Raw genomic sequence first — 72,089 nt, forward strand, 5'->3', positions numbered from 1 at the left:
ATGCTGCGGTAAAAAGTGTGGTTCTCGGGACTTGATAGAATGGTAGAAGAGATGGTGACAAAGTGCCACATATGCCAAATAACAGGACCACCGCCAAAACCGGAACCCCTGCAAATGTCCCCGCTGCCACAGGCCGTGTGGACCGAGCTGGCAGCAGACTTTTACGGGCCGCTAGAAACAGGAAGCTATTTTCTGGTCGTGATTGACGAGTACTCAAGGTTCCCCCTAGTAAAGCCAGTATCGTCAACATCGGCGAACGCAACGCTGCCAGTGCTGGATGACATCTTTGCAGCATGGGGTTCACCGCAAACATTGAAAACAGACAATGGCCCACCATTTTCAAGTGAAGAATTCAAGAGGTTCATGGCGTACCTAGGCATACATCACAGACAAATAACGCCACTGTGGCCGCAAGCAAACGGGATGGCTGAGCGGTTCATGGGGACCATCAAAAAGGCGGTGCAAAGAGCAAAGTTGACCGAAATTTCGATTGGACAAACCCTGTGCCAGGTACTGACGGACTATCGGAACACACCACACAGTTCCACGGGGAAGTGCCCCGCTGAATTGGTACTAGGGCGAGTGAGCAGAACAAGACTGCCGCAGATAAAAGAAGGAAGAAAAGTGGAACGGAAAGACATCGCCATCAGAGACAAGGGACAGAAAGAGAAAATGAAAGAATACGCCGATCAAAGAAGACACGCAACGGACCACAAGATAGAAGAAGGGGACATGGTGTTTGTGAAACAGCGGCAAGTGAGGAAGTCAGACAGCGCGTTCGGAAAGGATCCACTGAAGGTGGTGAAAGTGAACAGGCCTATGATCGCAGCCGGCCAACGCCAGATCACAAGAAACAGTTCCCATTTTAAGGAAGTGAAAACAGAAAAAGAAGAAGACACCCAAAGAACTAACTGACAAGAGAGACATCGCGAGAAGATCCATCACCAGCCGTCGGAGAACAACGACCAAGGCGAGAGTGCAAGAAGACCAAGAGACTGATCGAAGAGATGTGAGGGTCTCTCTCTCTCTCTCTCTCTGTCTCTCTCTCTCTCTCTCTCTCTCTCTCTCTCTCTCTCTCTCTCTCTCTCTCTCTCTCACTCTTCTGCATCTCTCTCTCCAACATCACTGTCATGAGTCATGGGGACAATTGGCAAGAAACTTTTTCGTGCAACAAAGGGGGAGATGTCGTGCCCACATGACAGCACTAGTACCCTGGGCTCAGGGTCAGGGGGACAGGGACACCGGACACCACATCCGGTCAGGGGAAGGGGTCAGGGGGCAGTACCACGCAGGACCTCGGCGCGAGAGGTCAGGGGACCACGAGCGCAGCCCATGCACAGCGCGATGTACAGGCACCTTTATACAAACAAATAATGAAAGACGCTGATCGCCCATACCGTCTCTTGTTGTGGTTCCTGCGCCTGTCGATGCGACACCCTTTGTTGATCTTTACCGTCAAAAAAGAATGTTAGGAAATAGATTCAGAAGATTAAGGGCCTCATTACGATGTCAGTCAGAAAGCATTCCGACCGACTCCTTGTCGGAATTGTTTCAGAGAGTCCGACTCGTGTTCAGAGAGTTCGACCAACCGATTACAATGGTTCCTAACATCATTCGGAAACTCTCCCATTGACTTCTACGGGAGCCAGTGTTCCGACCGACAGCACAGGCTCTCATTAAAAGAAGCATTTGCAATGCAACAGTCTCGCCTTTGAAAAAGTTAGAGCTATTGGCATTGTAAATGACAAAATTTGAATTTATGTGTTGGTTTTGTATTTACGCTACTTTGAGCTATTGGTATTGTAAATGACAATGTCTTTTATTTATGTTTTTAAAACCAAAACATAAATAAAAGGCATTGTCATTTAAAATGCCAATAGCTCAAACTTGCGTAAATGCAAAACCAATTGCATTGCAGTTGCTTGTGATCTGGTGGTTTCCAGACAGACTATCGGTGCCTGCCACAAAATGCCTCTGTGAACTGGCCATGCTAAGCGACATTTTGTTCCCTCAAGTGACGTGATCTTGCTAACCTTTAGGGAGAGGGGTGAGGATCAGAACCAGAAGCACACAGCCAGGAGCAGTCAAAAGAACAAGGGCCCTGGCACTTACTATTTTAAAAATTAAGTTGGATGTGAATTGCTAGTGGATGAAGGGTGTAGCGGTCAGCAGTGTAAGGAATGGGACAGACATACTTGGACCTGGAGGGTGAAAGGCCACGCAGGTACAGGTCCGATGAGAGAGCTGTAGCAAATGTTGGCTATTAGCCCAAACCTGCCTAGCTAGAATGTAAGGTTGGCGGCCACCAATTGTGTGTTAACGGGGAAGGGTCTGTCATAATTTACACTGTCACACTAAAAAGTACATAACAAGAGGTACACATCTGTAGGAGCATGTGCTGTGTCCAAGTCGTGCAGGAGGCTGTAGCAGATGCATCCTTCATCCTAACTATCCGAAGAGCAGCAGACAATGTACTATGGTCCTTATAGAACTGTATCATAAAAGTGTTCTACGAAAAAAAATCAATGGGAGTTCAGGTAGGTGATGCATTGGGTGCACGTAGCAGGATGATGAATATTATTATCTTGTAACAGACACGCAAATACACCAGGGCACCAGGGCCGGACTGGCCATAGCGGGCACCGGGCGTTTCCCTGGTAGGCCGCTAGGGTGGGGGCCGGGTTTGGGCCCCTGCGGGGCCGTTTTTGTCACCGGGGGTCGACAATGTCACCCCCCGGTTACAAAATCGTCCGAAATTGGCCATCGCAAAATGCTCACCTGCACTCCACCTGACCCTGGGGGGGCCAGCTCAGATGTTTTGCCAGGGCCGGTTTCTGTTCTCAGTCCCGCCCTGCAGGGTACATATAAGCACACACACGCACATAAAAGCACAGACATGCAAATACACCAGGGCACATATAAGCATGCACACACATGCACACACCAACACAGTAGCGCAGTTCTATATTGCCATGCAAGTACACAAGCAAACACAAATATAAGCCCACACATGCATACACACACATATAGGCACTCACACCAGCCCACACAATTGCACATGGTTCCATTCGACCACATAAAAACGCACTCAATGCCACACAGAAACACGTAAACGTTTGTTTAGCTATGCCACGTGAATCCATGCACACACGAGGCATACACGCTCTCAAGCCAACACACACACATCCACAAGCGCACAAATGGATCCGTGCACAATGTGGCACACACACACACACGGGCAAACACGGCCACCGGTTCACACCTTCATCACTACTCTTGTGCTCCATGGAATATTGTTTATTTCCCTTCGGATTGCACGCTGTTAGCATTTTTACACGCAGGTAGCTGCAGTCCAATGTATGTTTTTTTAGGTCGAGCTGGAGAAAGCAATGCGAAGCATTGCGTCCAGCTCGACAACTAATGTTGCCCGCCTCCTGGGAATCTGAGACAGGGGTCGGGCACGCGCAGCGATTGCTGTCTGTGGACGCGCACGTCCAGGCCGGCGCCGTGCACATCTCCTGCCTCAGATTCCCTGAAGTGCGGAAACACACACATACACACATGCACACACACACGCAGGCACACACACACACGCGCACACACACACAAACACACAGACACACACACACACAGACACACGCACGCACACATTTCCCCCCGCCCCATTCAGCCCCACTCACCTGGCTCTTCCGCGTGTGCCTCTCTCCCTCGGCAGGCAGCGGGTCAGTCTCGGCATGGGAGCCCTGCAGCTCTGGTCTTCACCTGGGCTCCCTCCTGGGACCCGGGACTTTAGCTGCCGGCGCCGGGGCTCCTTCTCCATTACAAATCGTGCGCATTCGCGGGCAGCCCCCGCCCTCTCAGTCACAGCCCGTGTTCGCCGTCCGCGTAAAACCCCTCCTTCTGGTTTTTCTTATTTCTATTGTTTGTTCCACATTTCCTGTAGCCCTCACCAAAGAAGATTATTATTCATTCCAGATTTACATCACTGTGCTGCTCCTTTCTGGTCTATCATATCTGTTTTTCTCTGAATGACGCAGCTCAGTAGGAGGAGTCTGTGGGGATGGGGAAACCAAGGAGCCGAGAGAACAAATGTAATGAAAATTAAAGTGTAGTTTTTAAATAACACTCGAGGGCGATATATTGCAGCTTCCTAACGCTAATTCTAACAGATTATGTTGTTGAACAACTCTGTGGCACTCGTATTCATTTCAGAAGGATGAAAGGCTGAGTTAACTTTTCTAAGCGCGATCAGCGCTTAATCACGGTAATGTGGAATTCTAGGCACTACCAGCGTGTAATCATTGAAACATTGCTGTTCCAAGCAGGAACAGCATGTAAACATGATAATATGTTGCAGGTCTAAGCATGATCAGCCTCTAATCGTGACATTATGGGGCTATTCTAAACGCGACAAGCATGTCATCGCAGTAACGTGGGTTTCTAAGCACTAATAGCAGTGAAGTGCTGTAATATGTTGCTATGCTAAGCATGATCAGATTGTAAACATGATATGTAGCTATTCGAAACGCGATCATCATGCACATGTGAAAATATGTTGCTATTTTAAGCGTGACCAGCATGTAATCGTGGTTATAAGCTAGTATTGTAAGCGCGATGAAATGTAAGTGCAATTTGGAGGCATTACAGCACGAGCAGCATGTATACGAGGATGTGTGGTGCTATTCTAAGCCTGATCGACGTGTAAAAGTGCTGCTCTGGCATGATCATAATGCACAGGCCGTGTTTGCCCTCTTCCTGGGGCGTGTTCATCCCAGGTGAGCCTGGTTCCACTGAAAGGTTGCTTTTAGCACTGATGCGTGCCCTCCAGCGCACAGTATGCCCCTACCGCAGGTGTACAAGGTGGAAAGCGGCTGGGCCCACTGTTCTAGGGCTGACCTTTCACATCCCATCTTAGCTTCCAGGGGGATGGAATGTGCTTCCGAGTCTCGGCTCTTGCAATCATAGGACTTTTGATTTTAGACACCATTAACTATGGGAGATAATGGACACTGGGACTCGGATTGAAAACTTGATTTGCCGCGGAACACACAATTCGTGTTCACGTAGAAGCCAGGATACAAACTCTGGTATTATGTTTCACAGGTAATGGATGAACCACTAGCTCGCATGTCCTTCTAGAGTCCAAATGCATAAGCGCCTATCAACTGCGCGTGTGGCAAGATGGACATTTGGAATTGGCCTGGAACTGAAAGAGGAGCTGAGATTCAGTCACTTGTTCATATTTTGGTACACGAAGAGGCGACAAACGCACATTTATTAAGCTCAAGAAGAAGTCAGGGCCTCTCTGGGAGTAACTGTGACCTTGGAATGTAATAAAATCCATTTATGATGAGCTGTGCAAAAGCAAATGTGCGACATACCTATGTTTGCATCTCATGTCCTGATGGATACATCTAATGGCAAATTCCTCTCCTTTAGAATATTTCCAGGCACCAGACTGGAGCCAGATGTTTTTACAATAGTCACTCGTGAGGCGCTACATGGCGTCATGTTGCTCCATGTTGACTTCAATCCGCCATGGAAGTGACAGCGGGGACCTGCATATAGTTGTCACCCCTCCGTCTGTTCCTTTCTTTCCACATCTTCAAACTCTGATCCGGAACTCCGCTCCCTTTGTGTCGGTTAATGAATTCCTTCCAAAATCTTCCAGTGTTCAATGGAACTATGTTCCCGCCAAATACAATCAGGCCCGGACTGGTGGTTGCGGGCACCGGGCAATCCCCCGGTGCGCCACAAAGTTGGGGGCCGGTTTTGAGCCCCTGGGGGTTGTTTTGTTACAGGGCCATTTTTGCAGCAGCATTTTGCGGCCAAGCACTTTGCCAGGACCGGTTTTGGTTCCCAGTCCGGCCCTGAATACAATAGATTTCAAACCGTGTTGTGACTGCCAGAAACAGATGTTGGTGACAGACCCACATGAGTGTGCCTCTGGTGCTTGGGGTCGGGCATGACTCAAAGTCTTGCGAAGACTGTGCCGTTATGCACCCGAAGGTGATCGGGGACACTGAATTGTAGCTGTATGTAAACGGACCGTGAAAGAAGTCACAGACCTCAGGTAAGTCCCGATATCAGGTTGAAGGCATTCCTGCTCTCGATTGTGCTCCAGCGACAGATGCGCTTTGCTATGTCGGCTTCATATCGAGATCATCCGGAAGTCCAAATTGAAGAAGAAGCATAAGAAGTCGCAGGGGGGGCGCTGGGAGTGGCAGGGATGTTATCAGGTGTATCTGTAAGTGTCATTGCAGTTTGACTTTTATCAACTTCACGCAATTATGAATAATTATTTCTATTATTGTGTGATTTGAATACTGCTGTCCATTTTTGGAGACGTGTATCTCATCGTTAAACATAGCCGCCGCCTGTTCCCTTTCTCGTAGCACGTCGGCTGCCATTTTCAATTTGTGAGCTGTGTGTAAATTGTGCAATTAGTCAACTGGGGAATTCGCGTTACTAACCAGTGGCCACTAATTCCTCTTCGTTGACATCAGTACCACCACAGCATCACTCAGCACCACCACAGCACCACTACAGCATCACTCAGCGCCACCCCAGCATCACTCAGCACCACCACAGCATCACTCAGCACCATCACATTATCACTCATCACCACCACATTATCACTCAGCACCACCACAGCACCACTCAGCACCACCACAGCATCACTCAGCACCACCACATTATCACTCAGCAGCACCACTCAGGACCACCACAACATCACTCAGCACCACCACAGCACTACTCAGCACCACCACAGCACCACTCAGCACCACCACATTATCACTCAGCACCACCACATTATCACTCAGCACCACCACAGCACCACTCAGCACCACCACAGCACCACCACAGCACCACTCAGCACCACCACAGCATCACTCAGCGCCACCACAGCATCACTCGGCACCACCACAGCACCACTCAGCATCACCACATCATTACTCAGCGCTACCCCAGCATCACTCAGCACCACCACATTATCACTCAGCACCACCACAACACCACTCAGCATCACCACAGCACCACCACAGCATCACTCAGCACCACCACAGCACCACTCAGCACCACCACAGCACCAGTCAGAACCACCACATTATCACTCAGCACCACCACAGTACCATTCAGCACCACCACAGCATCACTCAGCACCACCACATTATCACTCAGCACCACCACAGCACCGCTCAGCACCACCACAACATCTCAGCACCACCACAGCACCATTCAGCACCACCACATTATCACTCAGCACCACCATATTATCACTCAGCACCACCGCAGCACCACCACAGCACCACCACAGCATCACTCAGTACCACCACAGCACCACCACAGCATCACTCAGCACCACCACAGCACCACTCAGCACCACCACAGCCCCATTCAGCACCACCACAGCATCACTCAGCACCACCAAAGCACCACTCAGCACCACCACAGCACCACTCAGCACCACCACATTATCACTCAGCACCACCTCAGCACCACCACAGCATCACTCAGCACCACCTCAGCACCACCACAGCACCACTCAGCACCACCACTGCACCACTCAGCGCCACCACATTATCACTCAGCACCACCACTGCACCACTCAGCGCCACCACATTATCACTCAGCACCACCACATTATCACTCAGCACCACCACAGCACCACTCAGCACCACCACAGCATCACTCAGCACCACCACAGCACCACTCAGCACCACCACAGCATCACTCAGCAGCACCACAGCATCACTAAGCAGCACCCTCTGGCAGCTCTGGCGTAGTCTTTCGGGGCTCAGATCGTTTCCGACGCTGATGACACCCAGCTCCTCTTCACCTGTGAGAAGGGTGCGGACTTCGATGGAGATAGGATCCGGGGTTGCCTTGAGGCTGTATTTCAGTGGTTCCAACATAACAGCCTCAAGTGCAACTCGGATAAATCCGAGGTCCTCTTCTTTGGGTGCAGTTCTGATCCGGACTGGAAAGTGTGGTGGCCAGAGAACATGTTTCCACCAGCAAGTTCGTCATAGGTGGCTAAAAACCTTGGGATTAAGATTGACAACGGCCTAACACTGCGTTCACAGATAATTGGCCTCACTGGCGCCTGCTTTGGCCTGCTCCGGATGTTGCGTAAGTTTCTCCCTTTGCTATCGGAGGAACACAGGAAGATCACAGTGCAGGCGATAATTGGTTCGAGAATTGATTATTCGAACATTCTTTATCTCGGCCTGCCAGAATATCTGCTTCAACGGCTACAGGTGGTCCAGAACTCGGCGGCACGGGCCATCTTTGGACTATCTCGCCGTGCCAGAGCCTCGGGCCTCCTGCAGGCACTGCACTGGCTTCCCGTCCGGAAGCGTATAATCTTTAAGACCTTGCCTCTGGCGCATAAAGCTCTGCATGCCTCCGGAGCGAAATACCTCCAAAAAAGGCTGGCCTTCTACCATCCAGCCAGGCCCTTGAGGTCAGAATCCTTGTTCCTTGCTGCAGTGCCTCGTGTTAAGAGGGCACGCATTGGAGGCCGTTCTTTTAGACTGCTGGCGCCCCAGTTGTGGAATATGTTGCCAGTGGCCTTGCGCAGTACTTCTAACTTGTTGGCCTTTAGGAAGGGGCTTAAAACCTGGCTTTTCACTTCTTAGTTTTTCCTTGGGCTTTTTCTGGATTTTCTGTCTTTTATCTGTTCTCTTCTTGTTATGTTATGAGATAGGTGTGCAAATCAAAGCGCCGGGACACTCTTCGAGTAGCCGCGCGCTATACAAAACCAAGTATAACATAACATAACATAACACCACTCAGCACCACCACAGCACCACTCAGCACCACCACAGCACCACTCAGTACCACCACATTATCACTCAGCACCACCACAGCACGACCACAGCACCACCACAGCATCACTCAGTACCACCACAGCACCACCACAGCATCACTCAGCACCACCACAGCACCACTCAGCACCACCACAGCCCCATTCAGCACCACCACAGCATCACTCAGCACCACCACAGCACTACTCAGCACCACCACAGCACCACTCAGCACCACCACATTATCACTCAGCACCACCACATTATCACTCAGCACCACCACAGCACCACTCAGCACCACCACAGCACCACCACAGCACCACTCAGCACCACCACAGCATCACTCAGCGCCACCACAGCATCACTCGGCACCACCACAGCACCACTCAGCATCACCACATCATCACTCAGCGCTACCCCAGCATCACTCAGCACCACCACATTATCACTCAGCACCACCACAACACCACTCAGCATCACCACAGCACCACCACAGCATCACTCAGCACCACCACAGCACCACTCAGCACCACCACAGCACCAGTCAGAACCACCACATTATCACTCAGCACCACCACAGTACCATTCAGCACCACCACAGCATCACTCAGCACCACCACATTATCACTCAGCACCACCACAGCACCGCTCAGCACCACCACAACATCTCAGCACCACCACAGCACCATTCAGCACCACCACATTATCACTCAGCACCACCACATTATCACTCAGCACCACCACAGTACCATTCAGCACCACCACAGCATCACTCAGCACCACCACATTATCACTCAGCACCACCACAGCACCGCTCAGCACCACCACAACATCTCAGCACCACCACAGCACCACCACAGCACCACCACAGCATCACTCAGTACCACCACAGCACCACCACAGCATCACTCAGCACCACCACAGCACCACTCAGCACCACCACAGCCCCATTCAGCACCACCACAGCATCACTCAGCACCACCAAAGCACCACTCAGCACCACCACAGCACCACTCAGCACCACCACATTATCACTCAGCACCACCTCAGCACCACCACAGCATCACTCAGCACCACCTCAGCACCACCACAGCACCACTCAGCACCACCACTGCACCACTCAGCGCCACCACATTATCACTCAGCACCACCACTGCACCACTCAGCGCCACCACATTATCACTCAGCACCACCACATTATCACTCAGCACCACCACAGCACCACTCAGCACCACCACAGCATCACTCAGCACCACCACAGCACCACTCAGCACCACCACAGCATCACTCAGCAGCACCACAGCATCACTAAGCAGCACCCTCTGGCAGCTCTGGCGTAGTCTTTCGGGGCTCAGATCGTTTCCGACGCTGATGACACCCAGCTCCTCTTCACCTGTGAGAAGGGTGCGGACTTCGATGGAGATAGGATCCGGGGTTGCCTTGAGGCTGTATTTCAGTGGTTCCAACATAACAGCCTCAAGTGCAACTCGGATAAATCCGAGGTCCTCTTCTTTGGGTGCAGTTCTGATCCGGACTGGAAAGTGTGGTGGCCAGAGAACATGTTTCCACCAGCAAGTTCGTCATAGGTGGCTAAAAACCTTGGGATTAAGATTGACAACGGCCTAACACTGCGTTCACAGATAATTGGCCTCACTGGCGCCTGCTTTGGCCTGCTCCGGATGTTGCGTAAGTTTCTCCCTTTGCTATCGGAGGAACACAGGAAGATCACAGTGCAGGCGATAATTGGTTCGAGAATTGATTATTCGAACATTCTTTATCTCGGCCTGCCAGAATATCTGCTTCAACGGCTACAGGTGGTCCAGAACTCGGCGGCACGGGCCATCTTTGGACTATCTCGCCGTGCCAGAGCCTCGGGCCTCCTGCAGGCACTGCACTGGCTTCCCGTCCGGAAGCGTATAATCTTTAAGACCTTGCCTCTGGCGCATAAAGCTCTGCATGCCTCCGGAGCGAAATACCTCCAAAAAAGGCTGGCCTTCTACCATCCAGCCAGGCCCTTGAGGTCAGAATCCTTGTTCCTTGCTGCAGTGCCTCGTGTTAAGAGGGCACGCATTGGAGGCCGTTCTTTTAGACTGCTGGCGCCCCAGTTGTGGAATATGTTGCCAGTGGCCTTGCGCAGTACTTCTAACTTGTTGGCCTTTAGGAAGGGGCTTAAAACCTGGCTTTTCACTTCTTAGTTTTTCCTTGGGCTTTTTCTGGATTTTCTGTCTTTTATCTGTTCTCTTCTTGTTATGTTATGAGATAGGTGTGCAAATCAAAGCGCCGGGACACTCTTCGAGTAGCCGCGCGCTATACAAAACCAAGTATAACATAACATAACATAACACCACTCAGCACCACCACAGCACCACTCAGCACCACCACAGCACCACTCAGTACCACCACATTATCACTCAGCACCACCACAGCACGACTCAGCACCACCACAACATCTCAGCACCACCACAGCACCACTCAGCACCACCACATTATCACTCAGCACCACCACATTATCACTCAGCGCCACCACAGCACCACCACAGCATCACTCAGCACCACCACAGCATCACTCTGCACCACCACAGCACCACTCAGCACCACCACAGCACCACCACAGCATCACTCAGCACCACCAAAGCACCACTCAGCACCACCACAGCACCACTCAGCACCACCACATTATCACTCAGCACCACCACATTATCACTCAGCACCACCACATTATCACTCAGCGCCACCACAGCACCACCACAGCATCACTCAGCACCACCACAGCGCCACTCAGCACCACCACAACATCTCAGCACCACCACAGCACCACTCAGCACCACCACAGCACCACTCAGCACCACCACATTATCACTCAGCACCACCACATTATCACTCAGCACCACCACATTATCACTCAGCGCCACCACAGCACCACCACAGCATCACTCAGCACCACCACAGCACCACTCAGCACCATCACATTATCACTCATCACCACCACATTATCACTCAGCACCACCACAGCACCACTCAGCACCACCACAGCACCACTCAGCACCATCACATTATCACTCAGCACCACCTCAGCACCACCACAGCATCACTCAGCACCACCACAGCACCACACAGCGCCACCACATTATCACTCAGCACCACCACATTATCACTCAGCACCACCACATTATCACTCAGCACCACCACAGCACCACTCAGCACCACCACAGCACCACCACAGCACCACTCAGCACCACCACAGCATCACTCAGCGCCACCACAGCATCACTCGGCACCACCACAGCACCACTCAGCATCACCACATCATCACTCAGCGCTACCCCAGCATCACTCAGCACCACCACATTATCACTCAGCACCACCACAACACCACTCAGCATCACCACAGCACCACCACAGCATCACTCAGCACCACCACAGCACCACTCAGCACCACCACAGCACCAGTCAGAACCACCACATTATCACTCAGCACCACCACAGTACCATTCAGCACCACCACAGCATCACTCAGCACCACCACATTATCACTCAGCACCACCACAGCACCGCTCAGCACCACCACAACATCTCAGCACCACCACAGCACCATTCAGCACCACCACATTATCACTCAGCACCACCATATTATCACTCAGCACCACCGCAGCACCACCACAGCACCACCACAGCATCACTCAGTACCACCACAGCACCACCACAGCATCACTCAGCACCACCACAGCACCACTCAGCACCACCACAGCCCCATTCAGCACCACCACAGCATCACTCAGCACCACCAAAGCACCACTCAGCACCACCACAGCACCACTCAGCACCACCACATTATCACTCAGCACCACCTCAGCACCACCACAGCATCACTCAGCACCACCACAGCACCACTCAGCACCACCACTGCACCACTCAGCGCCACCACATTATCACTCAGCACCACCACATTATCACTCAGCACCACCACAGCACCACTCAGCACCACCACAGCATCACTCAGCACCACCACAGCACCACTCAGCACCACCACAGCATCACTCAGCAGCACCACAGCATCACTAAGCAGCACCCTCTGGCAGCTCTGGCGTAGTCTTTCGGGGCTCAGATCGTTTCCGACGCTGATGACACCCAGCTCCTCTTCACCTGTGAGAAGGGTGCGGACTTCGATGGAGATAGGATCCGGGGTTGCCTTGAGGCTGTATTTCAGTGGTTCCAACATAACAGCCTCAAGTGCAACTCGGATAAATCCGAGGTCCTCTTCTTTGGGTGCAGTTCTGATCCGGACTGGAAAGTGTGGTGGCCAGAGAACATGTTTCCACCAGCAAGTTCGTCCCAGGTGGCTAAAAACCTTGGGATTAAGATTGACAACGGCCTAACACTGCGTTCACAGATAATTGGCCTCACTGGCGCCTGCTTTGGCCTGCTCCGGATGTTGCGTAAGTTTCTCCCTTTGCTATCGGAGGAACACAGGAAGATCACAGTGCAGGCGATAATTGGTTCGAGAATTGATTATTCGAACATTCTTTATCTCGGCCTGCCAGAATATCTGCTTCAACGGCTACAGGTGGTCCAGAACTCGGCGGCACGGGCCATCTTTGGACTATCTCGCTGTGCCAGAGCCTCGGGCCTCCTGCAGGCACTGCACTGGCTTCCCGTCCGGAAGCGTATAATCTTTAAGACCTTGCCTCTGGCGCATAAAGCTCTGCATGCCTCCGGAGCGAAATACCTCCAAAAAAGGCTGGCCTTCTACCATCCAGCCAGGCCCTTGAGGTCAGAATCCTTGTTCCTTGCTGCAGTGCCTCGTGTTAAGAGGGCACGCATTGGAGGCCGTTCTTTTAGACTGCTGGCGCCCCAGTTGTGGAATATGTTGCCAGTGGCCTTGCGCAGTACTTCTAACTTGTTGGCCTTTAGGAAGGGGCTTAAAACCTGGCTTTTCACTTCTTAGTTTTTCCTTGGGCTTTTTCTGGATTTTCTGTCTTTTATCTGTTCTCTTCTTGTTATGTTATGAGATAGGTGTGCAAATCAAAGCGCCGGGACACTCTTCGAGTAGCCGCGCGCTATACAAAACCAAGTATAACATAACATAACATAACACCACTCAGCACCACCACAGCACCACTCAGCACCACCACAGCACCACTCAGTACCACCACATTATCACTCAGCACCACCACAGCACGACTCAGCACCACCACAACATCTCAGCACCACCACAGCACCACTCAGCACCACCACATTATCACTCAGCACCACCACATTATCACTCAGCGCCACCACAGCACCACCACAGCATCACTCAGCACCACCACAGCATCACTCTGCACCACCACAGCACCACTCAGCACCACCACAGCACCACCACAGCATCACTCAGCACCACCAAAGCACCACTCAGCACCACCACAGCACCACTCAGCACCACCACATTATCACTCAGCACCACCACATTATCACTCAGCACCACCACATTATCACTCAGCGCCACCACAGCACCACCACAGCATCACTCAGCACCACCACAGCGCCACTCAGCACCACCACAACATCTCAGCACCACCACAGCACCACTCAGCACCACCACAGCACCACTCAGCACCACCACATTATCACTCAGCACCACCACATTATCACTCAGCACCACCACATTATCACTCAGCGCCACCACAGCACCACCACAGCATCACTCAGCACCACCACAGCACCATTCAGCACCACCACAGCATCACTCAGCACCACCACAGCATCACTCAGCACCACCATAGCACCACTCAGCACCACAACAGCACCACTCAGCACCATCACATTATCACTCAGCACCACCTCAGCACCACCACAGCATCACTCAGCACCACCACAGCACCACTCAGCGCCACCACATTATCACTCAGCACCACCACATTATCACTCAGCACCACCACATTATCACTCAGCACCACCACAGCACCACTCAGCACCACCACAGCACCACTCAGCACCACTCAGCACCACCACAGCATCACTCAGCACCACCACAGCACCACTCAGCAGCACCACAGCATCACTAAGCAGCACCACTCAGCACCACCACAGCACCATTCAGCACCGCCACAGCACCATTCAGCACCACCACAGCACCATTCAGCACCACCACAGCATCACTCAGCACCACCACAGCACCACTCAGCACCACCACAGCATCACTCACAGCCTCCACAGCATCACTCACGGCCTCCACAGCATCACTCAGGGCCACCACAGCATCATTCAGGGGCACCACATCATCACTATGCGCTACCACGGCATCACTGAACGTCACAGCATCACTCGTCGCCACCACAACATCACTCCCCGCCATCACAGCATCAATCTGTGCAACAATTCAACAACAGCTGGGTCAAATATGTTCTCTCAATGTTCAAGCTTTATTACAAATGTCACAAAAAGATGTTAATATTTCACTTCTGTTCTTGGATTTTCGTCACAATAAAATACGCTAAACATAATCTTCACAAAAGTTATTTACAAAAGTTTAAGCTATTGCCATTATAAATTACAATCACTTTTATTTAAGTATTATTTAAAAAAATTAAAAGCCATTGTTATTTGTAATATCAATACATCTAAGTCACGTAAATACAAAACATGTTGCATTACAAATGCTATAGGTGTCACATTTGGGAAAGTTAAAAGTATTGGCACTGTAAATGACAAAGCTATTAATGTAGCTATTTTTAAAACCAACACATACATTAAAAATATGTCATTTACAATACCAATAGCTCAAACTTTCCTAATGCGAGACCTATTGCATTGCAAATGCTTGTTCTCCATTGTAAGTCGGCTGCACTGCTACTAAAATATTACAAGTCATAATACCTGACATTTGAATTAACAAGCGTTATGTGGCACTGCAGACCATGGAGAGATTGAAATTGTAAATTCAAATGAAACAACAAAAGGCTTGTTTTACATTTAAAAAATACCACAGTATTTGAATTTGCTTTTGAATTATGAACAGGTTGGGCAGCTAATGTCATTTAGGTTTCATATTCTTGATTTGTGGAGTAAGTCTAATATCGATATTCAGACTGGGCATGTCAGGCTGTACACAGTTTGCTCTTCAGTCTTTCCTATGAAATGTGTTTGCTTGCTGAATATACTATTGCCTCTACCTACACTGAACTGCGTAAAGCGCACTAGAATAAACACCCTTCGTGTTTTCTATTTTTGCTGATTGTACTGGCTGACTATTTTTTTTTTTTGGGGGGGGGGAGGATTTTCCCAAAAAGTGCTTCAGATAAAACCGAAGTTTCACCGCAAAAGGCACAATTATAGAAAAAAGGAAAACGTGCAATATCCAGTTTACTACACATTCCCCATTAAAGGTGGACACCCCGTCAGTACGTGACATTCTAACTCAACATTATGGCGCTATAAAGGTCCGTGTAACTTCGGTACATGTACTACTTGGAGCATGAAATGATGAAGGACAAGGTTAATGGTCAGGCAGTGTTCTGTAGAGATGATATTTTAAATGGCTATTAGGCAGGTCATGGGATCACAAATCACGTTCATAGTGCTACAGGCTGAAGATGCTTCTTTTCAAACACGATGCATGCTGTAATGATCAGTAACTCATATAGGGGCCGATTAGGATTGCGGTGATTCCGCATCCTCCGGGCCGGCAGAAGCCACCGCCGGGCCGGAGGATGCGGAATCACCGCAGCAGTGCCTCCAAAGACCCCCCGCCAGATTAGGATGGCTGGGGGGTCATCGGCGGACGGGAAAACTGTCTGCCGTTTTTCCGCCACGGTCACCTTCCGACCGCGGCGGAAAAGCTCTAATATGGTGGCGGCGTCTATCAGACACCGCCAGCCATATTAGGGTGGGGCAGGAAACATGCTTTTCCACGGCGGCTTTTCCGCCGTGGAAAAGCATGTGGTCTTTTCAGTTTGGGGGCCCGTTGCGGTCCCCCAGGGTGTCAGCCGGTGGGGGGTCACATGGGGGGTACCTATGGTACCCCCTGCATTTACATGAACAAAGCGGCAGGCACCGCGCAGTGCCTGCCGCTTTGTGCATGTAAATGCAATACATGCATTTTTAACCTTGCGGCGGGTGCTGCTTGAAGCAGCACCCGCCGCAAGGTTAAAGATACGGGATGTGACCGCCAGGGTGGGTGTCACATCCTAATTTGCATGGAGGGACCGCCGCTGCCCATGCGGACGGTCCCTCTACCTCGGGGTGGCGGACGGACGCAGGTCCGTCCGCTATCCTAATGACCCCCCCTAGGGGGGTCATTAGGATAGGTGTAAATGGGGCAGTTGTGCACCTGCGGCCTTAATCTGAGGCTAGAGGCTGTTTTAGCAAAATGCTTATCCTGAGTATGCTTATCCGCTTGGCCTTCTCGGTGAGCGCTCGGCTTTCATCTGCCACCTGGTCGGCGCGCGCACAGGTCACCCTGATGGCCAGACTACAAATGGCAGGAAAGCGACGGCGGGAGGAAAAGGGCAAGGTAAATTCAGTCACACACGGCGTCTTCTGAGGGGATACCTTGTTCTCATCGTGAGGGGTACAGTGAGCGTTCCAGGGCCTTCGGCGTTCAAGGATTCACAAAATAGCCCTGGCACAGACATAAAGCAGCTGCGGCCGCAGTGGAAGTGATGCCAGCCTGTGGCGGGCAGCCAGGCCCCAGCACAAGTGAAGAGGAACACAGCCCTGAGCAGTATCATAAAATACAGTGTTCTAAGAAAACAAGTTGAATTCCTGCCCTCTCGTCAATGTATTTAGGTTACCATTCAGGAAAAAGGCTTAATCTCCCTAAGGTTTACGGATACTCTCGTGTAATGCCCTTGAATGGAGTTAGCGCTGCAACAAAATAAATTATATATATAAATATATATATAATAATGCGCCAACCATGGGGCCAAGTTCGTAGGCCGCGCTCAATCAAGCTAACAAGTACGTGACCCACTCGCTGGTAGTTTCACCAAGAAGGTAGGCGCATTTTGCTCTGACGCATTTACTAACGAACAAGCTTTACAGAGCTCCGAGGTATTAACACGAGATCCGCGCAATGCAGCAAAGTAGGAAGTAGTCCGCCCTAGCACAGTCGGGCTAACGGTGCTGACTGCCATTTGGGCCTCGCGCCACTCCCTCTGCAGTAACATCCACGAATGACACAACCAGTGCACCGGAGCTTATCGTCATGGTCAACCAATCAGAGAGCGCGCCCTTGAGTAGAACGACCTGCAATAGGCCCGTGGCTATCCCCACAGGCCCCAACCAGAGCTCTCAGGGTGAAGGGGGGCATGCCAGGAGCCCCCAAAGTCAGTTTCCGACAGCCTTTTCGTGTCGGACAGTCCAACTCAGAAAGGCTGTCAGAATCCGACATCATAATCGGTCGGTCGGAAACATTGTCCATTGAGCTGTACGAATCGGCTTTGACCGCCTCGTATTCTCCGAATGGTGGTCGGAACCAATTCGGAATGACCAAATGGTTACCTTCCATCGTAATTGGTTGATTGGAAACATAGGGGCATATTACCAACAAGTAGCGATATTTATCGCTAACCAGGTTTTGCACCGATTTTTTTATCGATAAGCATCACCAGAAATTATCGCTGAGATAACTTGCTATTAGCAAAGTTTATCTCCAAAGCGATAATTTTTCCGGCGATAGCGTGAATATCGCTGAGAATACAGCGATATTCACGCATTAGCGACAAAATGCTCTTAGCCATGTTATCCACCTCCCATTGGATAACATGGCTAAGAACTGGTCTGAGCAGGCGTTAGTTTTTGGCGATAGCGGGAATATTTCCATCGCTACGCCCGCCTTGCTAATAGGCGATAGCGACGTTAGCGACTGCTGTCAGTCGCTAACAGGTTGGGTACGCCCACTTTGCATGTCATTAGCGATAAATATCGCTGACATGCAAAGCGGGCCCCAAACCGCTCGCTATCACCTAAAAGCTGTCGCTAACATCAGTTAGCGACAGCTTGCTAATAGAGCGATAGAATTATCGCCGCGTGCCGGCCGAACACCGCCGCTAAACCGTCGATAATTGCCTATCGCCCCCCTTGGTAATATGCCCCATAGTTTTCTGACACAGGTTAGGAAAATCTTAATGCCATTCGGAGCCTTTCCAGCCAATATCGTAATGAGGCCCTAAGTTGTGTTGTAAGTGGTGTACTAATGCATATGTTAACCACATCGCTGCGGCGGCTATTCCGCCGCAGCGCTAAAAGGTCGGGGCGGCCGCGCGGCGGCCGCATGCTGGTGACAGAACCGCTCCGTCACCAGCCGCGGTTGGGCTGTGCTCGTGACGGAGCGGTTCTGTCATGGCCCCGCCCGCCTAATAGAACGCACCACGCAGGCACGAAATTAGCGCCGCGCAGGCGCGGCGGCCGGGCCATGACGGAACCGCTCCGTCATCAGCACAGCCCAACCGCAGCTGATGACGGAGCGGTTCCGAAGTAGTTAAATAAATCTATCTGCATCACTGATTCAAATGAAAACATGCTGACTCAGTATTTCATGCTTATGAGGTTGACTTAGCGGATCTACTATTGTACTCGGAGTAGTAACATTTGCAGTGCCCTGAAGCTGGAAGACCCCAGCAAGCTCTATGAACAAAGTATAATTTTTTAATATTACAACAAAAGCTCAATTAGGAGTGTAGCAGCTGTGGTGGTTCCGCCTAATTATGACAATAGCAAATATAGGTGTGGCTGAGCAACAAATATTGAAGTAAAAATCGACAAATATTTTCCCAGTAAGCTACCAATTAAGTTGTAGTGAGTACGAAGTAACTTTTAGGTAGTAGATGCTGATTGCAGTGCTCCATAATGGAACCCACCAGAGGTGGAATGAGGATAGCAAATGGAAGACAAGGGTGCTTGGTGGTGGGAGAAAAGAGCAAGTGATAGAAAAGTGGGTTATCTGCTCACCAACAGGTTTCAACATAGTAAAAGTATCTGCATTAGCATTCTTCCCAAACTTTATTTCAGATTTGCCTTTCAGGCTCCATTAGCCCCGATCAATGTACTTATCTTTGTGGCATCATTTATAAATCTCTTCTGTAAGTTTACATTTACAAAGAGAAACAAGCATTTACAATGCAATGGTTTCGCCTTTGGAAAAGTTAGAGCTATTGGCATTGTAAATGACAAAATTTGTATTTATGTGTTGGTTTTGAAAACAGATAAATAAATGGCATTGTCATTTACATTGCCATTAGCTTAATCTCTGCAGTCACTCTGCAGTCCCTAGCACTCCATAGCACTCCCTAGTCACTCTGCACTCCCTAGCACTCCCTAGTCACATAATGCAGTTAACAATCCACTTTCATTCTTAAAAGCTAGCTACCTTTTCAATCACATGACTTATCTTTATCTTTATGACCCAGTACAGCACTCTGCTGCTTTTCAACTATGTGTGCGGCTCACAAGTGTCACATGCTTACTTACATAATCAAGAAAGGAGTGACTATCCTATAAAAGAGAAATGCATTATAAAAAAAAAAAAAAAGACCTGAGGTGGTCTGCTCAAATCGGTTGCTACTTGAAACTTATTCGGCAAAAATGGCACACCATTTAAGCATAGTTTGTGGATAAAAGTGCAGAACACACAGATCGGCAACAGAGGCGGTAACCGGTAAAGATTTAGAAACACATACATAGAGAAGCAAACATTGTGCTGTAACCAATACATTAAATGAACTTATTGAAAGGTTGGCTCAGAATAGTAGCACTGTATGCGTTATATAAAAGGTGGATTTAAAAGTTCTCACCGCCAATACAGCAGGATGGAAGGTAAACTATAAAACTATTTCCAAAGACATCGTATAGACGGTAAAATATACATTAATATTTGAAAGAGGATAATATTTCCAAAGTAAATGAAGATGTGCAAAGGGAAATACCGAGCAGCCGTGAGCAATGTCTATTAGGAAAGATTTGGAAATGCACACGACATAGGATTACGGTAGGCAATGAAACAGATAAAAGTAAGTTCGCATACATTTACTGTCCGTCCACTATATTTTTAAGGGGAATTAAAACATGAAATGGCACTCGCAGAACAGGCTTTAAGCAATGTAACTGGAATTATGTTTAAGATGAGGACCAAATTATGTTGACGGGTTCACTAAATTACGAAGCAAGAAAAGTCAAATGATGCGGCTCACTGGGCATATTTTGTTATAGTAGTGCTTCATTATTTAGCCATTTTTTCATGTTAACCCTGCCCGTTCAAAGATTTCACCTCATCAGTACCAGTAAATAGAGCAACATGCAACTAATAGGTGACCAGTCTACCTTCGCGACCAGTGTGTTGCAACACCTCAAGAAACACATTTTTTTTGTTAAAACCTGCAGATCAGGCAGCAGAAGATGGATTATGTGGCACATGCAGTAAATTCATAAGTAAGCAGAATACGAAGCGGCCGCGGAATCGCATGATTCCAGTGGCCCTGGCAGTTTTTATATATAGGTAATGTAGATGTGAAAAGGGACTCACAGCAGCAGCATGGGCTGTCCCCTGTATAAGTGAACTGGGATTTGTAAATCCTGAATAGCAGAAGGAATGTCACATACTTAAAAAAAAAGCACGCTCAACTCAGACATGCACAATGGTTCCAAAGAAGCAGCCAAGCGGCACACACAGATGACAGACAGTATGCCGCATGCCCAGGGCTGTTCCTTAACTCAGCACTACTCCTACGCTGCCTTTGTGCCCTGCTTTGCGCCTACGATGCCCAACTGCCTCTCGTCTCACCCGCTTGTTATCGGTAGTCTCTTTTAAAGCGTCCCATGAATACCGTCCGCCCCGAGCGGCTGATGTACACAGAGGAGGAGGACCTGGGAGAAGAGTGCAGCGCCCAGACCAAACATGTGATTCAAGGGAGGAGGGGCGGGGCTGATTAGAGGCACAGGAGCTACGAGGGGAAGTAACCTGAATCAATCAGCCGACGGGGACTCACACGGGCTGACTAAGTGAGCTGGAGACCCATGTGGATCCCACAGAAACGAAGGAGCAAGGGGCACGAGACACCAGAGTAACGTAGGTGCGTGAGTAGGATAATCGAAAGTGCACAACAACCAACCCTTCTGGGATCTCATCCGGTGGGATGGTGTTTCCAAGAACGACTAAGAAAAAACAAGTACAACAAGCACCTACGGGCACACGGACAGCGGGAGGGGGGGCGGGAACGGCGCACGGACAGCGTGAGGGGGCGGAACGGCGCACGGTCAGCGGGAGGGGGGGGCAGGAACGGGCACTCACCTGGACTTCTTCCGGCGGCGGTCGGCCGCAAAATGGGAAGAAAACAAACGGACGACAAAAAAAATAAACCCCGCCCACGATGACGATCGGAGAGGGAAGAAATCGCGGGAACGCCCACGAATCTGGTCCGGCCTTGACGGACAGATCCGGCTTCCAATGGCTAGCCTCCATTTATGGAGCTAGCCAATGGGAGCCGGGGGACGTTCCTATATCCCATATTGTAATCATTAGATTTCGCCTGCGCGAACTGCTTGCGCAGTAACGCCAGGCGAAACCTAAAAAGAAACTCCAATTTTCGCACTGGGACCAACGCATTGGGGCAGCGGCAAAAGGTAACCCTAACTCGTTTAGCAGGCAGTTAATTCTATTAAAATAGTGATAGCACAATATCTATAATCTACAGATATTAGTGATACACTCCGTGTCGCATATTTTCAGTTGCTTTAATGTCAAACCTATTTATATTCCTGATATTATGCAGAGTGCAGGTGAAGTTTATGAATTATGTTGCACCATAGATGCGCTCTCAATAGCTATTTGACAGAGCACTTCCGGTACAGCCTCAGACCCGGACGGTGTTCCGATGGACCTCTTCAAATGTAATTTGGACACATGGGCTCCTCATTTAACAAATATTTTTAATAATTGTTGTTTTATTAATTTGCCTTAGTCCTGGTTCACACCAACCATAGTTCCTATGTTTAAAAAGGAAAGAGAACCAGGCTGCTGAAGGCCAATCTTACTTATTGATTCTTCAGTTCTTGGGCAGAGTTATTTTTAATAGATCCGGAAGTGGGCTGACTCGAAGAATATTTTGGGCCCCTATCCATATGTTTTCAGGGAGCATTTAGGCACTAGGGAGCAATGCCTGATTCTTAATCTACTGTTTGGCAAGTATTCCACAGCTAGACATTGTCAGTTATATTTTGTATTTATGGAAATCTCTAGGGCCTTTGACAGAGTAAACCACTCCAAGTTGTGGCACCTTTTACTGGACGAGTTTAAGACATTTCACAAGTCACTTTTCATTTCACTTTGAACAACAGCTTGACGCGAGGGTGAAGTTTCGACTTAAACAGGAGTTAACCGAGCCATTCAGGCTTGAATGTGGTGTTCGGCAAGTTGCGCACTGGCTGCTTTATTATTTATTTTTATATAGATATCATTAGATCTTATTTGCTGGAAAGTTATGTGAATGATCCAACAATCAAAGTTTCTTCTATCCAGCTTTCACTTTAGGGAAATCACACAGTGTTTCTGGCACTTACCCCATCCTACAAAATATTTGTGACCTAAATAGTCGCTACAAAAATATTGTGAAGTTAAGTATTTACAGGTATGTAAATGTTTAGTATAATGAACTCTTCATTATGTACTGTACTTGAAAGTAGATAGATGTCATTCTATAATTGCCAATATATACTTACCTTCATGATAAATTGGCTGTACATATTTTGGCCACAATATTTCTATAGAATTATGTTTCTGTCCTTGATATTCTAACATACAAGGCGAGAGCCATTTTTTGTTCCTTCCAAATTTTGGAAGGAAATGGCCCCTGCGCATGTGTGATGACTAACTCCTTCCAATTTCGCATTTCCCACCCACCATGAAACTTCCAGGTTCCTTGACAAACAAGAAAATACTAAGGCCTTACTGTAATTTCTATTAGTAACAACATACTTTTCATTGTTCACCCGTACAAAATGGGTGGGCGGACATGTGGCCAATTCTCCGACAGCCCATGCTACCCAGAGCCATCAGAGAAGTTTGCCACAGCAGAGACAGAGTAGTCAAACTGTAGGTCAATCAATTCATCCCTAGTGATATATTAGGTGTTAAGTATTTCACTGCCCTTAATGTAAATCCTGGAAAGATTACTGTAGGAAGGTACCTCCTGACTATGGTTGCCCCCAACTTTTTGCCCTGTGTTTTAGCTGGTTTTTGACATAGTCGACCTGGGGCCCTGCCAATCAGGACCCCAGGCCTACTGCTCTCTCTGTAAAATGGATTCCATGTACCTTAGGTACATTTCCAATTGGTACTGGGCCACCTTATCAGACCCTGTACCTCAGGGCATAGGTGCACCCAGGGCCTACCAGGGGCTGAAGCATGGATTATGCCACCCCTGGCTGGCCTCCTAAATTTGACACAACTGGCTGCATGACAGCTGGGGCGAAGTCGTGTAATCACCCTTTGCTGTAGATATAGTATACCTATATCTAACCCTAAAATGGACACACAGATTCCTATCAGTCACTCCTATGGCAGGCCTTAACAATCCTGAAGGCAGAGTGCTTGGAATCGTGTGAAATGGTGCTCTGGCATGAGCTGAGCCTGTCTGCAGCTTGCGGAACCAAGTCCTAATAGCTGTTCCATGATATCGCATACCATATACTCTTAAGTGCATTATAATCCTCGCGGTTAAATGCTAACTTTGGTATTGCTTTATCAAAACATGTCGAGTAAGGTGTCATACGAATTGGAATACTAACCCCTCGCCAATTCTGGCGACGGGGTTAGCATTCCATCCTTCTAGAGGGACACGACATGTATGTAACTGTGAACCCCGGTTAAAGTCAACTGAAGCCTCAGCTCCACAAAATGGATGCTGCCACCACAGACACGAGTCTGACCTCCTGCTGCTGGGAGTCCTTCCAGCGAGGAGAGCTTGGACAAAGGGTTTCCTGTCAAGGGCGGTGTTCGCACCGTCCCAGACAGGGTTTGTGTATTCTGGGTAGGTAGGGCTTTGCAAGAAGGTGACTGCGGAGTGGCACCCCGGTGCTCACTACGCATCTGCCGGCTAGAACCAGTTCCAGGGGCGCGCAGCCCCTGACCTGGGGAAAGTCCAGCAGGGGGAGAGGGGTGTAACTACCCCCCTTCCCGGTCCCACCCTTAGGGCAGGACCTAGTCATGTATCCGCCCCTTTCTTTAGGATAAAGGCCGGAGCGGGGACCCTTCCAAATGAGATCATCTTTGAATCAAGAATACTTTCTACGAAAGGACTTCGAGACTCTTCTCAAGATTTCTCCCTTGTGGCTAAGGAGTAGTCACCCTGCACCAGCGGGCACCATCTAAGAACTCTGCGGTTTGCTGCAAGTCCTTCCTCAAGGATCCGACTGCCCAGCTCGACGAGAACCGGCTTCCCTGGCACCTCCGACCTCTACCCACGTCGTCAGCTCAGCTGAGATCTGTGGGTGCGACGAGACCTCGAGGGACCGGCCATCATCAAAACCTGCACGCTTTCTTAACCAGCACGACCATCGAAGCAATTCTCTGGTGAGTGCTCTGGGGTCCGAGAAGCCCCGACCCTGAGTAGCTCTAGCACCGAAGTGCAGTCTCCCAGCATCTCCACGATCTGCGTGGGGCCCTTCTGCTCGCTGCTCAGCACGTTGTCTGGTCACTAGCCGCTGGCTTGTGCCCTTCCTTGACGACATCCGACAACCAACACTGCTGGTCTGGTTGCTCCAGATCGGCCCTTGCTCCCTTTTTCGAGAGGAGCACCCCGGACCCTCCTGGTCCACTCAAGACGCCATCTTAGGCCCACCACGTGGCCCTGAGATCTGCCAAGGCTTGTTGCCCCAATCCTGGGCCCAGCGACGCCGACAGCATCAACCTTCGTGGGACAGCTCGCACCTCCATCCTGGTCGCTGACAACGCCTCCTGGTCTGTGAGACTGCAGAGCCTAGCGTCGCCCACTCACCTAGTCGAGGTGACGGCCATCCGGTGCCTTCCTGGTACCCTCTGACTACTGGCTAGTAGTACGAACTTGGTCCCCTCTGCTTTCAGGTATCATCGATCTCTGATCCAGGCTCGGATCTCTACGAACTATTCATCACTGGTTGCCGGCCAGCAACTCCTTTTCTTCCTGCTCCTGGCTCGTCAGCGAAGACCCCCGACGCCTGTAAGACTTGTGCAGCCGCAGCCCTCGTGGCTAGGTAACTTCGGCATTTCGGTGCCTGCATAGCCTCCTTACTCTAGGGTCCCGAGTCCCTCGCTTCCGACTTGCCTTATCGGGTCCGCCCGAGACCACTAAACTTTCCGTGCCCTCGGCACTTGTTTTTAATTGTGCACTTGAAGTATTTTCAAAGAGCTTTGGTTCTGTGCTTAGTACCCTGTCCTCATAAAGAGTACAGGGCTGTTGTGATTCTTAATAAATATACTGTTTATTTTCATAACACTTGTGTGGTGTCCTTTCACTTGGTGTTCAAGGGGTATGTGATGGTATTACAGCTGGCTTAACACGCCCTCTAGAGTTTAGCCCGAAGACTGCTCGTATCCACGCTACTAGGATAGCTGGTCTAAGGTTGACTTACAACCAATCACCATAAGGGTCGTTTGGAACGATACATAGTGGTCGCTAGAATAGCGAACGCTGCATATCGGGCCAACTTCTCACAATTACATTAACATAACATGTTTTTGTAAAGTGCAGTCACTGAATAATATATGTTTGCTGTAACTCAACTAAATGTTACTCATTTTATTGACTTAAAAGGATGAAAGTCTGACTGAATCCACCAGGATTTAGACCTGTGACCATGAAGTCAAACATACATCCACGGAGTGGCTGTATTAGTCCACGGAGCCATGGAGGCATCAGCCTGTGTTACCCTTAGGGCCCTCAGAAACTGAAATAGATAAAAAAAAATATTGAACCCACTGTATCTGGTAGTCTTTATCCAAAGTCCAATTATACTATTGTTTTTTAACCTGTCACTTAACGAAAACAATAGAGAATCTTTTAGACACTTCATCAGCTTTCTAGGAATCCACAGTTCTCTGAAATATTTATGAATGTTTAATTGATTTACAGTATTTCTCTCGTCATACTTTAGGAACTGTATGATTCTTGAGAAGGCGCAAGAAATTTGGAAACCCAATTAATTAATTCAAAGATTTCTAAAATAGACTATTGGCTAAAATAGGTAGTTCCAGTAAGAAAGAAATTTCAAAATATGGATACAAAATTCTGCATTTTGAACTGTGCTATGGCAGTAACTGGTAAAATGTGATAGGATGAAAAGGCCACTTTGCAGGGAGGTTATGAGTTCTCGTACCATATTATGTGTTGCAAATGTTTGTCCTTGTGCACTGTAAACACACAAGTACTTGATACATCTGGGATGGAGACATTGACATTTCAGTGTTTCAAATGAAACATCAGAAGTATTTGCTGTTGATAAACATTCTTAATCTATATGGCGCACATTGTTAAAGATGTTCGAGGTAAACATTTCCTGACCTGTTACTGCCCTGTCTTTGGTTAACTTTGTTTGTCTTCAGTTGTGATTATTTAAGGCCTTTGCCACCAACCAAATATCTTGTAGCACATATCCTCAACTACCAGTTGTCTTTCCCTGTTGACATATAACTTTGTTGACTCACTCACAAAGTACTAGGGAATGTCTACATTTTTTGCACCAATCGTGAGTGCCCAAGGATTCTAGATGAGTGCATGATGGTGGATGATAGAATCTTGTCTGAGTTGTTAAGACAATCCCCATATCCAATGGAGTGAAAATCTGAGATGGTTAGTCATAGGTTGGTGATGCTAGGAGCTCTGATAGAAGATGATGTGCCAGTCAGTATAAGGGCTTCAGGGTGAACATTGAAAGGATAAACAGTGTATTAAAGCTTCAAAGTGAGATGCTAATGAGAGGGAAAATCTGATGGAGAATTGAGTAGGCTGGTTCCCTTCAAAACAGATAAGGTTTAAATGCCTTACCATATGTTGTTATGAATTACAGTGTTAATTACTTTTTTTCTTTTAAATAGTATAGTGGTGTTTTGAATTGGTCCTGCTTCTGTTGATTCTCTTGTGCATGTTGGTCTAGCCATGGAGCCCTGTAAAAACCATTGAAAGTGATGAAAATCCAGGAGCATCCACAGGACAGGCTGACCGAATCTACTGCTCACCCCCCCTTGAGGTGTTCCCTGCCTGCCAATGATTGTAGAGGTTGCCTACCTTTGGCATGGATCTCTTATTTATACTGGCAATGCAGTCAGGTTTGTGGGTGGAGGGCAGGACACTTGAGGGTGTAAACCAGTCCTGCATGACCCATCAACACTGTTTTTTGTGTATCTTATACAGGGTGGAGTCATCTGAAAGCACATCAACTGTCCTTAATGTCCTGTCCATTTCAAATAAAGGACAGGTCACTGCTGTGCTAAAAAATGGTTGATGAATTTAACATCAGATGTATTATGATAGGAAAGAACATGCATCATAAGTGATTGTTTAGCAAGTTTCAGTAAACAGTTGTAAACAGATTCAGTTGCACTCCAGTGATTATCTTTACATATATCTGGGTATCTTTGAACAAGACCAGTCTGGCTATTCTGGTACGCTGTCATTTCTCTGCAATGCTGGAGGCTATGAGCTGCTTTTACTGCTGAATGGGTCACTATCACCAACCATATGGACAGTGGAAGTGGATTGCCTGCACTCCTATGGCTGAACAAGGTAGACTATCATATTGAATAAGGAAGTATGCCATAAGAACCTTCTTAGAGAAACCCTGCTGATTAGTTCTTCCTGAGCACCGCCATTTGGTAGATGGTAGGGGTAAAGTGTGGGACTGCAGTTGCTGTTGTTCAATGTTAGGAATTTTCTAGACAGGGCCTGCGCTTCTGTCTGTCTCTGATTACTGCTTCAGGGAGGTGATCTCAATCAGGTGCATGGACCTCACACTTCATTATGCCCATGTTTTGGACAATCCTGCTCGGAGCCCCCTCCGGTGCGTCCTTTCATGAGCATTATCACTCTGCACAAGGGCTGTGTGCACAGAGCAGCCTGGGAATGACATTTGAAAGACCATTAACTCAAACTAGTTTGGAAGTCAGACACGAGGCAAGATGGCGGCCGCTTAGTTGTGGCCGGCGCGGCAGAGCAGTGAGGACTCTCGGACCAGAGCTCAGATATGGCCTTGGACGCCCGCCCTGCTGCCGCTTTTGCATAATGCCTAAAAGGGAGAGCTTCCCTAACTAACCTAATGAAGTTAATGGAGTCTTTTCGTGAAGCATGCAAACAGTGCAAATAGTATTTTCCTGCCGTGGTTCGGCTAATCAGCTGCTGCGGGACTTAGCGGGAGCTTTGACCCTCCTCCTGCCCAGGTGGAGACGACGAGGCTCGGTGGAAGGGCGGAGCAAGGCTCGGCAGTGCATTCGGCAGAGGAGGTCGGAGGCTGTCCAGAGCTCTACTCAAAGTGATAGTGATCCCTAGTGTGATGGGGAACACACAGTGTTTTTTAAATGCCCCTCACACACCAACAGGCCCCTTGGTGTCATGCTTCATCATCGGGGCCTTCGCACCCCTCTACGGGATGCGGCGTGCTGCGACTCGCGGATACGCAGGAGCACTTGGAAGTGAACTATGTTTGGGGGTTTGTGTGTATAACCAAGGTGTGAGTGAGGTGAGGTGAAAAAAGTGAATAATTAAAAAATACCTGGCACGTGGGAGAAAAAATATTTTAAAATATTTTTTAAAAACACTGTGTATTCCCCATCACACTAGGGATCACTATCACTTTGAGTGGATTCCACTTTGTTTATTCATATTATCAGGGAGATCGAATCCACTGACTCTCTCTCTCCCCCCTCCTGTTAAAATCTGTGTCCAGAGCTCTAGCCTCCATCCCGGCGCAAGGGCTTACAAGAGGCGGCTTCCAGGTGCGCTGATTCAGCCCTTGCGGAGGAGCTCAGCATCGTTCATCGTTATGGCCCCTAAAGTAAATACAGCGTGCAATGGAAGAAGGAAACAGAGCGAAGAAGGCACGGTTGAGCTTGTCGGAGCACATACACCCCCAGCTGAGGAGCGCACAAAGAAAAAACATTTGCAGCAGACCGGAGCCCGGACACGACAAGCGACAACATCTATTGCTGATATGTTTGCTACAGCCGGTAAGGAGTATATCCCAGGTGTCTCAAACAAGTCTGCTGATTGTCTCTCGAGAATGGTTGGTAAAGAGAATTTTGATGAAGATGATGCTGTAGGTTGTTGTGATGAATCTATAAACGTATGTGAGATTACAGAGGGAGCGATTGAGGAAAAGGAGTGGAGAGATGAACTTGAAAAAGATGAAGATTTAAAAAGAGTTATGCTGTCCCTGAGCAATAACTCTCGCTTAGAGAAACCGTGGACCTTGGTGTCCGATGAACTTTCTATTCACTCTGGTTTTTTAACTAGGGGAACAAAAATGGTTCCTCCACTGGGTATTAGAAAAAAACTTTTATCTCATGCTCACTCTGGACATCTTGGTATTGTAAAAACCAAAGAAATGTTACGCATGCAATTTTGGTGGCCAGGGATGGATTTGGAGATAGAAAGATTAGTGAGGGATTGTCCAGAATGTTCTGCAAGTGATAAAATACTTAAAACTAGACAGATGCCAATGGTTAAGCGATCCCTTCCAAGACATCCTTGGGATGAACTAGCCATAGATATAGTTGGTCCGTTGTCAGGTGTAAGTGATACACCTTATCTTTTAGTCCTTATGGATCTCTATTCCAGATGGATTGAGGTGAGCGCTGTAAGGGAGATCACATCTGAAGAAGTAATAAAGTTTCTAGATACCATCTTTAAAAAAGAAAGTTTCCCTAATAGTCTCCTGTCAGATAATGGACCACAATTCTGTTCAAGGGTTTTTGAAGAGTTTATGGGAAAATCAGGTATTTTACATAAGAAATGTTCTTTATATCACCCAGAAACCAACGGTGCTGTTGAGAGAGTTAATAAAACCCTGAAGGAGGCTATACAGTTAGCAAGATCATCTGGATTAAATTGGAAATCTGTCCTGCAAGACAGAATAAATGCTTATCGCTATGCTCCCCACACAACTACTGGTAGATCCCCTTTTGTTTTGTTTAAAGGAAGGGCTCCCAACACCTATATGTGTCCTGCTTGGATGGATCTTGATAAAGGCCTGGTTGATAATGGAATAGGTGAGTGGCGAAGGAGGGAGGAGAGGAAGCAAGATGAGAGAAAGATTTATTTTGATAAGAGAAAGTGTGTAAATGCTCTAAAAGTTCTTGTTGGTGACCTGGTTCGCATCAAAGCTCCTGTTGATTGCAGAAATTGGTCCAAATTCTCGGATGTAAAAGCTGTTGTGAAAATATTTAGGAATGCCATTAAAACAGAGGATGGTAGAATTTGGAATAAAAGCAGAGTTGTCGTTGTTAAGTCAAGAATACCTATACCTGATTCCTCTTATGATAGACAAGCTTCATCTCATATGTTCTCCAATTCTGCCAATGATCCTATCTTACCCATGCTTCCCTCTAGATGTCAAAGAATACGTAGACCACCCTCCTATTTGAGAGACTATGCTCTATGACCTTTCCATTTTCTTCATCGTTTGAATTTTGTTTTATCTGTTTTACTTATTCTTCTTCTTTCTCTGTTGGGGGGAGATATGTGAAGGTGCTCATTTATTGTTACTGTATCTTTAATGTTCCAAGAACCTTTGCTGTAGAGGTTCTGGAACCTTGCCTTGGTTGTGTTCCCTCTTGATCAGTTACTATGCTGTCTCCTGTGGATGAGGTTTAATAAATACCTCTTGGCTTACTTTTCTGGTTCCTGAGCTTTCTTTCATGCAGAGGACACCACAAGGGGGGCTGAGGACGCCTCAAAGATAGTGGGCAGCGCCCTAATGAAAACTGCTGCGGAGATAGAAGCAGAGCAGGATTCTCATACTGGCAGCGCCGACAGTAACAGCCCCCTATCTCTTTGGCATTACACCCAGTGTCAGATAAAGCCGCCAAAGGGAGATAACATACAAATGGAGGAAGCAGCGATAATCGGTAATGGCGCGATCTGCAGAATTACAGGAGTAGCTGGGGAAACCCCAAAGAATGTAGATATGCTTCCCGAGTGCATTGCTGATCCTATAACTACTGGATTGCATGCAGACCGCTCCCAAGAATTGGCAACTCTAGCCCTAGATATCAGCTCTGAGGTGGCCCCGGGATCAATTGGTCTGGAAATCACAAAGAAGACAGAAGTGGCAAGCGATGTACAGGGCAACGACCTGACTATAAGCGGAGTTGGAACTATGGAAGGAACCAGGGATGGGAAAGAGAGTGTCCCGAGCGAGGCTTTCTTCTCGGCCTCAGATGGTCTAGAGTGGTCCGAAGAGGAGGAGGAAGCAGGATCTTCTTATTTAGACTCCGAGAGTGACCTTGAGCTGGATTAACCAGCCACAGCCTTCAAAGCATCTGGAGTAACAAACAAGGGCCAGTCAGTAGCCCAGCGAGAACTAAGTTGGGATCACCCCTCTGATTCTCCTCCACAGGGCAGCCCCGGTCTGGAGTCTGCTCAGATGTCACTTTTAGAGACAATTCACCAGGAAATTATAGCCCATAAAGAAGAAACCCGCAAAGACAATCAAAAAGCCCATACAGCCATGAAAAAGATGCAGGGCGTAGTCAGGAAGTTGTCAAAGGCCTGCACCAATACCAGCGACAGAGTGGCGAACCTCGAGGATAGGATTGTCACAACAGAAACCGATGTTGATGAGGCAGTTTCCAATGTTCACTTACAACATGTGCAATTGGTTGACATACACTGGAAGCTTGAGGAAATGGAAAATCGGCTACGCAGGAATACCTGCGAGTACTGGGAATTCCCGAGGGGGCCGAAGGGTCTGATATCAGGGCATTCATCATAAAACTATTTGGGCAGGCATTTCCTGAATTGAGCGATTGGGACTGGCTCACTGAGGTGCAAAGGGTTCATCGTACCCCTTTCAAAATGAGAAGGAACACTAAGGAGGGAGACAAGGCAAGGGCAATTCGTATCTTTTTTGGAAATTTTTAGTTTGAGGCAAGCCATATCGGATCTAAGGTGTAAGGCCAGACTTTTGCCACATGACAGTGGAGAGACGGTGGCGACTCAGAGGAATGATAAAGCCCTTCCAGGATAAGAACTTGCAGGCCTTCCTGATAAACCCGGCTCAATTGAAAATAATTAATAATGGGAAGACCCTGTTCTCTTCAGAGATTAAGGTGAAAGAATACCTGGACTCTCTTTGTGTGTAGTTAGGCCGGCCTGATGCCAGGGCGAGATTCATGAAAATTAAGAGGTGGCAGGGTAGTTCCAGGACAATGTCGGACATTTATATTTCTTAAGCTTTTGCTTTTCCTTAAGGGTTTTTGAGGGCTCTAATTAGATTTGGACAATAGATAAGTATAAACCTGTCCTCACTGCTGCTACCGCACTCCATCATTCGCACAGACTAGGTCTGAGCGCCTCGCAGAGCAGGGAGTGTGGGGAGGGGCAGAGGGGTTTTTGGAGTGGTGGGGGGAGGGGGGTATGGTGAGGGAGGTGTTTGGGGTGTTTGGGGTGTGGGGTGGGAGAAAAAGGGGAAAAAGGGAAGTGGTACAGTGAAGGGCTAGGTAGCTGCATAATGACAAATAAGCTGATTAAGGATTTATATTTTGGAATTTTAGCTCAATTAAATGGCAAACATTAGAATCTGTTCTATTAATGCGGGGGGCCTGAACCACTGGAAAAAGTTGCAGAGATTGGCATATTTGGTAAAACATGAGAGAATTGACATTTTGTGCATTCAGGAGACCCTGGGCTAAGCGCATCCAGCTTTTTCTTAATGGTTTTGAGCTAATTGCTTGCTCAACCCAGACTTCTATGATTCGTGGAGTTGCAATCCTGATTCGAACATCTTTGGGAAAATCTAAGAAGGTAAAAGCTGATTGTAATGGCAGATGGGTAATAGCAGAATTGGAATTGGGATTTACACTTTGTGTTATTTATGGTTCAAACCAGGACGATCCTGAGATATTTGACTTCCTCGAAGTTGAACTAGCTGGGGGTCTACCCCTGTAATAGTAGCAGGTGATTTCAAAATTTTTGCTGAATGGGGTAATTCAACACCATATGCAGGTCAGAAACCAAAGGTTTTTCGGTCAGTACAAGCCCTTATTAGCTCTCATGGTTTACAGGATGTTTGGGCAGTTAAACAACCTCTGAAATATTGCTACACCTATTTTTCCAACCCAGCCAAAAGATATACTAAACTGGATTACTTCCTTATCTCGTCATCCGAGCTATCAAAAGCTGACATTATTAAACTCCCAAGGTTAATTTCTGACCATAACCCGTTAATATTATCATATGATCTGGGTTGTTTGGAAAGGAAAAGAAATCCCTGGTCTTTTGAAAAAAAACTCCTAGCTGATAGGAGGTTTACTGACCACCTTAAAAAATGGGTAACTGAGTTCTTTGCCGCAAACAGATACAGCACCTCTCGGAGCACTGTATGGGAAACATTCAAGGCGGCTTTAAGGGGGGAGAACATCAGCTGTTCTGCAAGGCTTAGAAGGGAAGACAGGAGTCTGGTGGACACTTTAATGCAGAAACTAGGGAAAGCGGAAGAACAACATGTAAGGGATATAGCCATGGGCAGGGACAGTACTGAGAGTTTAAATGTACTTGTAGTAGTAAAAGCAGCTCTGCAAAAGGAAGTCACACAGAAGGCTATAGGGGAATTTCAATCTTCTAGGGCCAAAAGATACGAAACCGGGGAGCAGGCAGGGAGAGCCCTCGCTCTCCGGCTAAGACAGGCAAAGGCCAAGAATACTATAACCTGTATTGAAGAAGATGGAAAAGAGTACACCGAAGTAAAAGATATTCTAAAGATTTTTGAGAACTTCTATCAGAGGATTTATGAATATGAAGTACCAGGTAGGAATTTGAGGGGGGGATTGCAGTGATAAAGGCCCTCGATTGGAAAGAAAAAGCAAGGAGGAATTAGATAAGGACATTACATTGAATTAAGTTATAGTTGCACTGCGGCAATTGGCCCCTGGAAAGGCCTCAGGCCCAGGCAGGCTTCCTTTGGAAGTTTATAAAACTATTGAAACCAAAATTGCCCCACTCTTGCTAGATCTATTTAATGGGATTTTGTGTTCAGGGGTGGTTCCGGATTCCTGGAGAGAAACAAGCATTATAATCTTTCATAAGAAGGGAAAGCCGAATGAAAAACCAGGATCTTATCACCCTATAACATTAATAAATTCCGATATAAAATTGTATTCTAAAATATTGGCTAAACGGTTGAGCGGGGTCATTGGTGATCTTGTCTCCCCGTGGCAGCACGGGTTTGTCCCCGGTCGGGGCACAACTGACCATATAATTAGAGCAATAAGTCTGTTTGATGCCCGTGCTGCCGCGGGCGGAGAGATCTCCATGATCCTGCTCGACGCGGAGAAAGCTTTTGATCGCGTAGCTTGGAACTTTCTCTGGGATATCTTGATAGGTCGAGGATTTGGCCCTAAAATCATTGGAGCTTTAAGAGCAATGTACGTTGACCCGGTAGCTAGAGTTACGGTTATGGGGGTAAAATCAGAGGTAATAAACATCAAGAGAGGGACGCGCCAGGGTTGCCCCTGTTCCCCGATTCTCTTCGCCCTGTACATTGACCCCCTAATTCAGGAGATATTAGCCTGCCCTGGGATAACACCGGTTATCTGTAATGGTTATTCTAATAAAATCTTGGCGTACGCTGATGATCTAGCTGTGATTACCACCAATCCACAACAAGCTCTTCCTATTTTGGGGCAGATGGCAAAAGCTTTTGGTACTGAATCCGGATATTTATTGAATGAGACTAAAATGCAGATCATATGCTCCAAGAATATTATCAAATCTGATCACCGATTTGTGGATTCTGCAACATATCTAGGAGTTAAGATCAACGCATCAGTGGAAAAAATAGTTGAGGAGAACTATCTCCCTCTTATAAAGTCTATTGAAAAAGAATTATAGAGAATTGATGTGCTGCATCTCTCCCTGATTGGAAGGGTAAACGCATTAAAAATGTTAATGTTTCCGAGAGTGCTGTACCTATTCAGGGCTATTCCATTACTAATAGATGATAAAAAAATGAAAAATTTGAGTCAATCTTTATTAGATTTGTTTGGCAATACGGCAGGATTAGACGCTCCACTGATCTTATGTCGCTTCCTCAGGAGAGGGTTGGGATGGCTCTCCTGAACTTAAGACTATATCACTGGGCGTGCCTCTTGTTACAAATGTCCATTCTAGTTCAGCCAGATACTGATTTAAGAATTGATCCTTTACACGGACAGAACCCTCCTCCAATTTTTAGGATGCTCCTGGGTGGCAAGGCACCTGGATTGTTGCTGTGTGAGATAGAACGTAGATTTTATAAAAAAAAGCACGCCTAAAGACACTGTTTGGTGCATGGCAGGCCTGGAAACTTATTCTGAAATTCTATAATATCCCAAAAATAAATTCTTATTTACCTTTACATAATTCTAGTATCTTCCCTCAGTTGAAAGATGACAAAAATTTGCGGATATGGAAAAGAATGGGAATTAATACCTTAGGAGATATTATGGATGGTGATAAGATCTTGGGGTTTGCGATATTGCAGAATATATATGGCATTCCAGGAAGTCACTGGCTTTTATATGGCCAACTGGCTCGTGCTATAGGGGCTATAAGACCAAGGATTTCCTCCACAGTGGATTTCCCTCTGGCTAGAATTTTAGCTAGAGGCTGCAATAAGATCAAGATTGTTTATAATTGTCTTGTGGAGGGAATTCAGGATGATATTGAGAAGACTGAATCTAACTGGGCTGCTAAATTGGGGGATCCGGAAGTGGATCTGGATCTCGCTCTTTTATTGAATAAACGGGTATTCAGAGCTTCCAATCTCCGGGCGCAACATTACAAAACTATATTCAACCTGTACCATACACCAGCTAAGTTATATGCCTGGGGATTGAGTGAAAATTACAGCTGCCCCCGATGTAAAGACGGTCAAGCAGACTTATTACATATGTTCTTTTTTTGTAATCTGCTTGACTCCATTAAAAGTGAGATAATGAAATTCTGGGAGGGGCTGCTAAGCCATGTTATAGATCTATCCCCGACATTGATGTTGTTTGGTACAGATTCAAAATTGAACCTGGGGAAGTATGAAGAGGCTTTAGTGTTTATATCAGTCGCAGTACTTCGAATTCTGATCTCCACGGGTTGGAGAGATGTGACAGCCCCGTCCTTCCAGATGTGGCTCTCCAGATTGATGGGGATTCAAAATATCGAGTCATGCCTCTATGAATTGAAAGGAAAAAGGAAACGAGAGATGGGGGAACGACTATGGGCCCCGGTTACTAATTGGAGGGCGGCTAGAATATGAATTATCTTGTAACTTTCTATCCCCCCCAAAGGGTATGTTTGAACTGCAGTTTAAGTTAAATTATATTTATTTTTATGAGAGAGTAATGATCATGTTTATAATTTGTAATTTTGTATGAATTTTCTATGACCTTCCTGTTCCACAATCCCAATAAAAATATATTTAATAAAAAAAAGGAAGTCAGACACAATGGATCTTATCCATCTGGAAAATATGTATAGAATGGGATCCAAACCACCCACTTTGTTCTAGTTCACCGTTATTCATGGCCAAGGGAGGGTGTGCTCCCCAGCAGCCACGGCCAGTGGAGGGAGTTGCGGTGGGGCAGAGAGGCGGGGCGGGGGGTGCTAAAACCGGCATATGGATAATTGGAGGTAAGTAAACAATTTAATTACTAAAACGAATTTCGTAGCGTGCCCTGCATCTCAAAATGCGTTGCAGCGCGCGCTACAAAATTATGCTCCAACAACCAATTATCCATATGCCCGTTTTTAGCACCCCACACCCTGCCCCTCCCCACCCCGCCTCTCTGCCCTACCGCAACTCCCTCCACGGGCCGCAGCTGCTCCCCAGAGTACTTGGAGGACTGCAGTGTGACCACAACTGGTTTCTGCATGACATCCAGCATACGAGAGGGGAGGGTACATTACCTGAATTCTGCAGTAGATGTTTGGAGTCTGCCTGAGTGCCTAGAAGCTTGCCTTCCTGCTCAAAGAAGGAAGGATAGTGTCTGTCCATGCAGGAGGAGAGAATGGCAAGGAGTTAAAGCCCATCGTGTTCCCAGAGCATAGGGCACACAGAGGTAGCTGACTGCTGAGGAGAGAAGCAGATCGAGACCTGAAGTTTGCAAAATTCCCAGTTCTCCTGTTACAGCTCCCACCATGAGTTGCATAAAGAAGTAATCACCAAGTTGTCACCATGTAACCGAGTGTTCCCACCATAAACCCTGAAGGCCTGTTGTTCTTGCTGAGACCTAAGGTGCCACTCGAAATGAGCTGCAGAATTGCCCTACAGTGCCAGAACTGGTGAAGATGAGAACCCGCGGGCATAGGCCATCCAGGCTGAAACTGCAGAAGACAAGCGTCTATCTAAATGGACCTTCAAGGGCGTAACTGCCGAAAACAGGCATCTGCCGGAACTACCCTAAGAACCACAACTGCCAAATATGAACACCTGCCTATGGAATCTCAAAGGCTGCAGCTGCCTACAAGCCTGCGGAGCTTCAACACCTGTGATCATGAAGGGGCCTTTACCACTCCTCTGTGCTCTCCCACCTCAGCCCAAAACTCAAGATCTGAGCACACCTTCCCCCACCTGGGAGTCACCCGTATGAGCAGGTAACGCAGTACTTACAAGAGCTACAAGTTTGTTCTTAAACACAAGCAGTCTGAAGCTTTTTCTGCCCTTGCTAATTTTTGCCAGCATTACCTTGCTGGGCCATAAGAGAACTGAACTGCCCTATAGGTCAATATTTGTGATAAACATTGGTGAGATGCACCTACACCTGGCCGGTGCCTGCGCCCATTACTTTGAGTCATACAAGAGAGAGAAGGTAGAAGGAAGTGGTCACCAAAGGGTTATCAGCATTTCATTATGTCCCATGGGGGAAGAGTATATACCCTGTAACTGAACCACTGCCTGAAGTGTGTAGTATTTAGCAACAGCGTGTAAATAAAAAACTGTATTTTATTTAAAACACTAGCATTGGTCTGGACAACACTTTATTAAGTCAGTTAGTTGGCTTTTCGTCTGAGAGCTTGCCCCACACTACCTCCCGGTGAAGCATGTGACTGCTCGCCCTAGCTACCATGAGAGTTAGGTGCTGAAAGGATTGTGCTTGGCCCAGTTTGCAGAGTCATAGAGGATATTGCTGTATAATTCAGTTTGTGTATTACAATATAGGATATCTCAGGACCATTGCACAATGGTGGGGGGGTCCTCTAGCCCAATGCATTGCCATCGCCCTCATAGCTTACAGCAATCTCATAGCGACCAGACGTCTGATACCCTTGCGAATGTGTTTGGGGTAGCCAAGTAGAGCCAGCAGAGGGTCAGGATCCAGAGTCTCTCCAGTAATATCGCTAAGTTTCTGGAAGATGGCCGTCCAGTAATTGACTGCCCCAGGGCACAACCAAGCTATGTGGATGAAACCTGCAGGGTATAGGCCACACCTCTCACACCCCGCGGAGTTGCAAAGACCATATATGTGGAGCCAGAACAGTGTGTAATATACCCTATTGATAAATTTAAAATGTATAAGGCGATGATGCCCATTCAGTGAAACTTGCTGTATGGCCTCGCAACAGTATCCCCTTGTATCGTCATCTAGCACTTTTTCTAGATCAGTCTGCCAGTCGAGCCTGGCTTTGATGAAGTGATGTTTCAGATAGTCTTGGGTCAGTGAATAAATATTTGAAACAACCTTACGGGGAGGATTCTGCCCGCAGCAAGAGGGAAACAGGGGCAACTTCCGGTGGTTTGTTGCCCAACATGCCCAAAGTGCTTGCCTAGCCCTGTACTAATGGAATGTCGTCAGGGAGGGTGACTTCCCGCCCGTCTGAGACTATGTCTTCCCATTCCCGCCCTACTCGGTCCACAAAGAAATCACCAATACGCGTGGTCAAGTGCCGTGAGCGCACGTGGCACCTCCAGTTCAGTGAGGACCGGCAACCAAGAGCGCATTTCTACTGGGGCTAAGGGGGAATATAAAATAGTAGCTGCCTACTTCTTCAGTATGTTATACCATGCATGTGTAGTAGCATTAATTAAATCAAGTGTGCCAGAGCGCCTGTGAGGGGTACGCAACAGGGATGAAACCAGTGTAGAGGGCGCAGCCGCAACCCTCTCTATATACAAATGGGACAGAGAAACTTGCTGATGTAGCCAATAAAAAGCGGGCAGACATTGTGCCACATAGTTGTAAAGTTCCAAGGTCGGGGCTCCCAAACCACCCATGGAGTAAGGTGATGTTAGAATGTCCAAACAGACCCGTGGTTGCTTACCGGCCCAGGCAAGGTGAATCAACAGCGACTTAATGTGCTTAAAAAAGGGAGCAGAGAGTATCATTGGTATGTTGCAAAACAGAAATAAGAGCCGAGGAAGGACTATCATTTTCATTAAAGAGACTCGACCCATGAGGGATAAGGGCAAGCGTACCCATCTACGGACATCATCTTCAAGTCTGGCCACCGCCGTGCCATAGTTCTCATAGTTCTCATTGAACACCACTTCTGAGTTAGTGTGAACTTGTATACCTAGGTAACGCACAGGATCAGTAGTCCGTTGCAGCGGGAACTCTAGCTCTATGGGGTCCAAAGCCGGCATGAGAGGGAAAATGGCAAATTTAGTCCAGTTGATATGTAGGCCAGAAAACTCGCCATAACGCAACACCTCTCTCAAAACTGGGGAGAGGTTAGACTCAGGGTCCCTGATGTATAGATGGGTGTCATCCGCGTAAGTAGAAATAATTAGATTATACCCTGGGAAACAAATCCCTCTGACTGTGATACTCCCGAAGAGCGCACGCCAAGGGCTCAGCCACAATCGCGTAAAGGAGTGGTGACAGCGGACACCCCTGTCGAGTGCCCCTGGATATCCTGAATGGGGGCGTAACTATATATTACCCACCCTGACCCTCGCCATTGGGGAGTTGTATAGAACAGACACTAGCTTGGAAAAAAGGTTGCTCACACACATTCGCTTCAGGACTAACATCATAAAATCCCACTCGACCGAGTCGAAAGCCTTTTCGGCATCCAAGAATATCGGAGCCATTTTGACTTCAGGATTGTTGTGTTGGATAGCACCAAACACAGTATGCAGATTATAGGTGAGCGTGTGTCCCCGAACGAAGCCAGCTTGTTCGGGACTAACCAGAGTCGGTACCAGTGGAGCCCAACGATTGGTGAGTATTTTAGCAAACAGTTTAGTGTCTACGTTCAGTAAGGAAAGTGGTTTGTATGATGAGCATTCATCTGGAGGCTTACCTGACTTGGGGAGGGTGACCAGCAGAGCCTCCCACATCGTTGGCGGCATCACTCCACACTCTCCCATCTCTTCGAATAAGGATATCAAGTAGGGGATCAGGAATTCTCTAATCTCCTTGTAAAAGGCAACCGTTAGGCCATCTTGCCTGGGAGCGCTTCCAGCTTGCATGAATTTAAGCGCCTCGTGAATTTCCCAGGCCTCGAGTGGCCTCATCAAGTATTCCCTGTGCCTGTCGACCAGCCAGGGGAGCTTGATGTGTTCCAGGTAGTCAACAGCTCCATCGCCCTCTGCCGCTCATCTGGACTGATAGAGCGCAGAATAATAGTCCCTAAACCTGTCAGCAAAGGCATCAGGGTCCTGTAGGATTTCACTGGTGTCCGGCAACGTGAAAGGTGCCATGAAGACTGCTATGAGTAAGCATCTGGGTGTCAGTGGGCAGATGGGTCTCTTGCAACAGCGCGACATCTATTTTGTGCCTATTAAGGTAGGTCGATCACCTTTCTGGTGTTCTTAAAGTTATTGAGGCCCCTAATATTCCAGGTTAACAGTTTCCCATCACCTTGGGAACAACTTGTAGAAGTGTTACAACATGAGCCTCGCTTCCATGTCTAGATCGAAAGAACCGCAGGGTCACACTCTTTTGTATAGTCACTCTTACTGCACTGCTAAAGTACCAAGTTCATACTGTGTCAGTAAAAAAAACATCAGAACACAAATAATTCTTAACTAACCCAACCCCCCACCCACACCATGCAGACCCCAACTTAACATTGACGACTCCCTCCAGCCCCCTCCCTCCCCAACAAAACCCATAGTCTACAAACTAAGTCGGTGAATAACATGCGGGGGCAGATGTTACCTTTGCCTCACAAAAATCAAAAGAGAAACTGCAAAAACAAAAATCTTAATACTGCCATCAAATGCTAATCAGTAGCTTCCATAGTTAACAGTAACCAAACATTCCAGTCAGGTGCAGGAGCAGGGCACTCCCAGCCCAGTGGGCAGTTCGTATAGCGAACCTTTAATAGAAAGAGTCCACTAAGGTAGAACCCTCCCAGTCCCGCCTAATAACATGAAAAACTGAACAATGCTTGCGGTATGTTGTATCCATGAATAATATAGTTCTGGAGCGCTGACCCAGACACCGGTTCCCGGACCAATGAGATCTGAAGAGGAGGGGAAGTATGTAAGAACAGTGCAAAGTCAAACATCACAGTGAGTCTCACTCCAGCGGGACACAGCGGGCGTCGCCTCACTCCACGCTGCCAGCAGCCCCATCAGCCGCCTCATCCAGTTCCACAGATTCCTGACCGTGCCCGGCTGTCTTAGGCAGATCTTTCAGCACTTTCTGAACCAATTTTGGGTCGAGAAAAATTCTGGAATGTCCGTTAAGGTTGACTCTCAGCCTAGCAGGATATAGCATCGCCTATTCAATATTTTGGTCCCGTAGAGGCCGTTTCAAAGGAGCAAATTGCTGCCTGGCCTACTGAACCTTCATCGTAAAGTCTGGGAACAAGGATATCGTGGAACCCTTGTATTGGAGAGCACCTTTTGCTCTTGCTTGTTTCAGGGCAGCGTCTCTATCTCTGTAATTGAGGAGCTTGGCAATTACTGGTCGTGGTGGTGCCCCCGGAGGAGGCCTGAGGCCCAGAGACCGATGTGCTTGCTCCACAATGAACATGTCTGAGAATATCTCTCAGCCCAAAAGTGTGATCAACAGCTTTTCGGTGAACAACTCCATGTTGCCGGTAGAGGTAGTTTCCGGCAGCCCCATGATGCGTAGGTTGCTCCTCCTGGACCTCACCTCCAAGTCTTTTACTTTCTCCTGCAGGGCAGCAAGCGTCTGAGCAAACGTTTCTGTGCGTCACTGACCTCCGTCTGAGCCTCCTATACCTCCGTGACTCTCCGTTCAGTCATGTCAATACGTTTGCCATGCTTATCGAGGCGTTCAGACATTCTATTCATACGGTATGCAAGAGTGTCGATCTTTCCATCGATGGTCGTGAGACTTTTCTGTAGGCTTTTCTGCATTGCTGCTAGGATCTGTTTTAGATCTCCCGTAGCCTCTTCTGGCATGTCATCTCGGTCGTCTGTGGAGGGGGCGCCCTCCCTATGTCTCAATGATGACTTGCGATGCTCAAACTGCAGCTTCGGTTGGGTTTTGTCTACCTTGCCCATAATATATAGTTGAAGTAGCGGAGGTCTCGCTCCTCACTAACCTGTAGAGCTTCTCCACGGGTCTCGAAGTCAGGGTGCAGTGGTTCGATCACCTCCGCCACAATTCTGGTCAAATATCTTGGTGTGGTTTCCAGGGGTCAATCAATCAATGCGTTTCCAAAGCGCGCTATATACCCGTGAGGGTCTCAAGGCGCTAGGGGGGGAGGGCGCTACTGATCGAAGAGCCAGGTCTTGAGAAGTCTTCTGAAGGCCAGCAGGTCCTGAGTCTGTCGTAGGCTGGTGGGAGAGCGTTCCAGGTCTTGGCGGCGAGGTAGGAGAAGGATCTGCCGCCGGCGGTGGTTTTACGGATACGAGGAATTGTGGCAAGGGTGAGGTTGGATGAGCGGAGGCTTCGGGTGGGGATGTGGAAGCTGAGTCGGTTGTTGAGGTATGTAGGTCCGGATTTGTGTAGTGCTTTGTTTGCGTGGATGAGAAGTTTGAAGGTGATCCTCTTGTTGACGGGGAGCCAGTGCAGGCCTCTCAGGTGGGGTGTGATGTGGCTGCGTCGGGAGACGTCGAGGATCAGGCGTGCCGAGGGGTTCTGGACTCGTTGTAGTCGTCTCAGGAGCTTGTTCCTGAGTAGAGAGTGTTCCCGTAGTCGAGTCTGCTGGTGACGAGGGCCTGGGTGACGGTTTTTCTCATGTCGGGAGGGATCCACTTGAAGATCCTGCGGAGCATTCGGAGGGTGTTGAAGCAGGATGCAGAGACTGCGTTGACTTGCCTGGTCATGGAGAGGGTGGAGTCGAGGATGACCCCCAGGTTGCGTGCGAGGTCTGTGGGTTCCGGGGCTGTGCCTAGCGTTGTGGGCCACCATGAGTCATCCCAGGCTGATGGGGTGGGTCCGAGAATGAGGACCTCCGTCTTGTCTGAATTCAGCTTTAGTCTGCTGTCCTTCATCCAGTCGGCTACGGCCTTCATTCCTCTGTGGAGGTTGGCTTTGGTGGTGTGGGGGTCTTCGGTGAGGGATATGATCAGCTGGGTGTCGTCGGCGTAGGAGATGATGTTGAGGTTATGTTGACGTGCGACGTGGGCGAGCAGTGACATGTAGATATTGAACAGCGTCGGGCTGAGGGAGGATCCCTGTGGGACGCCGCAGATGATCTCGGTGGTTTTTGAGCGGAAGGGTGGGAGGCGGACGCTCTGTGTTCTGCCGGAGAGGAAGGATGTGGTCCAGGCCTGGGCCTTCTCTTGAATTCCGGCGTGCTGTTAGGGTTCGGTGGCAGACTGTGTCTAAGGCTGCTGATAGGTCCAGGAGGGCGAGGGCGGCTGTTTCTCCTTTGTCCATTAGGATCCTGATGTCGTCAGTGGCGGCGATGAGGGCGGTCTCGGTGCTATGGTTGCTGCGAAAATCGGATTGGGAAGGGTCCAGGTTGTCTTCGAGGTAGCGGGTTAGCTGTTTGTTGACAATCTTCTCTGTCATTTTCGCCGGGAACGGGAGCAGGAAGATGGGCCGGAAGTTCTTGAGGTCCTTGGGGTCCGCCTTGGGCTTCTTAAGAAGGGCGTTGATCTCGGCATGCTTCCCGCTTTCCGGGAAGGTTGCTGTCTCGAAGGAACTATTGATTGTTTTCCGGAGGTGGGGGGCGATGGTTGTGCTGGCTTTGTTGAAGATGTGGTGAGGGCAGGGGTCGGATGGGGATTCGGAGTGGATGGAGTTCATGGTTTTGATGGTGTCTTCGTCGCTGACGTTGGACCAGGCGGTCAGGCAGCTGGTGCGGGTAGTGATCGCGGGGGTGGTGGACTCGGTGGTGGGTGGGGGGTCTCGGAGTTGAAGCTGTCATCGATGTCGGTGATCTTGCGTTGAAAGAAGGTGGCCAGGGAGTCGCACAGGTCCTGTGATGGTGGTATGTCGTTGGTGTTGGAGCTGGGGTTGGAGGGGTATGGGCACTCCCCGCCCTTGAGGACTGGCTGCACTGATCAGGAGCACTGCAATATGTCTGGTTTGCGGAATCCTCTAGAGCACCACTCCGTAGCACACCCGGAAAGTTTAGACCAAGTGCTCAAGACCTAGGGGGCTGACCGTAAGTGGAATTAACGTATCATGAGCATCAACAACCGGATGGGCACTACACTATATAACAGGAGTCTATGTGCTACAGTTTGTGGGGAACAGCACCCTTTCAGCACCAAGGGCAGGGTGTACACGAGCCGACAAGCAGGGGGGGGGCGTGCGCCACCACCAGCGGAATCCGTTTCCCACACGTGGATATATCGGGTTCAGCACAAAGCCACAGTTAGGCAGTACATGTGCCTTCTTCAAGGCCTCAAGCACGGGCTGCCCCACCTCCACAGATGAACTATGGGGCCCCACCTTCAGACGCTATCTTGCACTGCCCAGCAGGCACTGCCCCAGAACTATGTGCTAACCCTGTAGCACAGCAATGATTGTAGGCTGGCCGCAGGGCAGGCAGGGGCAGTAGCAGCAGAGCCAAAGGAGAAGCAGGCTCGCCGCACGCCACCCGGTGCAATCCCCGCGCCCCACTTCCATGATCCAGGCGTGACTAGGTGTGTCCCCTCAGTCTGCTGGCAGCTGCATGGCCCACACCACGGGCAACGAGGCGGTGCAGTCCAGTGCACGTCGGCGATACTCTGATTCCAGACGGAGCTTCGCTGCTCGCAAGTCTAGGCCACCACCTCACTCCACAACGACGGCCGCTCCCACCCTCGCACACCGGCGAAACTGCCCCAGCCTTCATCCGCAATGTGACACAGGCTTCTCTGGGCCACGAAGGATGCTCAGGTGGGCCCTGCTATTCCAGGTACTTCGGTGCCATCCGGGCAGTCATGTAACCCCTGATCAGCAGCTCCTGAACTGGTGAGGACAGGGGAGGCGATGGGTCAGGTTGGAGCTGCTGCAACACACCTAGGCCCCAGCCAGTTCCGGCGTCTCAGGCGCTCCTATCTCGACCGAACTCTTCACAATCAATGCCGCTACCTCCAGTCGTCTCTTGTCATGGAACGGAGGTTAGTATCAGGGCAAGGAAGCAGGATTATTAAAGGATAGGAGCGATGGCTACATGAAGCTCGCTCAAAGTGCTGCCACTTTCGGCTTCGTCAAGCTCCGCCCCCGAATACCAGACTATTATTCACTGTTTTTTTTTTTTTAAGCAAACCCTCTCGACGGTCAAGCCGTTTGAGGGAGTAAATCTGTGTGATGGCTATTAAATGTATATAGAGGTGCCAGTGTCGGCCGTCCCATAGTTTTTTTAGGGCAGTGGAAATCACAGTCCTGATCTCTGATGCCTGCAATGCCTAGGTGCCACCCCATTGGTGATGAACTGCAATGTCACTGGTAAGGTAGCTTTGAGCAAATAAGGCTTCAGTCCTGCAATGCCCCAGCCTACACACCAATCATCTTGCAATGCCACCCTTTCCTAACACATCACAGTGGAGTCAGCAATCCTCACTGACCCCATGCCACCCTGTAACGATCTGGATGAAGGAGAGGTGAAAAATCAAAAAGGCTACTCTGCTGCAGGAAACTAAAAGCTCAAGTGCACAGTGGATCATCATGGAACCCTTGTCATATGGACACACGTGTACACTGCTCAGGCTCGACCTTTCAATGTTCTGCTTCAGTGCTTGAGGCAGGAGAGCACAGGTTGTGTGCTTGGAAGTTCAGTTGAGCAGCGGGCACTGAGCAGCTGAAACGGTACATGCACAGGCACCTGAGGGTACATTAAAAACATATCTCTTGTGCCCTGTATCTCTAGTGCTTACTAGTGCCCAACTGGATACGCTGGATTTCCCATCCTACTCTGCAAAGCCCTGTAGGTCTCATGCACAGCGTTGATCACTCCTATAGTCTTTATATCCTATCGCCTGGAAATATATTTTTCCTGTCCAGATCAGACATTGTCAAAGCATGGCGGAAAGGCAATCATGCTGCCAATAGTGTTCCTTTTCTCTGAGTAGTCATGGTTGCTTGTTTGGAGCAGAAATACTTTGCACTAATAGATGGTAAGCTTAAGTTGCGTTTTTATACAGTGAAGGAAGCCTACCACAAGTATAACATTTGTAGGTCACCCGCCTGGGTCAGCAGAGACTCAGTGAGGATTCGGTCCACATTTGTAAAAGATCATCAGATATCAAGAGTGCTCTGTAAGATAACTTTGTACCAGAATAATCCTCACTTTGGCAAGGCAACAACAGCAAATTTAAACTGTTTAGATTTAAAATTAACATGTAAGAGAATTTTGCATTAAACTTTGAAGATATCCCCCACTCACAAAGGGCACATTAGTTTGTAGGAGAATAAGGCAAAGATAGAGAAGAAGGAGGCTTTCATTACCAGTGCCCCAGATTTCATATCGAGCAAGTAAATTCTTTTATTGTATAGTTAATAAAAACCATTACAAAAATAAAATGCAGTAATGTTTAAAACTGATCGAAAGATACATACATAATTAAGAATTTAAACCATGGGTAAAATATGATATCCTTTGAACTTCGAAAAGCCAAGTCAGTTATAGAAGAAACAGTTACGAAGATGCAAGATCAGGGTATGGATCTTTGCAGAAGTTCCTCTTTTTTTTCTCAAACCTGGTGATATATTTAACTGATCTACAGATGAGTTGCGGGTAAGCTGAGCACAGGATTTGTATGATCGCAGAACGGCAGGTGCGAATTCCGTATTCATTGAATTTCGCTTTTAACCTGTTCTGGCGTTCCTGGTCCAATGCGGGACAAATGCAAATCAGATGGATAAAATCTTGTTTTGCGGCACCACATAATTCACACTTTTAGAACTGGCTATTTCTGGTAGGCTAGGGCTGATGCCAAAGCCAGGCAGAAACCACCATTTTAGTCAGGGCAAGGGAGTCACACGCCAAGATAACCCCTGCTCACCCCTTTGGTAGCTTGGCACGAGCAGACAGGCTTATCCCGGAGGCAATGTATAAAGCATTTGCGCACGCACACAACAGCAACAACATCCTAGGCACACCACAAAAGGAACTCCACACAAGGTTATATAAAAATAACTTTTGTATTGTCAAAACAAATCAGATAGAAATCACACATGTACATTGTGTCAACTGGTACGGGCAATATTCACACAGGACAGGGCCACGTGGGCGCCTGTCAGAATCAGCACTTAGTAGAAAATAGAATATAGGATATAAAATCACTGTAGCACAAATTAGCAAATATAAATCACAACCAGTAACTACTGGTAACAGGTAAGTACCACCTACGCAACCCTAAACACCTTAGGAGAATGTCACGCAGAAAGCCAGGACCTCACTAGGACCACCTGTACTATAAAGAACAACCACCTAAGTATCACAATACAATTAGGGGTATAAGCAAGAACACATTACACATGATGCATCACAACATTCAGAGGTGTAGGGAAGGAAAACACATGATGCATAAAACATACATTCAGCGGTGTAAGAACAAGGCACATGATGCATCAAAACACATTCAGAGGTACCGGAGAAAACACATGATGCCTAAAACATTCAGAGGTGTAAGGAAGGAAAAACACATGATGCATAAACCAACACATTCAGAGGTGTAAAGTCAAGGAAGACACATGATGCATAAAAACATTCAGAGGTGCCAGAACATAACTCAATAGCGCAAAAACACATGATGCCTAAAAACATTCAGAGGTGTAAGATCAAGGTGCGTAATCATATTAAATGCATTACATTTCCTAGCACCACATCACATTGCGCATAACTTACATAAGCCACTACCTGTGGCAGTCCCTAGGCCAACTGGCCTTGTTGGGGCTAGGACGCCCTGTGTCCAAAAGCCAGGGGCCTAAACGGTGCAGCTGCCCACAAAGTGCTGGGCAGCTGTGTATCAGGGAGCCTCTCAGGGCTCGAGAAACAAATGCGGCACCCCAGAGCCTCTCAGGCTCGCAAACCCAACTATGCCGCTGTGAGCCTCTCAGGCTCGTCACCAATGTGCCCCTCCAGAGCCTCTCGGGGCTCGTAATAACAAAATGCCCCCTGAACCTCTCTTCGGGCTCTTAAGCAATGCCCAGCTCGTTTCGGAGCCCTCAGGCTCGATAGGAAGGTCACCCAACTCCATTGGAGTCCCACTCGGGGGACTCAAAATTATCAAATGCCCATGGAGCCTCAACAGGCTCTAAATCAGGTAAGGCCCCCACGAGCCTTTCACTAGAGGGGAGGGGCGGGCACCGGCAATGTGCCCCGACGCGGAGCCCTCGTGGGCTCCAACTCTCTCCGTATCCCTCCCGCCCGTCACTCACCAGCTTCTCCGTTTCTGCTGATGGAGGCAGCGGGGGGCGGTAGCTCCTCTCTCGCCGGCCAACGGGCATGGCTCACAGGCAGACCGGGGGCTCTCCCTCGCTCATGGGAGCCCCGGTCAGGACGTCGCTACCTCGGTCCGCGTTTAGCTGGGCACTTCCGGGTCGCGACTGTAGTCCAATCACAGCGCGGCCCGGGAACCGATACAGTGCGGCAATGCTTTCTCCGGGGCCGACAATGGCAGCGCGGCCCTGGATAGGGAGGCAGGCGCAGCGCCTCTCCAGCTGTCTCCTGGCTGCGGCGGTGAGCACTCGTAGGTGAAGAAAATTGGGGCAAAGGCGGCGCGGGGCAGCTGCTCGAGAATTAAATCATAAAAACGGGGTAAAAAGATGCCGGGTGGGCGTTTCGATCCCTATCTCCAAAAATATAGTGGGATCATCTTCAGGACTAAAATGAGCTTTGCCTGATTGGTCGAGTGAGCCTGTAGGGTTTAAACAGGGAGGAAACACAACCTTGTCGACCTTCTGGCCAACACTCCCCCACCTTGTCAATTTTCGCAATAAGCACCATGTATCCCGTCACCTAGCACTACTTTTATTTGAGCAAACGCGGTAGGTCCTACTCGGTCATCTTCACACTCCAAATACGAGCACATATCCACCCGTGCCCTTTGGAACAAGCAACTGCATGTGCACGTGTTGCACCCTGCATGTAAAGAGTGGTTACTGACGAGCTGTGTAACGAATTGATGTTAGAATTTTCATTTCTTTTTTCCTCCCTGTTTAAACCCTACAGGCTCACTCGACCAATCAGGCAAAGCTCATTTTAGTCCTGAAGATGATCCCACTATATTTTTGGAGATAGGGATCGAAACGTTCGTCGACTGTTTTGCAGTACTGCTCGTTTTATGATTTGCAATTTTCACGGCAGTTACTGTGGGTTTGTGCTTACTCAAAAACTGTTTGCATTGCATTATAAGCCACCCTGCTCTCGTTTGCCTGTAATTTCTTTTTCTTTTTCCCTTGTATTGTCTTCCTCTGACTAGGTACAGGCTTGTGCCCAGTTACTAATGTGCGACTTGTTTCGCCCTATTCTGTTTATACTAAAAATTGTTTTCCAAATAAACGCTTCTAGGTCCGGCTGGACGCTGAAGAAGGAAAAACACAGTCTTTATCTTGAGCCTGTGAAAATTATTTCTCTAAGTATCACTAAAACCTAGGGCCTTTGTAAAATAAAAATAACTCATGCCCTGAAGCACAAGCTGGCAGCTTATTTTTGCTATCGGTTTGTAGGACTCTAGGCAAAACTACTTAGAACTGAGTACCTCCTAGTAGGGACCACCAATGGTCCTGATGATCAGACAGTAGGGGACTGTCTGTGAAACATGTCGACCTGGTAGGTGCCAACAGCCCTACCTCACAACCCCTTTTTAACATTCCCAGCTAGGGAAGCGAATAAAAATTATTTTTTCCACTAGCCAGGGAATTTTTAAACCCTTTTTAATCACATTACCTGGTCCCTACACCTCACTGCCTCCACTGTCACTGCACTAACACATAGTCATTCACCACAAAATAAAAGTGCTCCCGCGTAGCTCGTAGGTCGTAGCACGCCCCGCCCCGTAGAGGGACGGGAAGACCCCCATGATGAAGCATGACACTAAGGGATTCTTAGTGTGTGAGGGGTATTTTAAAAGCACATAGTGCCTTCATCCCACTGGTCCGATGAAGAGCCAACTTCCCTTTCAATATATCAAAAAACCCTAAAAATAACACTTGCACTTTTTTTGATAGAATCTCTTTGTTTATATGGACCCCTGAGTATAACCCCAGAACCTCAACTCCTACTGCCAAATTCTTACCTTAAAACAGATAACACTATTTTCCTCCATAGTATAATATTGAGCTAATGAAATTCTTTAAAATTGCATAATCTAACAAAAACTATTTTACTTACCTGTTTTCAGGAAATGTCCCAGAGTAGTATCTAGGTATACTACTCTGTGTAAGCCTAGTAATCTCAAAAGTTACTTACCTGCTATTTTACTAAAAACCCTATTCAAGTCTATGTACTGCATTTACTAAGTATTGCATTTCTCTGCATCCATACTGTAAATCAAACCAAAGTGCATATACAATTATCATTCAAACTGTATTCTAATTGCATTACTATTGTAAAGTATATATTGCTTACCTGTGCCAGGCTTGCTTGGTTCTAGAAAATAAAATAACTAATAGAATATTTTTATACAAAAACAATTGGTCTGAAGTTCAGTCTTTGAGTGTGTTAATTCATGTGTTGACCCTGTGTGTACAACAAATGCTTAATACTGTTCTCTGATACTGCCTTACTGCTCGACCACACTGCCACAAATAGAGAGTGAGGTGCTATCTCACTTTACCTCTGCCTACCTTTGGGGTTCCACTGGACTCTGTGCACACTATACCTCACTTTGGTATAGTATATACAGAGCCAGCTTCCTACAGTGGTCGATGTGCGCCCCACAACTACTAACAAATGATGATGTTATTAGTCATTTGTCCACATGTTCCTATCCCCAATACTTTCTCTCTACTATTCGCAACTGTAAGGGCAGTACATCTGGCAGCTCCACATTCAATGATGTTGGACATTTTTCAGAGTTGGGGTCCTGCCATCAATATTACATCAGTGAAGTGACAGGGATTGTGAAAAGCCCAAACATCACATAAAGAAATAATGTAGAAAATGACCCAGGCCATTCAGTAGAATTGGTGTGTGGTATGTAGCATTTTGGAGCATTTTGTCCCAAATACATTATTAAAGTGGGGTGTTCAGTGCTTAATTTGAGCTGGTGGTTTCCGTTGCTCAGTACCAGCACTTAATTGTCAACAATGGGGCTTGTAATAGTCTGCCACATGATGACATTGTTTGTCTAATTTAAAAATGAGCACAACAACAGTTGTTTATTAAGTCAGGATATATTAAAAATGACTATCGACTGCCGCCCAAGCCATTCTAATAGCTTTGGGGCCTTGGAATAGACTTAATTGTCACACTTGTAGGACTGTGATGATTAGTAATTGTGTTTGCATTGGCAGCGCGCTGGGAGGGCCAATGTGTGGTGCAAGCTGTAGTGGCCTCCTGACGAGGGCCCTGGCACTTATTTTTTTGTACGAATCAAGCACTGGGTGTGGTTGCATACTGTCATTTACAGACAGCACATTTTCAGTTGAAATGAGCAGAAAATTCGCACTAACGTTCAGTTTTACTGATCAAACCATAGTGCACAAACGATAAAGTGTGAAAATCGGGTTTCAGGAAATATTTAGCATTTTTGCATTGCCAAGTAAAGTGTCTTGATTTGTTTTCACCCTACTAAAATCTAGGTTTCCAGTACACTTTAGAATGACAAAAAACGTGCTTTATATGTGCCTTTTCCATCTGCTGATTTATATTGAAATATGTGTTCAGTTCGTTTACAGGCGTTTTATATGTTGTTGAGTGTTAAAAAAAACTGCCATCCCACAGCTTTTCCTATCATGCACCATGTTCCACACACGAGATTGTGAGATAGCACACTTCACAAAATGCTCGAACTTTATAGTAAAAAAAAAAGAAAAGTAAACAACACTGTCCTGGTTAAAAGAAAAAGAAGCAATTTGGCAGGAGACTTAGTGTGACATTAGACCACTGTGTTTAATGCACCTCAAATATACCAAGATACAAATAAAATGTAAAGGCGTCATTATTGCTTGTGCACCTTCTGACCTTCTGAACTCGAGCATGTTTATTTTCAGGGTCCAACACTGCAGTACACCAGCATCCCTAATTCAAATTCCTTTGTCAACAGTCGTTCTTTGCTGTGCTATCCGGACTTTCTCACAGAGGTGATCTGCAGTGTCTGTCTGCCTTATGATGCCCCTTATCCCTGCAGTGGACGCTACGGCACTGCACTCTGTTGACCCCAGGGCCAGCGCCGGGACACAGAGTGCAGTCTAGGCCGGGCTGAACCATCCAGAAGGGAGCTGGCTCTTTCACCGTAGGCCCTGGAACGGCAGAAAACAATAGGAGGCCTGCACGAGCAGGAAGCGACGAGTATGTGCACAAAAACGAGCAGGCATTAACAGAAGTTGTGTTTGTTAAAACAGATAATGCCTTTAAACTGTTGTGTTCCCTGTCCCTTCCCTAACCTGGTCTGTCCTGTTTGTTCAGGGATCCACTCCAGGCGGGAATATAGGTGGACACGCCCCTTGCAGGGACTTGGAACATCCCAGCGTTCTATGTCAACTGTGTGTCTCCATGCGGAAGCTTTCACTGTGAGAGCGGCAGGGGAGCCCTCGTTTTGCGGCATCTTTATTGGAGTGATCTGTAGTTGTATGCTGGAGCTGGAAAAATTGGAGATAAGGGGTGAGTCGTTTTCCTTCCCAGACAGCCGTTTATTTGCTTGTAAAAGATCAGTTGTTATTAGCCGCTCTTTTCAGCTGGTTGCTGCAGGTTGCCATTGCGGCTCAAACCTGCCAATCTCTTGCTTCAAAAAAGTGGGCGATCCCATTAAGGTGAATGAAGAACTAACAGTATTTTAAAGGGTTATTATGTACGTATGAAAAGCGCCGAAACTCCATTCAAGTTTATGGAGGCATTTTGCTTGTCAGGCGGGCGAATATGTATTAAAAGAGGGTGACATCGCCTGTGAGTTGACAGGCCTGCTTTTTGGCGCCAAGCCACACAGTTACTTCAGCACTTTACAACATATGCCTCTAGACTTAAGCTGCTGGTCAAATGGTCCCCTATAGAGAGACATCTTAAGGATTTTGGGGTCCCAATGCCAAGACTATTTTCGGGGCCCCTGTTCGGTACAACTTTTAATTTATAATCCAATTTCAGCTCTTACCATGCTTTCTTAGGCCAAGTTACTGACAGTGCACAGGCACACGTCCACATTCGAAATGTGTTTACAACTAATATTCAGAGATATTGTTGTGTTTCTAGCAGTGTACCCCAGCAGCAGCTCACTAATATTACTGAAAATGATCTCTGTGACACCCTCCCATTTCTCATATGTGAGTTCCTGCTTTGATGTAAAATATTTATTTTTTATGGCTGTAGCATTAAACATAAACACATGTATCTGGATAATGTCAGTAATAGACTTTCACACTTCGCCCACATTGAAAATACATTAAAGGAAAGCAGTATTTAAAGCATTCTGTTTAAGAATTATTCAGGGTAATCAGGGCAAGACTCTGCATAACAAAGCTATCACTATTGCCCCCCCCCTGAAAGCTTCCGGCCCTTGGCCAGAGCCAACTTTCCATGCCTTAAAACGTCTCTGTCCCCATAGATTTCTTTAATGATAATTAGATTTTTGCATGTGGGGTTATCAGGCCTCATGTCCAAAGGACTTAGCTGTGCAAAGTCACAATTTGCAATGCCCAAAAGTGCACTGTGATTCATGAAGGGCATTACAAATCACAACCCAAGCATTTCAGAGCTTTACAAATCCGAAAGGAAAAGGATCTTCTAAGGGTGGTCTCCAATTGTCACAATGGCATACACACATGCTTTACAACCTGTTTTATGGCTGCAAAACATGGAATAATTAGCGCCTGCTGTGGGACGGTGATAACCATTCACAAAGTGTATGCTGTCAAAATGTCCTTGTAATGGTTGTACATTCTGGGAGCTGCATACAGTGGTCTCAGGCACCACTGCACACACTGCTCAATGTGACATTCACAATGTACCACTGTTAGTGGACTTTTGATCCCTTTCTCTTCAAAATACAGCTGTTACAATAAATGCACATTGTGATTCTGTTTGTTTGGGTCCGGTCCACTGTCCCATGCAAGGCTCCCTACCTGCATTCGCGCCTTTTCGCTATGAGTTGCAATTCAATTCCTGTCTCATAAATATCCATGATGTGGGCTCTTTCCCATGTGAGGGTTTTCAGCATCCTCTCACTGCAAAAGAAGAGAGGGTGATTGCAATGCAATCTATAAATTGCTCTGTGATCAGTTTCTTTTGTGCATGATGCACCCGATGGATTATTTCTTCCCACCTTTAGTTTAGCTGTTTGATTTCTGCACAGATGCTAATACCCCATCTGTCAAGTGATTCCTTTTTTATTTAAAAAAAATTATTAACGAAATGTGAAAGAGAAAGATACAAATTTGACAACAATAGATTTAATAGATTTTTTTTTTAAAAATGTTAGAAATACAGCATAGCATGGGTACTAAAACAGCATATCCATATTTGATTGAAAAATAAGAAAGCCATACATGTTAGGAAGGGCATTAGTGTGGAGAGGTGGGGAATCACATGCATACATTTTCATCAAAAACAACTCTATCCGGATCAGGTGACAGAATGTGTGTGTCTTTGTAGCAGTCTAACCGATCAAGATAGTGTGTAACCTGCCTTTAAAAGCCCATAATAACATTAAAGTTACCCCGACAGCTCACGAAACCCCTCCGCATCCCTTCCAAAGTCACGGAGGAGCACTTAGTAAAACGATCATGACACCACAGACTTCGACACCGCTGGTGCGCTGCCCCTCGCCCTCAATTATAAGAATGTTATGAACTTTTCATCCACTACTTGTTGTTCGAGGAAGATTGCCCCCATTCCATATAGATCCTGTTCTGTGGAACACGCGTTCCTCTCCGAGATCTAGCTAAGTAGCATCGATATCTTTGCTGCCTAGCCAGATGAAGGTCAAATAAATAATGAAAATGTGCTAAAGAAGCCAAGGGTAGTGAATAATATTGGTGAAGTGTATTTTGCCCTCTAGAAGACTCGCTCTTCTGTGGGATTTCCCAGGAAATCCGTCCGATGCTGCTCGCTTTCTACTGGCACCCACCAGCGATGGAGGCGGTTCTAACGCTCCGACTGCAATGCCGTGCTCTCATTTAGGAAGTCATTAATCATATCTCCTTCGCCGGAAAGAGGTGGAGGAACCTGTGGAGTAAGAGCCCCCCTCCGCAACAAAGGCAGCAACCAGGGCAAGCAAACGTAGTCTTCCCAGCTATGTTAATCAAAATTACAGGGTGTTAATGCGTCCACCAGAAGAGTCCTCTTAAAGCACGCGTGATTGTGTATTTACACAAGAAGTGTGATACCGCGCCCTCTGTGCCTGCACACGCTTGCTCATGGCAGATAGTTGCAATAGTGTGTGTTTTTTCCAAGTGACTAGTCAGCGGATCCTCCTATACAGTGGATTAAACTTACATTCTCTCTTCCTATTTATTGCCCACGTCCATAAATCCAATGAATGCACCAGTTTCTCTTTCTTTGTGTTAAACCCCTTTTGGAGATGCCGAAAGATTGCATTCTGTACACAAAGCGCTCGTGACAGCTACTGAACCTTTTTATTAGAGAAATAACTGTCCTTCATTGGGATCGGACGGGCATAGCACAGGGGTGACCAGACGCAGCATTGGAAACCCTGACTAAGAATCAACAAAGCAGTGGGCGCGCTTCCGTTCGTGCGCGGTGGATGGCGGTCCAGGCTGCACGTGTGCCTACAGGGAGGGCAGTAGCGGAGTGTGTTTACATGCGGCGGCGCGTCCCGGTGCCGTCCCCTCATCCAACCCGGGGCGGACGGGCTGCCTGCCTCCCCCCGCACCATTCCCTCTCCCTGACAGCCCCTTCGAAGACCCGACGCGAAATTAGCAGCGAGGAAGCGTGTAATTGGGCGAGTTATGTGTGCGCAGGGGGCCGGGAGCCGGGGGAGGGAGGCAGCCGCAGGCAGCCGAGCCCAGAGCAGGGGCAGCGCCTCAGAGCTTGCGAGCTCGGCCCGGGGGCACTCAAAGCAGGCGGGATGCGAGGCTGAGCGGCGAGGGGGACCCTCGCACACCACCGCTTCCGAGCAGCCAGCCTGGCTGCCAACATGGCCGAAGGTGCATTTTCATTCTTCCTCCTCCTACGATTCCCTGGGATATTTTGTTTACATCTGCGTCTTAACTACGCAAGTGATGCCTAAGTCTACATACTTACTCCTTCCACCACCGCAGATGCAAGCAGCATAAAAAACAAGCCAATACTTGAACCCACCCACCCGCCTCAGCTCCTAGGAACAAATGGCGGCCACAAACATCCTGGGGAAAAAAAAATAAGACAACACCCACCGCCGCATGACGTTCAAAAAGGGGCGGAGAGCAAACAAATTGCCGGAACGCCCACGAATCTGCTCCGACAATGACAGACAGATCTCTCTTCCAATGGCTAGCCTCCATTTATGGATCTAGCCAATGGAAGAGAGAGGCGGGACAAAGCCCCATACTGGTAAACATAAGATTTCGCCTGCGCGAGCACTGCTGCGCAGTGCTACGGCAGGCAAAACCTAAAAAGGAAAGAGACACAAAAATTAAGGGGCCCATTAGAATGTAGGGCGGATCGCCACCGCCATCATCCTAGCCCGCCCGCCACCTATTTCCCCCGCCATATTAGCATGGCGGGGGGAGCCCGGCAGACGGGAAGGCTGTCCGCCGCTTTTCCGCCCGTTGACTGGGCGGAAAAGGGTTTCATATGGTGGCTGTGTGTGCTAGACACCGCCATCCATATCAGGATGCAGGCGGGAGGGAGCCGCCGCCACGGAAAGGCATGCGGTCTTCTAGGTTGGAGGGCCTGTTGCGGGCCGGAGGATTTTGGGGGGTGGGGGGGCTCATGGGGGCGACCCCCTACAAGTGCATGCACAACATGGCAGGCACCGCGCGGTGCCTGCCACGTTGTGCATACACATGCACAACATGCATTTTTGGCATTGCGACGGGCGGTGCTTTCAGCACCGCCCGCCGCAATGTGAAAAATGCAGGTTGCGCCCGCCAGTGTTTCAGTCGCATCCTAATGTCACCCACGGGACCCCCCGCACATTTGGCTGGCGGAGGGCGGATCACAATCTGTATTAGATGTTGTAGCAGAAAAACATTAATTTCAGACAGCAATACTCTTTCTTCAATGTAGGTGTAATCACAAAGATGCACACATAGTGCTCGTGAAAGGTGAACGGCGCAGTAGGGCTTATGATATTGTGACAGCGCCAAAAGTATGGTTAAATATGGTACATAATATGAGCAGTGGGGCTGCAATCAATTTGAAACATGAACCCAAGAACCCTTAGGAACACTGTGCTTTGTCGATGGAGCTTCAACCTGGGCGATTTCAGGTGATCATCATACATGAGTTATTTTGAGACTGCTGGTGTGGTAGCAAGTCTGGATCAGGAGATCCCGATGGGTAGCAGCGAGTCGGTGGTCTGTGACACCCAGTGAGTTGAGTTGAGGAGGTTCCAGGGAGGGATCGGGATGGGAAGCAGAAGGGGGCCATGAAGGCTCAGTCGCAGTGTGGCGCCCAATGAAGATCAGTAGATGTAAGTCAAGGGGAGATTGCCATCTTGAGCTTAGTCAGCCCTATTCCAATATGATCCTAATTAGAGGAATGAATCCGGAAGGCAGCCTCTCAACGAGGGAAGAGTGCTCCAAGGCAGGGCGATCCACTGCCAATGTGGGTCGCGGTTCACACCGCATTGCCAGAGGAGAATCGCACGGTGAGACAGAACAACCTGAGTGTGGGGGCAAGAAACCCATGGGCAGAGAGAGAGAGCAACCTGGTGGGAAGCAGTTGAAAAACACACACTGTCATGGAGTGCTTGAACAAAATGAAAAATTTTGTTTCCTAAAAGCAAGCAGAGGAAGCAGAGAAGTTAGCCAATCAAAGAGATGGTAAAGAGGCTATGCTCCAGGAAATCGACGAATACAAGATGGGCAGACTAAAACAAGGAAAGCCATCCAGTACAAAGCAAGTCAATAAGAGTGACAGGAAAGCCGACCAATAGAAAGCATTGAGCAGGCTGCACAGATTTCACAGTCTGGAATGACACCCTAAAAAGGGCAGCAAACCCAGGTATATACTGCTGGCTTAATTAACCTAAATAGCACAATCGAGATCGCTGCATGTGCTTGTTGAAGGTAGTCCAGCTAGAAGAACAGAGCTGATCACTTAGGTACAGATTACCTTAGTACACTTTTATAGCAGTTGCCACCTACAGCAGTACTATGTATAAAAGGCAGTACAGTTTGTTCCATTCTACACATGAAGGGCAACTCCACCGACCTAGAACCTCCCTTAACCTTTACAAATTCATATACCACATATTTAAGATTTTCATACTCATCTCTGGTCACTTGGTGCCAGATTCTGATTCAGGCTGTAAATTCTGATCCCTGCATGAACAGGAGTTTGCACAGGGGCTGAAATTCCAAGCTATTTAATAATTGTTGCTCACTCACAGTTTCACCAGCAGGACCTGATTCGGAGTAATAAAGTTTACCAGTAAGTAATAGTTTAATTGCCTCTCCAGGTAGATACTTAACCCTGGTATTCACTAAGTGTGGTGTGAATCGCACGAATATCGCCCTACTCATAATTAGCCCGATAAACCTTTAAGTTTTACTCTTTCATTCCTGATACTTTTTTGTCCTACCAGCTTTGCATCCCAAGTATTATATTTTGTTGGTCATGTGTGCTGTTACATAGTTTTGTTCTAGTGTCGCCTATCAGTGTAATTTAGTCAGAAATAACAGTACCACAGTTATATAAATGCAGGCCAACCACGGTCATCACCAAGCCTGTCCTTAAAATTGCCCTATCCAACATTTTAATGTAGTGCTCTACAATAAATTAGACTTGTTTGATTGACACGGGGTCATAAGCAATTGTTTGCTTCTGGATTTTGACAGACCGGATGGCAAACAGCCCTTTTGCTAATATATATATATTTAATGGCGGAGTGTTTGTACTTGCAATAAGGAAAACTAGCACTCACTTGGGTCTACTCTCGTTTGTCCACAAACAGGAGCAGAAGAGTGAGGATTCTTCATATATATATATATATATATATATATATATATATATATATATATGTATATATATATATATATATATATATATATATATATATATATTTCTGCTCCTTTTTCTCCGTATTTTCAAAGAAAACAAGCACTCACAGGAGGAGGATCAATCGGTTTTTCTTACTGACCCTCTGAGCACCAGACGCGTTTCGGCTACTGCCTTTGTCAGTGGTACCACTGACAAAGGCAGTAGCCAAAACGCGTCTGGTGCTCAGAGGGTCAGTAATAAAAACCGATTGATCCTCCTCCCGTGAGTGCTTGTTTTCTTTGAAAATACGGAGAAAAAGGAGCAGAAATACGAGCGAGGTTCGCCCCTCGCAACAAAGCACCCGTGCTAGAGTGCGCGACCTGGCGAAAAGAGGAAGCAAAAAAATATATATATATATATATATATATATTACCAACTGGCAGTCGCCAGTAGGTAGTTATAGTTAGGATCTACTTTCCATAGGAAGTCCGCAACATTCTATAGGGAATAACTTTGGCGCCGGTGGACGAATCTTCGCGAATTTCTCAAAGTTCGTGGCCCGCTCCGCTCCTTCCCTGAAAATGTGGGGGGATTCGTCAAGCGGGGGCCGAGATAAAAGGGGGGTCCCAAAACGTGTTTTACCCATGTTAATTTCCATAGGGCGGTCAAACTCACTTTTAGCTCGAACGGCTGAATGGATTTCCACCAAACTTGGCAAAATTGTAGGGACTGGTAGCCCGATGTGCCTTTGCTATGTCTCAAGATATGTGCTCCAGTGGATTTTGAGTAAAATAGGTTCAAAAAAATATATATATATCAATGGCCGCGCCCCGGTACGCGCACCGGGTAGCGCAGCGGGCGCAACACGTGAGGTGCGCACGGAAAGCTGATTGGCTCTCGGGTGTCTATAAACATTCATAACAGTCCGGAGCGGCCGCCATCTTGTGTCTCGGTAGGATCAAGACACAAGAGGTGGCCAAAACAAAGGGGGAAAAGACCATAAGGGGGCAGAGTAGACCCCCCTGACCCCCTAGGTTTGATGTGGGGGTTATAAAAGGGCCCGGAGCGCCCGGTACGCGCACCGGGGTGCGGCCCGGGGAGCTGCCCATGGGGAAAGAAGAATGACAGAGTTTTAAAAAAATGTAGCCTTTATTTATAAATTGGAGGTAGTTCTAAAAAGAACTGTTTTTTTCTTCTTTTTGTTGTTTTATATTTTTTTGTGTTTTTTGAACATTTTGTACTTTTTTTGGCTTTTATGAACTATTTTTTATATTTTTTTGTTATTTTTATGGGGAGAAACAAAAAAACAGGGAATTGAAAATGGCTCAACTGGAGCAAAAAACAAAATACGGAAAAAATTAGGGTTTTTTGGGTAAAATTGTGATTGTCACCAGCAAGGACGATGAGCTTTACGCTCTTTTCCCCATAGGAGATCAGCTTGCCACAATGAATGCATGTAATTCTAAAATCTTCAAATCGTTGTTGAATACAAGGTTTCGTCTCTGTTGTTTCTGGTCCCGATGGAGTGGGTTGCTTTCTTTTGGAGGTGGTCCTTGAAGACTGGGGGCGGTTACTGGCCAGTTCCCTGAACTCTGCAGCAGAATAGTTGTTTGGATGCTTGCGGGTCATATGCCTAATCATGGTATTGTTACCAAATGAATATTTTTTGTTTGGGTTGCCCCTTGAGAGTTCCATGCCACAGATTAGGCAAGTTACTTTGGGCGCATTCACTTTTTTCTTGCCCTCTGGGATTGAAAAAAACTCCCATAAAATGTATGGCCTTGGCTTGTATGGGGTATTCTCTTCAGGCAGCCATCTTCTCCCCTCCTCCTCTTCCTCTTCCTCCTCCTCTTCTTCTTGACCACCAATGTACTGTTGTGGTGGTCCTCTTGGTGGTGGTGGTGGTGGTGCAGATGCTCCAGCTGTTGCTGCTACAGTAGCCATTTGAAAGTACAAAATAGTTCTCTGTATTGCTGAAACAGGTCTTCCTCAGTCAAAGGGAAAAGTCAGAATAAGGAAAAAAGGTGGGGTCTTTCATCATTTGGAACACAGAACTGTTCTGGACCAATGAGAAGTGTTATTTTCAGGTCACAAGACCAGGGATTTCATCATTATGAAACCAAAACTGTTCTGCACCAATAAAAAGTGTTATTTTCAGGTCAGGTGTTTACGTTGCGCAATCGTATTCGCTCGAGTGCTTCCGGGTTCGCTTACGCCATGCGTATCACGTGGACGCGGCTACGCGACACGTCACGATGATGTTTTCATGGCGAAAATAGCGCTAACGGGACGCTCTCCGGAGCGCGCCCTGGGGCGCTTCAAAAGACTACGCTTTCCGGGGCGCTCACAGGGACGCGCCCCGGGAGCGCTCCAGGGTGAAAAAATATATATATATACATTAAAGAAATTGTTTTAAATACAAATAAAATATAGGATTCATTCATTTTCAAAAATATTACATTTTATAGCTATAGACATTTGCTATTAACAACATTTTGAAATTCAAAGGAAAAAACATAGGTTTGGGGCCTTATATATAGTTAGGAATTAGCATTTAAAAAACCTATGAAATTCACTGAAAAAACCATAGGTTTCACACCAGTTATAGTTAGGAATTAGCATTTAAAAAACCTATTAAATTCACTGAAAAAACCATAGGTTTCACACCAGTTATAGTTAGCTGGACATTTTACTGACATAAAACCATTGAAATTAAGACTGTCGATATTACTTACCTTCGATATTTTGTCCCATCGATATTTAAACTTCGATATTTTTGTATATCGATATTTAAAAATCGATATTTTGTCTGTGTACCAAACCATTGAAATTCCCACGTTATAGTTAGTTGGACTCACTATAACTTGAGCGTGCAATGCACTGCTGATGACGTCACATATAACATCACTCATGACATGGTCAGTGACATCACTCATGACATTACTGATGACACCATCCTTGTGACACAGTGACAGACCTCCTTTCACTGTAATGTAACCCTTGAAACACATATTCAAAAATACAAACTAAAATTTCCAAAACAATGCAGATACCCATACCAGTTACAACAACAAAATCAATAATTCCAGCATCTATATACACATCCACTCATTCACCAACAGTTCTATATAGTCACTCATAAATGTACTCACTCATGATATGTAGTGATACACCTATACATCCTGTTACACACCGACAGTCACCCAAACGTTACTCACACACATACTCACACATACAAATAAATTATTGAACGTCTATTTATTTGCATATCCAGCTATACACACACTACCACTTCTAAGGAAACTTACACATACTTACTCTCTTAAACAATCACTTATAGAAACACATACTAATTTAAACAGGAACTCTTACAATCCCTCACTCTCACATGTACTCACTTATATACATCAATATTCACATATACTAGATTAAAACATATATAGTTATTGATAAAGACACTAGTGAGACAGTCATTCACTCACTAACATATACACACTCATCCACCCATACAGTCCTGCACATATGCTGTCTTCAAAACACATACAAACACAGAATCAGTCACTCATGCATCTATGTGCTAAGTAATACCCCCACCAAACCATATAGATACTCATACTGATATTAAAAAAAACATCTAATAACCCATATACATACACATGTAGCTACTCACCAACCCATGCATCCACTTATACACAAAGTGAAACACTAATACATATATTTAAATATATAAATATTATTCACTAATATGTATTTTTCAGAAAGAGACACATTCACTGGATGGTGTCATCAGTGATGTCATCAGTGATGTCACTGACCATGTCATGAGTGATGTAATATGTGACGTCATCAGCAGTCCATTGCACGCGCAAGTTATAGTGAGTCCAACTAACTATAACGTGGGAATTTCAATGGTTTGGTACACAGACAAAATATCGATTTTTAAATATCGATATACAAAAATATCGAAGTTTAAATATCGATGGGACAAAATATCGAAGGTAAGTAATATCGACAGTCTTAATATCGATATTAGTATGATATCAGTAATATCGAAGTTTTAAATATCGATGTCAATAATATCGAAATAAATAACTTCGATGTTACTAATATCAATTTTTAAATAAATTTAGTGTATATTATATTGTATTTATTATGTTTTATTATTTATTTTTAATGTAATTTAATTAAATATTGTCTTTTACTTCTGTAGCGGGTTGTGGGTTTATAGGGGAATAGGGTGGGAAGTAATTTAATTATGTTAAATTAATTATTAATTAGGAATTATTAATTAATTAATTGAGAAATAATTTTTAATTAATTTTAATTAATTGATTAATTGATAAATATGTTCTGTAGCGGGTTATGGGTTTATAGGGGAATAGGGTGGGAAGTAATTTAATAATTATTAATTAATTAATATATGTTTGTACATATTTTAATTAATAAATAATTGGTATTTAATTTATATTAATTAGTTAATTAATTAATATAATGTTGTACATATCTATAATTATTAATTAGTTGGTAATTAATTAATATTAATTATTTAATTACATTAATTATAGTAATTTTTGTATATATAATTTTTTGTTATTCTTAATTAATTAATTGGGAAAAATAATATTAATTATTAAATTAAATTAATTACAGCTAATGTGCTAATATGTTTACTTTATTGTTATTGTTAATTAATAATTAATTGGTAATTAAATAATATTAATTAATTTTGGGTAAAGGAGTATTTTTAGGGTTCAGGGTCAGTTTTCAGTTTTTGGGTAAAGGGGTATTTTTAGGGTTCAGGGTCAGTTTTCAGTTTTTGGGTAAAGGGGTAGTTTTAGGGTTCTGGGTCAGTTTTCAGTTTTTGGGTAAAGGGGTATTTTTAGGGTTCAGGGTCAGTTTTCAGTTCATGGGTAAAGGGGTATTTTTAGGGTTCAGGGTCAGTTTTCAGTTTTTGGGTAAAGGGGTATTTTTAGGGTTCAGGGTCAGTTTTCAGTTTTTGGGTAAAGGGGTATTTTTAGGGTTCAAGGTCAGTTTTCAGTTTTTGGGTAAAGGGGTATTTTTAGGGTTCAGGGTCAGTTTTCAGTTTTTGGGTAAAGGGGTATTTTTAGGGTTCAGGGTCAGTTTTCAGTTTTTGGGTAAAGGGGTATTTTTAGGGTTCAGGGTCAGTTTTGGGTTTTTGGGGTACAGGGATATTTTTAGGGTTCAGGGTCAGTTTTGGGTTTTTGGGGTACAGGCGTACAGGGTAAAAACAAAAAAATATTACATTAAATCAAATAAATAACATTAAAAAAAATGTTACATTAAATTATTAAGTGTTTTATTTATTTTAAATGTATATGTATTAGTTTGAATTTTGTTTTAATATTTTTATTTAATATTTGTAAAATTATATGTATTTTAAAATTATTTTTACATTATTATTAAGACATTTAAAAAAACGATATTTTTTTGATTCCGATATTTTTGTACTACAATATTATTTTTTCGATATTTTTGTACTTACCTTTATGAAGATAGGATTCCGATATTTTTGATGTCGATATTTTTGCTCCAATATTTTTGTATTTCGATATTCTGTCTGTCGATATTATGTCAGACATTCCAATGGTTTTATGTCAGCAAAATTTCCAGCTAACTATAACTGGTGTGAAACCTATGGTTTTTTCAGTGAATATATATATATATATATATATATATATATATATATATATATATATATATATATACTAGCAGCCTGTCCCGACGACGTTGTCTGGGGTAGGAAATGTATGTGCGTCACACCCACATGCTGCATTTTATGCTGTCAAATGTGTCAGCCCCCAGTACTTGAGCGATGTCCTCAGTGCAGGTAGTTGAGCCCCGGCGCATATAGCAACAGCTTCCAGCCGGTTTCGCCAGGTTGCAGTGGGTATCTCATTCGCAGTCAACAGAGGACCTTTAATGCAGCAAAAGTAGGAGGGCGTTACAAAACGGAGTGCATGTGGGGCCCAAATCACCTCCTCAATGCTGCTCCAACAGCCTGCTATTAAGTTCCAGCAACTTTCTCGCCTTCACGATCTGTCCGCACTGCGAGTCAGGTATCTCGGCAATCAGGCTCACAGAGCAGTCCCCCGAAGCGCAACCGCCACCTTCAGGGCCCCCATGCAACCGCACACGGGCCGGATCGCGCACCCCGGACACGGGCACTCCGCGCCGCCAACTTTATAGGTGAAAGGTACTCACCAGATTCGCGCACCCCGGAAACGGGCTCTCCAGCAGCATCGCGCACCCCTGGGCATGTCGGACTTGGCATCATCGCGCACCCCGGACACCGGCACTCCACCAGCATCGCGCACCCCTGGGCATCTCGGACCTCGCAGGGTGTCGGTTCCGCACTCTTGGCCGCTCCTGCCCGCGCTTCTGGCTCCTGGCTCATGGCTCCTGGCCGACCGGTTTACTTTACCAAAATGGCGACCGTGATGTCAGCACGCCTAAAATTCCACGTCGTTGGCGCACACGCCCACCTCAGAGATGGCGCTACTTCTAAGGGACTACTTTGGCAAAGATCGTACTTTGCCCTTCTATCGTATATTTTTTTCTAGTATATAGCCTATGTCCATCTGCTTACCCTGACAATTCCAATGATGTATTGGGTGTTTGGATTGGCGCTGTGGTTCCCGAGTTTACCCGCCTCAAAGGTTCCCAATTCTCTCTTTATAATAGTAGTATATATATATATATATATATATATTTTTTTTTATTAATTTGGCAACACCGGGGCAGTCCTGACACGTTTCGGTCCAGAGTGACCTTTATCAAAGATAAGCCCCAAGCACTTCTCGGCTCTGTTAGCGTCCACACACAATTGCCTGAATTATGTTTTTAGCCCTCTAGTGGACACAATAATTTTTGAAAGGCATGCTGGAACATGTGGTTAGTTAAACAGTGTTAGTGTACACCCTCCAGTGAGCGGTGCCTTGTTGTCGCTGTTGTAGTTGCTTTTGTTTCAAAGTTATCAGCTCACACTTTTGCTCAGTATCCAGCCCATTTTCAAGGCTGTTAGGATCCATACCTGAGGAAGTCTTCGGTGGCAGCCTCTTGCCCTTTGACGCTTTCGCAAGCCACAATGTTGTTTCCAAGATGGGCAAGTAAGGCGCGCTTGCTGATGGTGTATCACTCAGAGGCTGATATAAATATATCTAGGGGGCTTTGGATCCACCCCCCTCAACTACTGGCCTCGGCAAGCCTCTTTTTGTAATCCAGCTCTTTTTGTCATTGGTTTGAGAATTTGACAATCAAGTCTTGGCTCAGCTTAGTGGAGTATTCATCTTTTACCTATTAATATTGGCTGTTAGGTTGTATTTTTCTGCTTTCACTCAAGCAAGCGCTTGCTTTGAACTGCATGAGGGAATGCTTTACTATGAGAAGCTTCTCTCTCTGCTGGATCCTTTGTGTGTGCAAGGGTGTGGAATTCCTAAAGCCCGACGTCCAGGACATATTGTTTGGGGTTAAGGACAACAAGTTTTCATGTGTACTTTGTTCTTGGGACAAGTAAGCCCAACCCCTTGCAGCACAAACCCTTTGCCTGCCAGTTTTCAGTACCACATTATGGATCAGGGGAGCAATTTTTTATGCTCATATGTTAATGCTATTCGAACTTGTATTTATGGTTCATTAATGCAAAGTCTTTATTATTAGGGTGAGTGTTCTAAGAGAATGTAAGATCCGACTGTACTACTGACAGCGGTTTCAGTATAAACATGTGTATACACGTTTTCAAAGTTAAGCAATATGAGGCTATGTATAATGCTCCCAGAATGCTCTCTGATTCCATGGAGATATTTGCAGAAGCTTTAAAGCAAGAAGGATGAATCTTTGCTTTAAAAATAAAATGTTCACAAAAAAATGCAAATAGGAAAAAATTTTTTTGCTAAACTACTGTAAAATGTTAGGTACCATTTCTTTGCAGCATCATTTATCAAATGTGTTGATGCATGCTAGTATTTCCTAATTATATTTCGAATGAAAAATCGGTCTACCCAATTTCAGCAAGAGTATGGGAAACAAATAAACAATCACTGGCAAAGTCAGTAGGTCTCAAATTGGTGATCAACCTTTTGGTTTTGTGAATGTTTGTCTTGTTTTGGCATGGTTTTTGTAAAACCTTATTGGAGTGGGATCTGCCGGGCATTACAGTTATAATAAGCATTGGAAAAAAGCAAATAACAATTTTAGTCTAAAAAAATCACACATTACCACATTAGTTCCAGGCACTGAACAACACAACTTTTTGTGCCAATATGCTCCTTGTGAAAGAGCAGAATTCTTTAAATCATAACGAAGCTAGCCGATAGGCAAAGAGAGAGAATTCTAATAAACACAAATGGACTTTTTTAGTGCCTGACCTAATTAGGGTCTCAATTATTAAAAAAAGCTCAAAAGTTCATCCATGGTATATGTCAGTGCATTAGTGCAGATTTACGACTTTTATGAATTCACGAAAATGTATAGAAGAAAGCCAAGAGTTCGAAAACCTAGAAAGTATTTGTGAACTACATTTTAGCACGAGCAATCATGCATGTGTATATTTGCTCATGCGAAAATCTGTTGAGCGTTTGCAAATTCCATTTCCCTACAGCCACTTTTTTCCCAACCCTGGAAGAAGTTTTACGTCAGCCGTTGTCAGGAGTAAATTTCCATCCTTTCTCAGTATGGGAAAATATTTGAGAAGAGCTGGTTAACACCAATGAAACATGTAAGTTAGTAGGTTTGCAAAGACTCAAAAGGGCATTGCAGTTCTGGAACTATAGCTACCACTACCTGCAGCCCCAGTATGGATATTTTCGGAAGGGTAGCAAAATAAGGGAATTGCTAGTATTCAAACCCTGCCCTGGCATAATCGGAGAGGCTATATCAGAGATCTTGTATAATTGGATTGCTGCCATAACTTGTCATTACACTATATGGCACAAAGGGGACAAGTGAATTTTGTTGTAAGGCAAGTAGATTTATGAAGCATCCTGCCTCATGGACAAGTAGATATTTTATTAAATTCCACACCCCTGTGGTGCAATGGGGAGTGTTCCTATATGCACACAGGAAGTGATGCAGTGCCCATTTAATACTGTCTCCCTCTTGCACGGTTATGTGCATTGTTTTGTTCAGAGTGTGCCTTTACCTCACCACATCACAATTTGCCTGCAGGCAATGAGGCATTATTTGATAATTTCATACTTGCACGTCTAACATGTACTCCTTGAAGTCTTGTCTAAAAAATGACAGACCATTTTGCGTTTTCAGGTGGTCTGGGAGTCCCTACTCAGGGAAGATTTTTTCTAATTTTTCTTTGACTTCCTCAAATTCTGTGAACTCCAAAATCTCCATTTTCATATCTGGAGCATGTGTCCATCAGAACTAGCAGATGTTGTCCGTTCGGGATACTGAATTGGTCAGCTCTCACTTTGGTTCTTTGCACAGCTCTTCTGCTATGATGTATGCTGTTGATTTCTGTTTCTGTAATGTGGCAAAGAAGATGTGGTGTGATTGTGGACTCTGGGTTTGTTCATAAATGGGAATCACACGTTTCCCTCAGCCGAGCCTTGATTTACTCAATACCTTGTTGCCCTTGGCCAGCCAGTGAGATTCTGTGATCCTTGAGGCTCCGGGGAATGATGATCCTTTCTCCTCTCAGAAGTTTGACATTGTCTGTCAGTCCGTAAGGCTCAGTTTGTTCCTAACTCTGTTAGCATTTGGTGAGTTTCCTCATCTCACACCTCATGCCCTCTAAGAAATATCTTCCACTTATTCTGTAGCAGTGTTGATTTGAGCAGTTGCATGCATGAGTCCATGCTGACGGCTCAATCGAAACTGCTGAGACTGCTTTTGGGAAGGACTCTGCAATACTGAATGCACAACGTGTGCAGTGTCAGCAGTTGTATGGATGTCTTCATAGTGTTTCCTGTTGGGTATCTAGAAAGGTAGTCAGCCCCTGGTCTGTATTTGATGTCCAAGCTATAAAAAAGTAGAAGAGCCCACTTTACAATACCTGAGGGAATTGTGAGGTTACTTTAAACAGTGGCACAAGCTGTTTGTGGTCCGTTAGCATACAGATCCCTCCTGAAGAGGTAGAGGTGAAAATAGTTGCATGCCCCGCAGATTGCCAGGGCCTCCCAGTCTATTTCTGTATCTGTGAGCACCCAACGGGTGAAAGCATTAGGCTTTGAGCTCTGTTGTCTGTGCTCCTGGAAGAAAGTGGCTCCAAGTTCCCCCAGCTGCTGCCAACAATTACTTCAGTATTCAGTGTGGTATCAAAGTAGTGCCTTATTGTGCTCTCCAGGGTGGCCACTTTAATAGCTCTGAACGCTATTTTGTGTTCTCGCTGGCAGGTCCAGGCGGTTGTAGGCATGGTGAGGATGCGGAGAGGCAGTGACATTGTGGTAAGATTTGGGATGCTGTGTCTGCAGTAGTTTATCATGCCTATGAAGCTCTTGACTTCCGTGGTTGACTCAGGCTCCTTAGCTTGCTTTATGTTGTCTAATGTCTTGTGGTTTACACTGAGCCCTTGGTGGGAGAACATGTAGCCAAAAAACCTGGTTTTTAGAAGATCGAAGTTGTCTTTGAGAAGAGTTAGCCAAGCCTTGCAGAGCTTCGGAGGGTTTGCATAGGCATCTGTTGTGTTCTGTCAGAGATCTGGTTGGATGAGGATGTCATCACTCAAATTTATGATGCCCATTAGTCTAGTCAGAGTCTCTCAGTTAGCGTTTTGGAAGACTTTGACGGTTGATAATACACCACATCTCCATCTATTGTATTGCCTCAGCCAGCTGAGGGCTGAAAAAGTTGTTATATATTGACTATCTTTGTGTAGCACAAGCTGGTGGTATCTGGCATTGGGGTTCAGTTTGAGAATCACTTCTCTCCATTTAGGTCTGCCAGAATGTTGTCTAGAGTAGGCTTGATATTTCATTCCCTGCGAATAGCCATATTGGGGAACCTCATGGCAATGGATATCAGTATGGGTTCTAGTCTGTTTTGCTTCGTTGCTCCCACAATGGGAAAAATTATCAGTGTGGGCCCTGTGACATTTTCGATCACTTTAATCTGTTCGAGGTGCTCAAGCTGCTGTTCACTTTTTGTCCGCAATTGAAGGGGGCTTTCCTGTGCCTCAGTGTATCTAGTTTGATGCTATGATTGATGCGGAGCTTGATAGCTTCTCCTTCAGGCAGCTTAGTCCCATAGACAGGCCTTGAGATTTGTGTACTGTAGCATCAACCTCTCTGGATGTAATGCTTTGGGGAATGCGATCAGACCAAGTACTCTGCATTGTTGCAGCTGATTACTGTGCCATTGCTGTCATTGACTACAAAGAATATTCTTGTCACACTCCTTTCATTGTGCTGAATGTGGGTGCTGTTGATTATAGGAGTATGACTATATGTATATCCTGAGTATCTCATGTAACATGGTACATGTACAGGAGGAGGGGAAAAGAGCAGGGGGATAAAGAAAGAAGAGAAGAGCCTAGGGATCTGAGTGTTGTCAATCGGGATTGTATAAAACTTGTACA

Source organism: Lissotriton vulgaris, chromosome 5, assembly GCF_964263255.1.
Source record: "Lissotriton vulgaris chromosome 5, aLisVul1.2, whole genome shotgun sequence".
NCBI lineage: Eukaryota > Metazoa > Chordata > Amphibia > Caudata > Salamandridae > Lissotriton > Lissotriton vulgaris.